The following is a 72,089-nucleotide window of genomic DNA, read 5'->3' as shown; positions in this document are numbered from 1 at the left end:
AATATTGGGGAAGATGCCAGAACTAAGGATGATGTTAAAGAGTTTAAGTATAGCCAATTGGAATTTGTGGTCTGTATATTTGATTATTATTATTATCATTTCATTGAGGATACCATCAACACCACAGGCCTTTTTGGGTTGGAGGGTTTGTATTTTGTCCTGTAATTCATTCAATGTAATTTGAGAATCCAGTGGGTTCTGGTAGTCTTTAATAGTTGATTCTAATATTTGCATTTGATCATGTATACACTGCTCAAAAAAATAAAGGGAACACTAAAATAACACATCCTAGATCTGAATGAATGAAATAATCTTATTAAATACTTTTTTCTTTACATAGTTGAATGTGCTGACAACAAAATCACACAAAAATTATCAATGGAAATCAAATTTATCAACCCATGGAGGTCTGGATTTGGAGTCACACTCAAAATTAAAGTGGAAAACCACACTACAGGCTGATCCAACTTTGATGTAATGTCCTTAAAACAAGTCAAAATGAGGCTCAGTAGTGTGTGTGGCCTCCACGTGCCTGTATGACCTCCCTACAACGCCTGGGCATGCTCCTGATGAAGTGGCGGATGGTCTCCTGAGGGATCTCCTCCCAGACCTGGACTAAAGCATCCGCCAACTCCTGGACAGTCTGTGGTGCAACGTGGCGTTGGTGGATGGAGCGAGACATGATGTCCCAGATGTGCTCAATTGGATTCAGGTCTGGGGTACGGGCGGTCCATAGCATCAATGCCTTCCTCTTGCAGGAACTGCTGACACACTCCAGCCACATGAGGTCTAGCATTGTCTTGCATTAGGAGGAACCCAGGGCCAACCGCACCAGCATATGGTCTCACAAGGGGTCTGAGGATCTCATCTCGGTACCTAATGGCAGTCAGGCTACCTCTGGCGAGCACATGGAGGGCTGTGCGGCCCCCCAAAGAAATGCCACCCCACACCATGACTGACCCACCGCCAAACCGGTCATGCTGGAGGATGTTGCAGGCAGCAGAACGTTCTCCACGGCGTCTCCAGACTCTGTCACGTCTGTCACATGTGCTCAGTGTGAACCTGCTTTCATCTGTGAAGAGGACGTCGGGCCCTCATACCACCCTCATGGAGTCTGTTTCTGACCGTTTGAGCAGACACATGCACATTTGTGGCCTGCTGGTGGTCATTTTGCAGGGCTCTGGCAGTGCTCCTCCTGCTCCTCCTTGCACAAAGGCGGAGGTAGCGGTCCTGCTGCTGGGTTGTTGCCCTCCTACGGCCTCCTCCACGTCTCCTGATGTACTGGCCTGTCTCCTGGTAGCGCCTCCATGCTCTGGACACTAGGCTGACAGACACAGCAAACCTTCTTGCCACAGCTCGCATTGATGTGCCATCCTGGATGAGCTGCACTACCTGAGCCACTTGTGTGGGTTGTAAACATCAGCCAGGAAGCATAGGAACTGAGAAGTGGTCTGTGGTCACCACCTGCAGAACCACTCCTTTATTGGGGGTGTCTTGCTAATTGCCTATAATTTCCACCTGTTGTCTATTCCATTTGCACAACAGTGTCACGGACAGAAGAGGACCCAAGAGCGCAAGTTCAAATTCAGAGTTCTTTATTGAAGGTTTCAGGCGGGAAGAGGAGTGCCAGGGGTGTCAGGGGTTCCAGGGGTGCTTGGGGCTCTGGGGTTTTCCAAATGTCCGGGGGTGTCCAGTCCAAATGCTTAGTGTGTGTGTTCCCCAGTGATGGAGCGGCGTATCGGGCTGAGGGTGGTGAAGCGTCTGGGCACGCTCATCTGGTGGTCGGAGACCGGAGGGGCTGAAGATCGGAGAGTAGTCGAGATCCAGAAGGCAGGTCGGGATAGACGGGGCAGTAGAACAAGGAGGCAGTCAAGAAAGGATCGGTATCACAAACAGGAGTCAGAGCGCAGACAGGCAGGTTACTGGTCCGGGTTTGAAGACGATCTGACAGGGCTTGGCTGAAAAACAGGGCTTGATATACTGGGAGAGGTTAGTGGGGAAATGCAGTTCAGCTGGCAGAGTAATTAGAACAGAGTGAGGCAAGGTGAGGATGGTGAGTGGGAAATGCAGTGCAGCTGGCCAGGTAACAAGAGCAGAGCAGGGCGGAGCCAGGTGGAGCTCGTTAGGCAGAGTAGGGAGAGAGTGAGCAGAGTGGCAGAGAATTGAATGCAATTAATGTTGCTACCAGGGAGAGAGAGTGCTCATGACAGGACCCCCCCTCCAAGGGACGGCCCCAGAAGTCCCAAGAACAACATCATGCCGGGAGGGTGGAGGGGAGCAGGCGGCGGGTCAGAACTCCTCCGAGCGGTCCGAGTGAATCTCCTCATCCTCAGAAGGAGCTGGAGGGTCACGGTCGGGAGACAGGACAGGCACTGAGACAGGAGCAGGGTCAGGCACAGGACAGGAAGCAGGGCGGGCAGGACGGCTAGGAACCCCTCTTGGACGGCCCCTACGGATTGCAGGCTGATCAGGATGTAGTCGGTGGAAGTCAGTGATAAGGGTCCGGTCCACTATCCTCCTGGCCGGGATCCAGGTCCTCTCCTCTGGACCATATCCCTCCCAGTCAACGAGGTACTGGAGACCCCTACCCCTTCGCCTAGAGCGGAGCAGCCGCCGGACGGTGAAGACAGGACCGCCATCTACGAGGCGCGGAGGAGGTGGCGCCGGAGCTGCAGGGACCAGGGGACTTTCATGGACCGGCTTGACCTTGGAGACGTGGAAGGTGGGGTGGACCCGCATGGAAGCGGGCAACTGAAGTCGGACCGCCGTTGGACTGATGACTTTCTGCACAGGAAAAGGACCAATGAAGCGAGGGGCCAGCTTTCGTGATTCAACCCGCAGCGGCAGATCCCGGGCAGACAGCCAGACCTTCTGACCAACCCGGTAAGTAGGTGCTGGGGTCCTCCGTCGGTTGGCACCGACGGCGTAGCTGGTTCCAGACTTCAGGAGCACAGTGCGAGCCTGGGCCCAAGTGCGGCGGCAGCGGCGGGCATATGCAAGAGCAGACGGACAGGTGGCATCCGCCTCCTGGCTGGCAAACAGTGGAGGTTGATACCCGTAGACACACTGAAAGGGGGAGAGCCCGGTGGAGGAACTGGTGAGTGAATTATGGGCATATTCCACCCAGAGCAGGTGTTGAGCCCAGGCCCGGGGATTTTGGGAAGCCACACACCTCAGTGCCTTCTCCAGCTCCTGGTTCATGCGTTCAGTCTGGCCGTTTGACTGCGGGTGGAATCCAGACGATAGGCTGGCGGTGGCCCCAAGGAGATGACAGAACTCCTTCCAAAAGGTTGCTGAGAATTGCGGGCCCCGGTCTGACACTATATCCTGGGGTAGGCCATGGATACGAAACACATGTTCCAGGACCACCTGGGAGGTCTCTTTAGCAGAGGGTAGTTTGGGAAGGGGCACGAAGTGGGTCATCTTACTAAAGCGGTCAACAATGGTAAGGATGACTGTGTGTCCGTCAGAGGGCGGAAGGCCCGTAACAAAGTCCAGTGAAACGTGGGACCAGGGCCTCTTGGGTATGAGTAGGGGTTGCAGCAACCCAGCAGGAGGCTGGTTGGGGGTCTTGTTTCGGTTACAAGTGGGACAAGCTCGGATGAATTCTCGGACATCCCGTCTCATCCGCCGCCACCAGAACCGCTGGCGGACCAGATGAAGGGTGCGAGTGATGCCGGGATGACAGGCCAGACGGGATTCGTGCCCCCACTGAATCACAGGTGACCTGAGATTTGCTGGAACAAACAGACGGTTGGGGGCGCTGGTGCTTGGACCTGGCTGGTCCCGAAGAGCCTCCATGACCTGCTTCTCGATCTCCCAGGTGAGAGCCGCTACGACCAAGTGGCTGGGAAGAATGGGGGCTGTCATGGCGGTGGTCTCGTCCTTCTGAAACATCCGGGAAAGAGCATCAGGTTTGATGTTGCGAGATCCCGGGCGGTAGGAGAGCGTGAAATTGAAGCGCGTAAAGAACAGAGACCACCGCTGTTGACGGGAGTTCAGCCTCCTGGCTGTTTGGATATACTCCAGGTTCTTGTGGTCTGTCCACACTACGAATGGTTCCTTTGACCCCTCTAACCAGTGCCGCCATTCTTCAAGGGCGAGCTTGACAGCCAACAGCTCGCGGTTCCCAATGTCGTAGTTGCATTCGGCAGGGGTAGCCGACGGGAGTAGAAGGCACAGGGGTGCATCTTGCCATCCTCAGCTGCTCTTTGAGAAAGCACTGCACCCACTCCCACGTCCGAAGCATCCACCTCCACCACAAACTGCCTTGCTGCATCTGGCATCTGGAGGATGGGAGCAGAAGTGAAACATGTCTTGAGGATATTGAAGGCCTTATCAGCAGCTGATGTCCATTGGTACGGTTGTTTAGTGCTGGTTAGCGCCGTGAGGGGTGCAGCCACTGTGCTATAGTTTCTGATGAATCTCCTATAAAAGTTGGCAAAGCCCAGGAACTGTTGCAACTTTTTCCGAGACTCAGGAACTGGCCAGGAAGTGACAGCCGACACCTTCGTGAGATCCATCTGAATGCTGCCCTCGGTCACCACATACCCCAGGAATGAAACGGTTTTGGCATGGAACTCGCACTTCTCTGCCTTCACGAAAAGAGAGTTCTCCAGCAGGCGGCGCAGGACCAACTGGACGTGGTGCGTGTGTTCTGACAGAGTCTTTGAGAATATTAAAATATCGTCAAGGTACACAAATACGAACGTATTTAGCATGTCCCTGAGGATATCATTCACTAGGGCTTGAAAAACTGCTGGGGCATTGGTGAGGCCGAAGGGCATGACGAGATATTCATAGTGGCCGGTTGGTGTGTTGAACGCTGTCTTCCATTCGTCTCCCTCCCTCATCCGCACCAGATGGTAGGCATTGCGAAGGTCCAGCTTTGTGAATACAGTGGCTCCCTGCAGCAGTTCGAAGGCAGACGAAAGTAAGGGCAGTGGGTAGCGATTCTTAACCGTGATGTCGTTCAGACCCCGGTAATCTATGCATGGACGAAGAGAACCGTCCTTCTTGCCGACAAAGAAGAATCCCGCTCCTGCGGGGGAAGATGACGGTCTAATTATCCCGGCGGCAAGAGAGTCATTAATGTAGTCCTCCATGGCCTTTCTTTCCGGGGCTGACAGTGAATACAGACGACCCTTGGGAGGTGCTGTGCCTGGCAGGAGATCAATCGCGCAGTCATAGGGTCTGTGTGGGGGTAGAGATGTCGCCTTGGATTTGTTGAACACCTCTTTCAGGCTGTGGTAACAGGCCGGAACATTGGATATGTCGGGGGTAGCGCTAGATCTTTCCCGGTGAACGGGCAGGGTGGCCCCCCTTAAACAGGTCTGGTGACAACTCCTTCCCCACTCACGGACTGTTCCTGTCTCCCAGTCGATGTGGGGGTTGTGCTGACGGAGCCACGGGTATCCAAGAATGAGTGGTTGGCCAGGTGAGTGTAGGAGGTGAAACTGGATGGACTCCTGGTGGTTTCCTGACAGCAGGATTGTCACAGGGGCGGAGATATGAGTGACAGTGCCAAGATGATGCCCATCCAGGGCTCGTGCAGGAATGGGTTGTGTCAGTTGATGATGGTTCACGCCCAGTTGCTGTGCAAGCTCAGGGTCCATGATGTTTGCTTCGGCTCCGGAATCCACAAGGGCGGCCAATGTATGCGTCTTGTCAGAAAGCTGAAGGCGGAGATGAAGCAGGGTCTTTCGGATGGAGGGAGACTGAAGGCTTGTTGAGCTCACCCGGATCTCCCCTACACCTGGTGAGCTGCGGCTTTTGCCGGACAAGTGGCGACACGGTGATTTTCGCCACCACAGTAGAGGCAAAGGTTGGAGCTTAGACGGCGCCGACGCTCCTCGGGAGTCAGAGAGGCACGGCCAATCTCCATGGGCTCAGGCTGATTGAGTTGGCTATGGGACTTGACAGGCAGGGGCTGGACAGAAGCGGTATCGACCCGAGTGCGGATGGCAGGTTGACTGAGACGGCCCTTCTCCCTCCTCCGGGTCTGTATACGGCGGTCAATGCGGACGGCAAGGTCAATGGCGGCATCAAGCGTTGAGGGCGGGTCATGGGAAACAAGCTCGTCTTTGATATAGTCCGCCAGGCTATGGAGGAAGGCTTGCACCAGTGCCTCTGGGTTAAACGAGCTTTGACTGGCCAGGGTACGAAAGTCAATGGAGAAGTCTGCCACTGTCCGATTGCCCTGACGGATGGTGAGCAGAGCTTGTGACGCTTCGGCTGTTGGCGAGCCTAGGTCAAAGACCTTTAACATCTCCTCCTCAAAGGCACTGAAGGAGGCACAGGCTGGGGTTTGCCGGTCGAATTCCGCCGTTCCCCACAACCGAGCTCGACCGGTGAGATGTGTGATGACATACCCCACCTTGGCTCCCTCTGTTGAGAAAGTCCTGGGCTGTAGTGCAAACTGGATTCGGCAGCTGCTCAAGAATGGTCTTACTTGCTTCTGGTTGCCATCAAAACGTTCCGGGTTCCCAATCTTTGGTTCAGGAGCGTGGGGATCTGGTGGCAGCACTGCCGGGCCTGCAGCATTGGGACCTCCAGCGGAGGGATGAAGGAGTGTCGGTGGTACAGGAACAGAAGGACCAGGGGGGGGTGCAGGTGGAGTAGCCGGGTTTGAGAGTAGTTGCAGGGCTTGGGCTAGCTGTTGTTGCTGCAGTTGGAACTGTTGTTGCTGCTGTTGGAACTGTTGTTGCTGCTGGTTGAATAGCTGGAGAAGGGAAGCGATGTCGCCAGCCATCCGATTTATGTCTCCCTCAGAGCGTTCCAGCCGCTGTAGGGCAGTCATCTCTGGCTCTTCTTCCATCGTGGTCAGGGAGTGCGCTGGGTCCATGATGGTCAGATCGTTCTGTCACGGACAGAAGAGGACCCAAGAGCGCAAGTTCAAATTCAGAGTTCTTTATTGAAGGTTTCAGGCGGGAAGAGGAGTGCCAGGGGTGTCAGGGGTTCCAGGGGTGCTTGGGGCTCTGGGGTTTTCCAAATGTCCGGGGGTGTCCAGTCCAAATGCTTAGTGTGTGTGTTCCCCAGTGATGGAGCGGCGTATCGGGCTGAGGGTGGTGAAGCGTCTGGGCACGCTCATCTGGTGGTCGGAGACCGGAGGGGCTGAAGATCGGAGAGTAGTCGAGATCCAGAAGGCAGGTCGGGATAGACGGGGCAGTAGAACAAGGAGGCAGTCAAGAAAGGATCGGTATCACAAACAGGAGTCAGAGCGCAGACAGGCAGGTTACTGGTCCGGGTTTGAAGACGATCTGACAGGGCTTGGCTGAAAAACAGGGCTTGATATACTGGGAGAGGTTAGTGGGGAAATGCAGTTCAGCTGGCAGAGTAATTAGAACAGAGTGAGGCAAGGTGAGGATGGTGAGTGGGAAATGCAGTGCAGCTGGCCAGGTAACAAGAGCAGAGCAGGGCGGAGCCAGGTGGAGCTCGTTAGGCAGAGTAGGGAGAGAGTGAGCAGAGTGGCAGAGAATTGAATGCAATTAATGTTGCTACCAGGGAGAGAGAGTGCTCATGACAAACAGCATGTGAAATTTATTGTCAATCAGTGTTGCTTCCTAAGTGGACAGTTTGATTTCACAGAAGTGTGATTGACTTGGAGTTACATTGTGTTGTTTAAGTGTTCCCTTTATTTTTTTGAGCAGTGTATTTCTATGCTGTTTGTCCTTTGTTATAGGGCCAAAAAGATTGGAGAAGTGGTTTACCCAAACATATCAGTTTTGGATAGATAGCTCTTCGTGTTGTTGTTTGTTTAGTGTTTTCCAATTTTCCCAGAAGTGTTTAGTCTATGGATTCTTCAATTACATTGAGCTGATTTCTGACGTGCTGTTCCTTCTTTTTCCGTAGTGTGTTTCTGTATTGTTTTAGTGATTCACCATAGTGAAGGCGTAGACTCAGGTTTACTGGGTCTCTATGTTTCTGGTTGGATAGGTTTCTCAATTTCTTTCTTAGGTTTTTGCATTCTTCATCAAACCATTTGTCATTGTTGTTACTTTTCTTCGGGTTTTCTGTTAGAGATGTTTAGATTTGATAGGGAAGCTGAGAGGTCAAATATACTGTTTAGGTTTTCTACTGCCAAGTTTACACCTTCACTATTACAGTGGAACGTTTTGTCCAGGAAGTTGTCTAAAAGGGATAGAATTTATTGTTGACTAATAGTTTTTTGTTAGGTTTCGACACTACTTTCCTTCCATCTATAGCATTTCTTTATATTATTCAGTTCCTTTGGCTTTGATGCCTCTCGCTCTCGCTCTCGCTCTCTGTCCTTATTAGAGAGGTAGGGGAAGGGGAACGCTTCACCCCTCAACTTCTGACTGCCTCTGTTCAAACAGCCTGTGTGTGTCCCACTGGTACCCTATTCCCTATGTAGAACCCTAGGGGCCCTGGGTAATAGTAGTGCACTACTAAGGGAATAGGGCCCTCCGGCTCATTATTAAAAGGGATCTTGCAATTAGCGTCAAGTATATTTTTAACACGTTCTGCTCATTCATTCAAGTTGAACCTTTGTCATTAATGCTTTATGGACACCAAGAGGAAAATGGTACAACAATTAGCGAGACACAAAGCTATAAAGAAAGAGCAGACTCACTCCACACCAGCCTTATTTTAATACCAGCACTGTCACCACCCTCAATTTAATGAAGCACTCATTTTTTTCAATTGTTTGGGATTAGTTACATGCTGTCACACTGTGCCAGTTTACAGATCAGCGTGTGTGTGTGTGTGTGTGTGTGCGCGTGTGTGTGTGTGTGTGCGTGTGCGTGTGCATGTGTGTGTGTGTGTGTGTGTGCGTGTGTGTGTGCGCGCGTGTGTGTGTGTGTGTGTGTGTGTGCGCGCGCGGGTGTGTGTGTGTGTGTGTGTGCGCGCGCGTGTGTGTGTGTGCGCGCGCGTGCGTGTGCGTGTGTGTGTGCGCGCGTGTGTGTGTGTGCGTGTGTGTGTGTGTGTGTGTGTGCACGCGTGTGTGTGTGTGTGCGTGTGCGTGCGCTCCATGGCTTATTAAGGGGGTTAGGGGTGCCCTCCTCCAGCCAGCTGGCCTCTGTCCTGGCCTGAGAGGAGGGGAGGGGGACTTGCATGCCTGAAGGAGATTACCGGAGAACCTCTGCTTCCGTCCCAAATGGCACCCTATTCCCTATTTAGTGCAATACTTTGACCAGTGCACTATGTAGGGAATAGGTTGATTTTTAGGATGGAGCCCTGTGTGAGAAAGGGAAGACCTCTGTGTATTCTAGTGCCAGCCCAGCTCTGGGGTTTAACAGAGAAAACTAAATTCATCCTCCTAACATTACCTGTTTTAAAATGTTATGAATCCTTGCGCTGTCGCAGTTCTGCGGCTGTAAAAAATGACTGTGTACTGTAAACACTGTTGTTAGTGTTGCTGTAATGCAGCTATGCTGTAGAGTCCGCTTTCTTCATAGCAGACCCAGTGGAGAAAGTACAGTTTGAACGTGATGGTGCAGATTTGTGCAAATCCCTCAACTTTCTACTATCAGTAATTTGTGTTAACTCTGTTTCTACTAAATCCTGTCCATGTGGATTAATGGACAGGTATAAGCAATAGCTCACACAACAGTCATTGGGTGTGCCCAAATGGCACTCTATTCCTTAGTGTACATAGGGGATAGGGTGCAGTTTGGGACACAACCACAAGCAGTTCAGCATTCAGAGTGATAACGTGGACTGGAGCCTTTCCCTCTCTCAGACCCTCTGTTAGTACCCTGTAGTCCTGTCTCTCTTAGACCCTCTGTTAGTACCCTGTAGTCCTGTCTCTCTCAGACCCTCTGTTAAATCAAATCAAATCACATTTTATTGGTCACATGCGCCGAATACAACAGGTGCAGACATTACAGTGAAATGCTTACTTGCAGCCCTTAACCAACAGTGCATTTATTTTAACAAAAAAAGTAAAAATAAAACAACAACAAAAAAAAGTGTTAGGAAAAAAAGAGCAGAAGTAAAATAAAATAACAGTAGGGAGGCTATATATACAGGGGGGTACCAGTGCAGAGTCAATGTGCGGGGGCACCGGCTAGTTGAGATAATTGAAGTGATATGTACATGTGGGTAGAGTACATGTAGTACCCTGTAGTCCTGTCTCTCTCAGACCCTCTGTTAGTACCCTGTAGTCCTGTCTCTCTCTCAGACCCTCTGTTAGTACCCTGTAGTCCTGTCTCTCTCAGACCCTCTGTTAGTACCCTGTAGTCCTGTCTCTCTCTCAGACCCTCTGTTAGTACCCTGTAGTCCTGTCTCTCTCAGACCCTCTGTTAGTACCCTGTAGTCCTGTCTCTCTCAGACCCTCTGTTAGTACCCTCTAGTCCTGTCTCTCTCTCAGACCCACTGTTAGTACCCTGTAGTCCTGTCTCTCTCAGACCCTCTGTTAGTACCCTGTAGTCCTGTCTCTCTCAGACCCTCTGTTAGTACCCTGTAGTCCTGTCTCCCTCAGACCCTCTGTTAGTACCCTGTAGTCCTGTCTCTCTCTCAGACCCTCTGTTAGTACCCTGTAGTCCTGTCTCTCTCTCAGACCCTCTGTTAGTACATTGTAGTCCTGTCTCTCTCTCAGACCCTCTGTTAGTACCCTGTAGTCCTGTCTCTCTCAGACCCTCTGTTAGTACCCTGTAGTCCTGTCTCTCTCTCAGACCCTCTGTTAGTACCCTGTAGTCCTGTCTCTCTCTCAGACCCTCTGTTAGTACCCTGTAGTCCTGTCTCTCTCAGACCCTCTGTTAGTACCCTGTAGTCCTGTCTCTCTCTCAGACCCTCTGTTAGTACCCTGTAGTCCTGTCTCTCCCTCAGACCCTCTGTTAGTACCCTCTAGTCCTGTCTCTCTCAGACCCTCTGTTAGTACCCTCTAGTCCTGTCTCTCTCAGACCCTCTGTTAGTACCCTGTAGTCCTGTCTCTCTCAGACCCTCTGTTAGTACCCTCTAGTCCTGTCTCTCCCTCAGACCCTCTGTTAGTACCCTGTAGTCCTGTCTCTCTCAGACCCTCTGTTAGTACCCTGTAGTCCTGTCTCCCTCAGACCCTCTGTTAGTACCCTCTAGTCCTGTCTCTCTCAGACCCTCTGTTAGTACCCTCTAGTCCTGTCTCTCCCTCAGACCCTCTGTTAGTACCCTGTAGTCCTGTCTCTCTCAGACCCTCTGTTAGTACCCTGTAGTCCTGTCTCTCTCAGACCCTCTGTTAGTACCCTGTAGTCCTGTCTCCCTCAGACCCTCTGTTAGTACCCTCTAGTCCTGTCTCTCTCAGACCCTCTGTTAGTACCCTCTAGTCCTGTCTCTCCCTCAGACCCTCTGTTAGTACCCTGTAGTCCTGTCTCCCTCAGACCCTCTGTTAGTACCCTGTAGTCCTGTCTCCCTCAGACCCTCTGTTAGTACCCTCTAGTCCTGTCTCTCTCAGACCCTCTGTTAGTACCCTCTAGTCCTGTCTCTCCCTCAGACCCTCTGTTAGTACCCTCTAGTCCTGTCTCCCTCAGACCCTCTGTTAGTACCCTGTAGTCCTGTCTCCCTCAGACCCTCTGTTAGTACCCTCTAGTCCTGTCTCTCTCAGACCCTCTGTTAGTACCCTCTAGTCCTGTCTCTCCCTCAGACCCTCTGTTAGTACCCTGTAGTCCTGTCTCTCTCAGACCCTCTGTTAGTACCCTGTAGTCCTGTCTCTCTCAGACCCTCTGTTAGTACCCTGTAGTCCTGTCTCTCTCTCAGACCCTCTGTTAGTACCCTCTAGTCCTGTCTCTCTCTCAGACCCTCTGTTAGTACCCTGTAGTCCTGTCTCTCTCAGACCCTCTGTTAGTACCCTGTAGTCCTGTCTCTCTCTCAGACCCTCTGTTAGTACCCTGTAGTCCTGTCTCTCTCAGACCCTCTGTTAGTACCCTGTAGTCCTGTCTCTCTCAGACCCTCTGTTAGTACCCTGTAGTCCTGTCTCTCTCTCTCAGACCCTCTGTTAGTACCATCTAGTCCTGTCTCTCTCTCAGACCCTCTGTTAGTACCCTCTAGTCCTGTCTCTTTCTCAGACCCTCTGTTAGTACCCTGTAGTCCTGTCTCTCTCAGACCCTCTGTTAGTACCCTCTAGTCCTGTCTCTCTCAGACCCTCTGTTAGTACCCTCTAGTCCTGTCTCCGTCAGACCCTCTGTTATTACCCTGTAGTCCTGTCTCTCTCAGACCCTCTGTTAGTACCCTGTAGTCCTGTCTCTCTCAGACCCTCTGTTAGTACCCTCTAGTCCTGTCTCTCTCAGACCCTCTGTTAGTACCCTCTAGTCCTGTCTCTCTCTCAGACCCTCTGTTAGTACCCTGTAGTCCTGTCTCTCTCAGACCCTCTGTTAGTACCCTCTAGTCCTGTCTCTCTCAGACCCTCTGTTAGTACCCTCTAGTCCTGTCTCTCTCAGACCCTCTGTTAGCACCCTCTAGTCCTGTCTCTCTCTCAGAGCCTCTGTTAGTACCCTGTAGTCCTGTCTCTCTCAGACCCTCTGTTAGTACCCTGTAGTCCTGTCTCTCTCAGACCCTCTGTTAGTACCCTCTAGTCCTGTCTCTCTCAGACCCTCTGTTAGTACCCTCTAGTCCTGTCTCTCTCAGACCCTCTGTTAGTACCCTCTAGTCCTGTCTCTCTCAGACCCTCTGTTAGTACCCTGTAGTCCTGTCTCCCTCAGACCCTCTGTTAGTACCCTCTAGTCCTGTCTCTCTCTCAGACCCTCTGTTAGTACCCTGTAGTCCTGTCTCTCTCAGACCCTCTGTTAGTACCCTCTAGTCCTGTCTCTCTCAGACCCTCTGTTAGTACCCTGTAGTCCTGTCTCTCTCAGACCCTCTGTTAGTACCCTCTAGTCCTGTCTCTCTCAGACCCTCTGTTAGTACCCTCTAGTCCTGTCTCTCTCAGACTCTCTGTTAGTACCCTCTAGTCCTGTCTGGGTTACTCTGGATGACCGCGTTATGTGGGTACTAGGGATGAGTTGAGGAGCTTTTCTGAGCTTTTCTGTGTGTTTCTTCAAATGGAACATGGTTAATCTATCTCACACCGCACACACACACACACACACACACACACACACACACAAACATGCCCCACAACCCCAAACCATCCTTGAGCCTCCTGCTGCTGCAACAGTGGTCTAGTTGTGGTTGGGCTGTGTTTCACAGCGAGCCTGGCAGGGCTGTGGAGGACATCCATCTAGTTGTGGTTGTGCTGTGTTTCACAGCGAGCCTTCCCTTAAATATTCAGAGAGAGAGAGAGAGAGACTCCTCCCCCTCCTTAGTTCCACTGAATGTCTGACTGACTGACTCTGACTACTCCCACTTCTGTACATCTTCATCCTACTGTTTCTCCATCTTCATCCTAGTGTTTCTCCATCTTCATCCTAATGTTTCTCCATCTTCATCCTAATGTTTCTCCATCTTCATCCTAATGTTTCTCCATCTTCATCCTAATGTTTCTCCATCTTCATCCTAGTGTTTCTCCATCTTCATCCTAATGTTTTTCTTCATCCTAATGTTTTTCCATCTTCATCCAACTGTTTCTCCATCTTCATCCTACTGTTTCTCCATCATCCTAGTGTTTCTCCATCTATATCCTAGTGTTTCTTCATCCTAGTGTTTCTCCATCTATATCCTAGTGTTTCTTCATCCTAGTGTTTCTCCATCTTCATCCTAGAGTTTCTCCATCTTCATCCTAGTGTTTCTCCATCTTAATCCTAGTGTTTCTCCACCTTCATCCTAGTGTTTCTCCATCTTCATCCTAGTGTTTCTCCATCCTTGTGTTTCTCCATCTTCATCCTAGTGTTTCTCCACCTTCATCCTAGTGTTTCTCCATCTTCATCCTAGTGTTTCTCCATCCTTGTGTTTCTCCATCTTCATCCTACTGTTTCTCCATTTTCATCCTAGTGTTTTCATCCTAGTGTTTCTCCATCTTCATCCTAGTGTTTCTCCATCTTTATCCTAGTGTTTCTCCATCTTCATCCTTGTTTCTCCATCTTCATCCTAGTGTTACTCCATCTTCATCCTAGTGTTTCTTCATCCTAGTGTTTCTTCATCCTAGTGTTTCTCCATCTTCATTCTAGTGTTTTTCCATTTTCATCCTAGTGTTTCTCCATCCTAGCGTTTCTCCATCTTCATCCTAGTGTTTCTCCATCTTTATCCTAGTGTTTGTTCATCCTAATGTTTCTCCATCTTCATCCTACTGTTTCTCCATCTTCATCCTACTGTTTCTTCATCCTACTGTTTCTCCATCTTCATCCTAGTGTGTCTCCATCTTCATCCTACTGTTTCTCCATCTTCATCCTAGTGTCTCTCCATCTTCATCCTAGTGTTTCTTTATCCTAGTGTTTTTCCATCTTCATCCTAGTATTTCTCCATCTTCATCCTAGTGTTTCTTTATCCTAGTGTTTCTTCATCCTAGTGTTTCTTCATCCTAGTGTTTCTCCATCTTTATCCTAGTGTTTCTCCATCTTCATCCTAGTGTTTCTCCATCTTCATTCTAGTGTTTCACCATCTTTATCCTAGTGTTTCTTCATCCTAGTGTTTCTCTATCTTCATCCTAGTGTTTCTCCATCCTAGTGTTTCTCCATCTTCATCCTAGTGTTTCTCCATTTTCATCCTAGTGTTTCTCCATTTTCATCCTAGTGTTTCTCCATCTTCATCCTAGTGTTTCTCCATCTTCATCCTAGTGTTTCTCCATTTTCATCCTTGTTTTCTCCATCTTCATTCTAGTGTTTTTCCATCTTTATCCTAGTGTTTCTCCATTTTCATCCTACTGTTTCTCCATCTTCATCCTACTGTTTCTTCATCCTACTGTTTCTCCATCTTCATCCTAGTGTTTCTCCATCTTCATCCTAGTGTTTTCATCCTAGTGTTTCTCCATCTTCATCCTAGTGTTTCTCCATCTTCATCCTAGTGTTTCTCCATCCTCATCCTAGTGTTTCTTTATCCTAGTGTTTCTCCATCTTTATCCTAGTGTTTCTCCATCTTCATCCTAGTCTTTCTCCATCCTAGTGTTTCTCCATCTTCATTCTAGAGTTTCTTTATCCTAGTGTTTCTCCATTTTCATCCTACTGTTTCTCCATCTTCATCCTACTGTTTCTTCATCCTACTGTTTCTCCATCTTCATCCTAGTGTTTCTCCATCTTCATCCTAGTGTTTTCATCCTAGTGTTTCTCCATCTTCATCCTAGTGTTTCTCCATCTTCATCCTAGTGTTTCTCCATCCTCATCCTAGTGTTTCTTTATCCTAGTGTTTCTCCATCTTTATCCTAGTGTTTCTCCATCTTCATCCTAGTCTTTCTCCATCCTAGTGTTTCTCCATCTTCATTCTAGTGTTTCTCCATCTTCATCCTAGTGTTTCTTCATCCTAGTGTTTCTCCATCTTCATCCTAGTGTTTCTCCATCCTAGTGTTTCTCCATCTTCATCCTAGTGTTTCTCCATCTTCATACTAGTGTTTCTCCATTTTCATCCTAGTGTTTCTCCATTTTCATCCTAGTGTTTCTCCATCTTCATCCTAGTGTTTCTTCATTTTCATCCTAGTGTTTCTTCACTCTAATGTTTCTCCATCTTCATCCTACTGTTTCTCCATCTTCATCCTACTGTTTCTTCATCCTACTGTTTCTCCATCTTCATCCTAGTGTTTTTATCCTAGTGTTTCTCCATCTTTATCCTAGTGTTTCTCCATCTTCATCCTAGTGTTTCTTTATCCTAGTGTTTCTCCATCTTCATCCTAGTGTTTCTCCATCTTCATCCTAGTGTTTCTTTATCCTAGTGTTTCTTCATCCTAGTGTTTCTTCATCCTAGTGTTTCTCAATTTTCGATCCTAGTGTTTCTCCATCTTCATTCTAGTGTTTCTCCATCTTTATCCTAGTGTTTCTTTCATCCTAGTGTTTCTCCATCTTCATCCTAGTGTTTCTCCATCCTAGTGTTTCTCCATCTTCATCCTAGTGTTTCTCCATTTTCATCCTAGTGTTTCTCCATCTTCATCCTAGTGTTTCTCCATCTTCATCCTAGTGTTTCTCCATCTTCATCCTAGTGTTTCTTTATCCTAGTGTTTCTCCATCTTCATCCTAGTGTTTCTCCATCTTAATCCTAGTGTTTCTCCATCCTAGTGTTTCTCCATCTTCATTCTAGAGTTTCTTCATCCTAGTGTTTCTCCATCTTCGTCGGCTGGCATTTTTCTACTCTGTTACGTAATCCACAGATGGAGTGATTTGATTTGGGTGATGTCAATATGACGTAACATTGATGTCAATATGTATATGATGGAACATTAAAATGCTTTTAAAAACAACAACACATCAACTTCTAATTGACAGATGTCTTCCTGTTTTTAATTCAATGCACATTTAGGGATTTATGGTGTGTGTGTGTGTTGTCCTCGAGGAGCATGCAGAAAAGGTCTTACTGTTGAATGGGAGGAGGTGTCAAGAAGTGGGCAGTCACAGCTGATCTGTGTGTGTGTGTGTGTGTGTGTTTGTGTGTGTGTGTGTGAATGTGGGTGTGTGTAGCTGGAGTACGTATGGCTGCCAGGACTGGGCACTGTGTTATATTCAGGCTGAAGAGAGGGTTGAGAGGAAGGTGAGGCGTGCTGAAGTAGTGTTTGCTTCAGAGCCTTGTGGGAGGGCAGGGCGCACAGGGGGATCAGGGTCCTGTTCAATAGGCACCAAACAGAGGAGAACACACTGAAACAGGAAGAGGGACGTCCTGGGTCGTTCAATAGGCACCAAACAGAGGAGAACACACTGAAACAGGAAGAGGGACGTCCTGGGTCGTTCAATAGGCACCAAACAGAGGAGAACACACTGAAACAGGAAGAGGGACGTCCTGGGTCGTTCAATAGGCACCAAACAGAGGAGAACACACTGAAACAGGAAGAGGGACGTCCTGGGTCGTTCAATAGGCACCAAACAGAGGAGAACACACTGAAACAGGAAGAGGGACGTCCTGGGTCGTTCAATAGGCACCAAACAGAGGAGAACACACTGAAACAGGAAGAGGGACGACCTGGGTCGTTCAATAGGCACCAAACAGAGGAGAACACACTGAAACAGGAAGAGGGACGACCTGGGTCATATTCATCAGTGCACACCATAGCAAACCGTAGCAAATAGTATTCTGTTGCAAATTAGCGCTGCTTAAGTTCAGGTTGTCCCTACCCGTTTCGTTGTGCTTTCTTCCGTTTAGTTGCTAATGAATACGGCCCTGAATTTAACCAATAAAATATTTCATTTTACTCTGTGCACTAATGAACATGAGCCTCGCAGGGTTCCCAGACAGACAGGATTCACCTGTTGTCCGGTTAGCTCAGCTGCCAGATGAGACCAGAGGAGAAGAGAGGGGGACGCAGGAAAATATGTGCTGCCTTTCTTTCATTATGTCATGTGCCGGCCACCGACAGGGCCCATGAGAGTTCCCTGAGGAACGTCTGCACAACATTTAACAACTTCAGAGTCAGACTGCTGCGACCCAAATGGCACCCTATTCCCTTTTCTATAGTTACTCAGTCTGAGTTCTCTGGTCACAGGTAGGGCACTATGTAGGGAATAGGGTTCAATTTGGGACACGACCTCGGAAAACTGGGATCTCTCTCTCTCTCTCTTCCCGCCCCTGTTTGGGAATGGACAGGAAGTACCACTGACTCCCTCACGGAGGCGGAGTCTTCCCCACCGTGAAATGGCCCCTGATTGGTACTCTACACAGTGTTTATTTCCACCAGTCCACATATTACCTATTTTTTTTACATTTTAGTCATTTAGCAGACACTCTTATCCAGAGCGACTTACAGTTAGTGAGTGCATACATTTTCATACTGGCCCCCCGTGGGAAACGAACCCACTACCCTGGCGTTGCAAGCGCCATGCTCTACCAACTGAGCTACAGGAGGCCTATTAACATTGTAAAAGGGCAGGTTATTAGCCCTAATGCACCATAGAATGTTTCTTAATTTGTCCTTATACAGTTAGTGAAACCTTTAAAAAATGCAATTAATTTAATGCCGCAACATTTTCTATCAGACCCCAAACACACCTCATTCTGGCAGTTCCAAATATTCATTATCATGTAGTCTAGTACATTCTGCTTTCTGCTTAGACTTCTGATGCTACAGGGAGCTAGTCCCTCCTCACCCCTCACCTCCCTCCTGTCCTCCCTTGCCCCCCTCCTCACCCCTCTCCCCCCCTCCTCACCCCCACCTCCCCCCCAACCTTGCCACTACAAACACTCTGAAGCATATATGACTCAGTTCCAGTTTAGCTCAAGGCCCAAAGAAATCAAGGCTTCACATTAAAAAACTTTTGTACTGACATTGACTAATGGACTGTGTCCCAAATGGCACCCTATTCCCTATGTAGTCCACTACTTTTGACCAGAACCCTATGGGCCCTGGTAAAAAGCAGTGCATTAAATAGGGAATAATTTGGGACACAGCCGTAGTGCTGCTCGAAGAGCCTTGTCAGCAGATACAATGGTGCCAGTAACCAAACGACCCCATTAACAAGGTTACTCAGCGTAGAGAGAGATTTCTAACCTTTATTTAACTAGGGCAAGTCAGTTAAGAACAAATTCTTATTTACAATGACGGCCTACACCGGCAAAACCCGGACGACGCTGGGCCAATTGTGCTCCGCCCTATGGGACTCCCAATCACGGCCGGTTGTGATACAGCCTGGAATCGAACCAGGGGGTCTGTAGTGACGCCTCAAGCACTGAGATGCAGTGCCTTAGACCACTGTGCCACTCGGGAGCCCAATTGCTAGGTTAGGCTTGGTTATTGACTTTCACTCGCATATTTTCAGTTAGACTTAAAGTAGGAGAGTGGAGAACGAGTGTATTTTTAAAGAAGAATTATGGCCACTTTGATACTTGATACTTATCTGCTACTTTTGCTACTTATCTGCTGCTGATACTGCTCTGATATTAGATCATTATCCTCTTAAACTCAGAACTGTAAGCAGTCGGCTCTTTAGGAGAAACACTCAATGGTCTACTACTTCCATTGAAGAGATGGAAGTCGCAGGCTTTCCGGGGGGGGGGGGGGGGGATCACAGCAAATAGAGAAAGAGACTTTTAGTAGGACTGTTACACTGATGCCATACCTGACCTTAAAAATATCATTATTTTAAAAGGTTTTCAGCTCTCATTAGTGACATATCAAATGTAATTTGTCACATGCGCCGAATACAACAGGTGTAGACTTACCTTTGAAATGCTTACTTACAAGCCCTTAACCAACAATGCAGTTTTACTAAATAAACTAAAGCAAAAAAATAAAAGAGCAACAATAAAATAACTATAACAAGGTTATATACAGGGGGTACCGGTACCGAGTCAATGTGCGGGGGTACAGGTTAGTCCAGGTAATATGTACATGTAGGTAGGGATAAAGTGACTATGCATAGATAATAAACAGCCAGTAGCAGCAGCGTAAAAAAGGAGGGGGGGGGGGGGGTCAATGCAAAAAGTCCTGGTAGCCATTTGATTAGCTCTTCAGCAGTCTTATGGCTTGCGGGTAGAAGCTGTTAAGAAGCCTTTTGGACCTAGACTTGGCGCTCCAGTACCGCTTGCCATGCGGTAGCAGAGAGAACAGTTTATGACTAGGGTGGCTGGAGTCTTTTGTAATTTTGATGGTCTTCCTCTGACACTGCCTGGTATAAAGGTCCTGGATGGCAGGAAGCTTGGCCCCAGTGATGTACTGGGCCGTACGCACTACCCTCTGTAGCGCCTTGCGGTCGGAGGCCGAGCAGTTGCCATACCAGGCGGTGATGCAACCAGTCAGGATGCTCTCGATGGTGCAGCTGTAGAACTTATTGAGGATCTGGGGACCCGTGCCAAATATTTTCAGAGTCCTGAGGGGGAAAGGTGTTGTCTGTGTGACTGTCTTGGTGTGTTTGGACCATGATAGTTTGTTGGTGATGTGGACACCAATGAACTTGAAGCTCTCAACCTGCTCCACAACAGCCCCGTCGATGTTAATGTGGACCTGTTTGGCCCTCCTTTTCCTGTAGTCCACGATCATCTCCTTTTGTCTTGATCACGTTGAGGGAGAGGTTGTTGTCCTGGCAACACACTGCCAGGTCTCTGACCTCCTCTCTATAGGCTCCAAAAATGAGCCCAATAACATATTGGTAAAATTATTTTAACATATTGGACCATGCATAGGCTGTATCCATTACAGTTCCTTCAGAAAGTATCCAAACCCCTTGGCTTATTCCACATTTTGTTGTATTACATCCTGAATTCAAAAATTGATTTAAATATATGTATTTTCTTACCCATCTACACACAATACCCGATAATGACAGTCAAAACATGTTTTTAGAATTTCCTGCAAATTTTATTGAAAATGAAATACAGATATATCTCATTTTACGTAAGTATTCACACCCCTCAGTCAATACTTTGTAGAAGCAACGTTGGCAGCGATTACAGCTGTGAGTGTTTCTGGGTAAGTCTCTTAAGAGCTTTCCACACCTGGATTGTGCAACATTCACCCATTATTATTTTCAAAATTCTTCAAGCTCAGCAAGTTGGTTGTTAATCATTGCTAGGCAACCATTTTCAAGTCTTGCTATAGATTTTCAAGTTACACTGAACAAAAATATAAACACAACATGTAAAGTGTTTGTCCCATGTTTCATGAGCTGAAAAAAAAAATCCCAGGCATTTTCCATACGCACAAAAAGCTTATTTCTCTCAAATTGTGTGCACAAATTTGTTTACATCCCTCTTAGTGAACATTTCTCCTTTGCCAAGATAATCCATCCACCTGACAGGTGTGGCATATCTAGAAGCTGATTAAACAGTATGCTGATTACACATGTGCACCTTGCGCTGGGGACAACAAAGGCCACTCTAAAATGTGCAGTGTTGTCACACAACACAATGCCACAGATGGCTCAAGTTTTGAGGGAGCGTGCATTTGGCATGCTGACTTCAGGAATGTCCACCAGAGCCGTTGCCAGAGAATTGAATGTTAATTGCTCTACCATAAGCTGCCTCCAATGTCGTTTTAGAGAATTTGGCAGTATGTCCAACCAGCCTCACAACCGCAAACCACATGTAACCACGCCAACCCAGGACCTCCACACCTGGCTTCTCCACCTACAGGATCGTCTGAGTGGGGGGGTGGGGTGCTGAAGAGTATTTCAGTCTGTAATAAAGCCCTTTTGTGGGGAAAAACTGATTCTGATTGGCTGGGCCTGGCTCCCCAATGGGTGGGCCTGGCTGCCAAGTGGGTTGGCCTATGCCCTCCAAGGCCCACCCATGGCTGCACCCCTGCCCAGTCATGTGAAATCCTTAGATTAGGGCCTAATTTATTTATTTCAATTGACTGATTTCCTCATATGAACTCTAACTCAGTAACATTTTTGAAATTGTTGCATGTTGCGTTTATATTTTTGCTAGACAACCATTTTAAGGTCTTGCTATAGATTTTCAAGTAGATTTAAGTCAAAACTGTAACTCGGCCACTCAGGAACGTTCACTGTCTTCTTGGTAAGCAACTCCAGCGTAGATTTGGCCTTGTGTTTTAGGTTATTGTCCTGCTGAAAGGTGAATTCATCTCCCAGTGTCTGGTGGAAAGCAGACTGAACCAGGTTTTCCTCTAGGATTTTTCCTGTACTTAGCGCCATTCCATTTATTTTTTATCCTGAAAAACTCCCCAGTCCTTATGGATTACAAGCATACCCATAACATGATGCAGCCACCACTATGCTTGAAAATATGGAGAGTGGTACTCAGTAATGTGTTGTATTGGATTTTCACCAAACATAACACTTTGTTTTCAGGACAAAAAGTTAATTGCTTTACCACATTTTGTGCAGTGTTACTTTAGTGCCTTGTTGCAAACGGGATGCATGTTTTTGAATATTTTTATTCTGTACAGGCTTCCTTCTTTTCACTCTGTCAATTAGGTTAGTATTGTGGAGTAACTACAACGTTGTTAGTCCGTCCTCAGTTTTTTCCTGTCACAACCATTCAACTCTGTAACTGTTTAAAAGTCGCCATTGGCCTCATGGTGAAATCCCTGAACGGTTTCCTTCCTCTCCGGCAACTGAGTTAGAAAGGACGCCTATACAGTAGTGACTGGGTATATTGATACACCATCCAAAGTGTAATGAATAACTTCACCATGCTCAAAGAGATATTCAATGTATATCTACCAATAGGTGCCCTTCTTTGTGAGGCATTGGAAAACCTCCCTGGTCTTTGTGGTTGAATCTGTGTTTGAAATTCACTGCTCGACTGAGGGACCTTACAGATAATTATATGTGTGGGTTACAGAGATGAGGTAGTCATTTAAAAATGTTAAACACTATTATTGCACACAGAGTGAGTCCATGCAATGTATTATGTGACTTGTTAAGCACATTTTTACTACTGAACTGATTTGGGCTTGCCATAACAAAGGGGTTGAATACTGTTAAAAAAACATTTAAACGTAATTCCACTTTGACATTATGGGGTGTTGTGTTTCGGCCAGTGACAAAACATCTCCATTTCATCCATTTTAAGTTCAGTCTGTAACAAAACAAAATGTGGAAAAAGTAAAGGGGTGTGAATACTTTCTGAAGGCACGGTATGCTATTAGCAATAAGCAGTGTCACCTGTAGCCCAACTGATGCAGCATAGTGGCTATAAATAAATAGGCTGAATCATGGGGTTGCCCATCTGCATCTGCCCTATTGGCCTAATCATTAGCTAGATCCCATATTTAAAATTTTAACTAGTTAGCATCCTATTGAGGAATGTTACGTCCCAAAAAACGTGCATAGACATACAGCTATCTGACCTTTAGCTGCTATAACCCATTAGAGACATATAGCTATCTGACCTTTAGCTGCTATAACCCATTAGAGGAGACATACAGCTATCTGACCTTTAGCTGCTCAAATGTATCCATAATGGCATGCGGTTACCTGGCTATTAAGGCCGGTTGAAGGGGTCGCACTGTGATTTATTCTCACCAGGCTGTGCTGTATTCATGCGTGGCCAAACAGAGACCACTTTAATATAATGATAATACACTATATACTGTAGCACTGAGAGGACACTATTATCCAAAGTGACATACATTACAATGTGCATACATTTAGTGTGTATGATCTGATCCCTGATGAATTGAACCCATGACCTTCACATTGCTAGTACCCCAGTCTTTACCCATGTATAGAAATTAGACGACACCCATAATAATGACCCCCCCAGATCAAACGTAGTTGAGATATGTCTTGGGATCAATCTCACAGCAGTCTGATTCACCACATTAATTAAAGGGATAGTTCACCTAAACATTAATTAAAGGGATAGTTCACCTAAACATTAATTAAAGGGATAGTTCACCTAAACATTAATTAAAGGGTAGTTCACCTAAACATTAATTAAAGGGATAGTTCACCTAAACATTAATTAAAGGGGTAGTTCACCTAAACATTAATTAAAGGGATAGTTCACCTAAACATTAATTAAAGGGATAGTTCACCTAAACATTAATTAAAGGGGTAGTTCACCTAAACATTAATTAAAGGGATAGTTCACCTAAACATTAATTAAAGGGGTAGTTCACCTAAACATTAATTAAAGGGGTAGTTCACCTAAACATAAATTAAAGGGATAGTTCACCTAAACATTAATTAAAGGGGTAGTTCACCTAAACATTAATTAAAGGGGGAATTCACCTAAATATTAATTAAAGGGGTAGTTCACCTAAACATTAATTAAAGGGATAGTTCACCTAAACATTAATTAAAGGGATAGTTCACCTAAACATTAATTAAAGGGATAGTTCACCTAAACATTAATTAAAGGGGTAGTTCACCTAAACATTAATTAAAGGGATAGTTCACCTAAACATTAATTAAAGGGATAGTTCACCTAAACATTAATTAAAGGGGTAGTTCACCTAAACATTAATTAAAGGGATAGTTCACCTAAACATTAATTAAAGGGATAGTTCACCTAAACATTAATTAAAGGGGTAGTTCACCTAAACATTAATTAAAGGGATAGTTCACCTAAACATTAATTAAAGGGATAGTTCACCTAAACATTAATTAAAGGGATAGTTCACCTAAATTAAAGTATTGTTTCTTCCCCACCATGTGTTAGTTACCGTTGTAGTGTGGGACGCTGCTGTTCACTTGAAATAAAATAACTTCAATGACTCCTCTTTCCATGATTCCCCTGCAGATTAAAAGTGGTAAGACGGAGAAGGAGGTGCAGCAGCTGCTTCTGAAGAGCCTCCAGTATCTGGAGCGATACATGTACCTCATCCTCTTCAACAGCTATCTGCACCTGGAGAAGAAGGACTCCTGGCAACGATCCTTTACCGCCTGGATGCAACAGGTTGGTTGGCCTCCCATTCATTCCCACAGCACAACTCACAGTACACTGACCTAGGATAGAAGAGACTGGACTGGACTGGACTAGACTAGACTAGACTAGACTAGACTAGACTAGACTAGACTAGACTAGACTAGACTGGACTGGACTGGACTGGACTGGACTGGACTATATCTTCATTGGGTGGGCCTCCCATTCACACAGCAGAACAGTAGAAACACTCACCCTATAGTAAATTCTGACCCAGAATGAGGTTATAGAATTACCTTCATGATTACTACAGAGCTGGGGTGAATTCTATTTCATTTCAGTCAATTCAGGAAGTAAACTGAAATATCAATTCTAAATACATTTCCCCCCATTGCTTTTCCATGGGGCAAAAAATATTTTCAATTAGGAAAATTGCTTTTCAAATAGAAAATTGCATTTCAATGAGGGAAAATTAAATGGAATTTCCCCAAACCTGGTCAAATTCATCACTTTTATCCTAACTTTTTAATAAAAAAATTAAGTTGGGATATCATCCAACATCAGCGGCCAGTTATTGTTTTTGTATTATATTGTATTCTTATATCCAGTTGTCAGATTTGCCAGTTTCGGTTTCTTTGACCTATACCGGTCCAATGAAATCTCAGAATAATGCTGCTGTGGCTTATGAAGGAAAAGGACCCCATCAGCCCTTTTTTTGTGCAGTGAGGAAACGTGTGGCAGGTTTCCAGACCCAGGCCATCTGATATCTGATCCACAGCACATACAACCCCCTGTGCACCCCTCGCACCTCCTCACAGACTGACACACATTCAACCCTCGATTTGCCCGTGGAAACTTCACTGAGGCAATGTGAGGGGAGAGCAGAGACCTCCTCTCTTCCTCTCCTCATTCAGAAGCACTTGATTGTGCTCCAAATGGCACCGTTTCCCCTTTTATAGAGGGCACTACTTTAGACCAGGGCCCATAGGAACACAACCACGGATGTCATCCAGGATGTTTACTGAATATTGATTGAAATGTGAAGTCAATTTGGTCGGTTGCAAGAAGCTTCTTAGAACGACGGAGAAAGAAAGAAAAAGGAATTCCAGCTGCTTCATAAAAGGCCAGCTGAGAATCAACAACAGAAGTGTGGTGGTGCACGCTGGTCTCTTCAGAAAATGGAGCTGCCGCCTTCATGCACGTTCTATTCACAAGTGTGGACAAAGCAACAGCACAGGCTGCATCCCAAATGGCACCCTATTCCCTAGATAGTGTACTACTTTTGACCAGAGCCCTATGGACCCTATGGACCCTGGTCAAAAGTAGTACACTAACTAGGGAATAGGGTGCCATTTGGGATGCAACCACACTTATCTGGGTTCATTAAACTAAAATAGGGGAAGAAATCTATTACCCACAATGATACATACACACACACACACACACACACACACGCGCACACACACACACACACACACACGCACACACACACACACACACACACACACACACACACACATACAGTGAGGGAAAAAAGTATTTGATCCCCTGCTGATTTTGTACGTTTGCCCACTGACAAAGAAATGATCTTTCTATAATTTTAATGGTAGGTTTATTTGAACAGTGAGAGACAGAATAACAACAAAAAAATCCAGAAAAACGCATGTCAAAAATGTTATAAATTGATTGAGTATTTGACCCCTCTGCAAAACATGACTTAGTACTTGGTGGCAAAACCCTTGTTGGCAATCACAGAGGTCAGACGTTTCCTGTAGTTGGCCACCAGGTTTGCACACATCTCAGGAGGGATTTTGTCCCACTCCTCTTTGCAGATCTTCTCCAAGTCATTACGGTTTTGAGCCTGACGTTTGGCAACTCGAACCTTCAGCTCCCTCCACAGATTTTCTATGGGATTAAGGTCTGGAGACTGGCTAGGCCACTGGCTAGGCCACAAAAATGTTATAAATTGATTTGCATTTTAATGAGGGAAATAAGTATTTGACCCCCTCTGAATCAGAAAGATTTCTGGCTCCCAGGTGTCTTTTATACAGGTAACGAGCTGAGATTAGGAGCACACTCTTAAAGGGAGTGCTCCTAATCTGTTTGTTACCTGTATAAAAAGACACCTGTCCACAGAAGCAATCAATCAATCAGATTCCAAACTCTCCACCATGGCCAAGACCAAAGATCTCTCCAAGGATGTCAGGGACAAGATTGTAGACCTACACAAGGCTGGAATGGGCTACAAGACCATCGCCAAGCAGCTTGGTGAGAAGGTGACAACAGTTGGTGCGATTATTCGCAAATGGAAGAAACACAAAATAACTGTCAATCTCCCTCGGCCTGGGGCTCCATGCAAGATCTCACCTCGTGGAGTTGCAATGATCATGAGAACGGTGAGGAATCAGCCCAGAACTACACGGGAGGATCTTGTCAATGATCTCAAGGCAGCTGGGACCATAGTCACCAAGAAAACAATTGGTAACCCACTACGCCGTGAAGGACTGAAATCCTGCAGCGCCCGCAAGGTCCCCCTGCTCAAGAAAGCACATATACAGGCCCGTCTGAAGTTTGCCAATGAACATCTGAATGATTCAGAGGAGAACTGGGTGAAAGTGTTGTGGTCAGATGAGACCAAATTGGAGCTCTTTGGCATCAACTCAACTCGCCGTGTTTGGAGGAGGAGGAATGCTGCCTATGACCCCAAGAACACCATCCCCACCGTGGAAACATTATGCTTTGGGGGTGTTTTTCTGCTAAGGGGACAGGACAACTTCACCGCATCAAAGGGACGATGGACGGGGCCATGTACCGTCAAATCTTGGGTGAGAACCTCCTTCCCTCAGCCAGGGCATTGAGAATGGGCCGTGGATGGGTATTCCAGCATGACAATGACCCAAAACACACGGCCAAGGCAACAAAGGAGTGGCTCAAGAAGAAGCACATTAAGGTCCTGGAGTGGCCTAGCCAGTCTCCAGACCTTAATCCCATAGAAAATCTGTGGAGGGAGCTGAAGGTTCGAGTTGCCAAACGTCAGGCTCAAAACCGTAATGACTTGGAGAAGATCTGCAAAGAGGAGTGGGACAAAATCCCTCCTGAGATGTGTGCAAACCTGGTGGCCAACTACAGGAAACGTCTGACCTCTGTGATTGCTAACAAGGGTTTTGCCACCAAGTACTAAGTCATGTTTTGCAGAGGGGTCAAATACTAAATCAATTTATAACATTTTTGACATGCGTTTTTCTGGATTTTTTTGTTGTTATTCTGTCTCTCACTGTTCAAATAAACCTACCATTAAAATTATAGACTGATCATGTCTTTGTCAGTGGGCAAACGTACAAAATCAGCAGGGGATCAAATACTTTTTTCCCTCACTGAATACACACACACACACACATATATACATATATATATATATATATATATATATATATATATATATATACAGTGGGGAGAACAAGTATTTGATACACTGCCGATTTTGCAGGTTTTCCTACTTACAAAGCATGTAGAGGTCTGTAATTTTTATCATAGGTACACTTCAACTGTGAGAGACGGAATCTAAAACAAAAATCCAGAAAATCACATTGTATGATTTTTAAGTAATTAATTTGCATTTTATTGCATGACATAAGTATTTGATACATCAGAAAAGCAGAACTTAATATTTGGTACAGAAAACTTTGTTTGCAATTACAGAGATCATACGTTTCCTGTAGGTCTTGACCAGGTTTGCACACACTGCAGCAGGGATTTTGGCCCACTCCTCCATACAGACCTTCTCCAGATCCTTCAGGTTTCGGGGCTGTCGCTCGGCAATACAGACTTTCAGCTCCCTCCAAAGATTTTCTATTGGGTTCAGGTCTGGAGACTGGCTAGGCCACTCCAGGACCTTGAGATGCTTCTAACGGAGCCACTCCTTAGTTGCCCTGGCTGTGTGTTTCGGGTCGTTGTCATGCTGGAAGACCCAGCCACGACCCATCTTCAATGCTCTTACTGAGGGAAGGATGTTGTTGGCCAAGATCTCGCGATACATGGCCCCATCCATCCTCCCCTCAATACGGTGCAGTCGTCCTGTCCCCTTTGCAGAAAAGCATCCCCAAAGAATGATGTTTCCACCTCCATGCTTCACGGTTGGGATGGTGTTCTTGGGGTTGTACTCATCCTTCTTCTTCCTCCAAACACGGTGAGTGGAGTTTAGACCAAAAAGCTCTATTTTTAGCTCATCAGACCACATGACCTTCTCCCATTCCTCCTCTGGATCATCCAGATGGTCATTGGCAAACTTCAGACGGGCCTGGACATGCGCTGGCTTGAGCAGGGGGACCTTGCGTGCGCTGCAGGATTTTAATCCATGACGGCGTAGTGTGTTACTAATGGTTTTCTTTGAGACTGTGGTCCCAGCTCTCTTCAGGTCATTGACCAGGTCCTGCCGTGTAGTTCTGGGCTGATCCCTCACCTTCCTCATGATCATTGATGCCCCACGAGGTGAGATCTTGCATGGAGCCCCAGTCCGAGGGTGATTGACCGTCATCTTGAACTTCTTCCATTTTCTAATAATTGCGCCAACAGTTGTTGCCTTCTCACCAAGCTGCTTGCCTATTGTCCTGTAGCCCATCCCACCCTTGTGCAGGTCTACAATTTTACCCCTGATGTCCTTACACAGCTCTCGGGTCTTGGCCATTGTGGAGAGGTTGGAGTCTGTTTGATTGAATGTGTGGACAGGTGTCTTTTATACAGGTAACGAGTTCAAACAGTTGCAGTTAATATAGGTAATGAGTGGAGAACAGGAGGGCTTCTTAAAGAAAAACGAACAGGTCTGTGAGAGCCGGAATTCTTACTGGTTGGTAGGTGATCAAATACTTATGTCATGCAATAAAATGCAAATTAATTACTTAAAAATCATACAATGTGATTTTCTGGATTTTTGTTTTAGATTCCGTCTCTCACAGTTGAAGTGTACCTATGATAAAAATTACAGACCTCTACATGCTTTGTAAGTAGGAAAACCTGCAAAATCGGCAGTGTATCAAATACTTGTTCTCCCCACTGTATATACACACACACACACACACACACACACACACACAAGTTTGGACACAATGACATATATATCACTATATTCTCTCCAGCTGTCGTACTGTAAGTGTTTGGGTGGAAAATGGCCTCAGAGGAGCGAAAAACAAGGGAAAACCTCCCCATCCAGTTTGTGTGCTCTGAAGCGTTACCAGAGTTTCATGTGGATATCCCCCCCTGGAATTTACAAGCTTATCCAAGTTCTATTGTGGCCTGGTTCTTCACACATTGAACTCCATAAGGTCTGGGACCCTGTGTTTTTGGTGGTTTGTCTTTTGTCCTGGTTTGGCCAGCTGTGCAGCCTACAGTAAAGCACTGAATCTATGGGCATTCCACTGCTAGCGGAGCGTTAGCCCCCCTGGCTGGTGTTGTCGCTCCATTGTCATGTTGGTTATTATATTCAAGGCAAGTTCTGAGTCCCAAATGGCACACACTTCCCTATTTAGTGCACTGTGTTTTTGAGCAGGGCTGACAGGGGATAGGATGCCATTTGGGACCCATACAAAATCATAGAATGCAATCTTCAGCTGTATACTAAAGATAATTGTTTGACCTTTGTGCGTGGTCAGGGTTAGGGTCAGTTGCAGTTTAATGTAGTGCTTTATAGTTGGAAGATAGTAATGAGTTTTTAGGAGGCACGTTCATTCACTCTTCATCACTCTTTTCAAACTGAAGTTGGAAGTTTTTCTTCCAGCCTTCTGGTTGGTAAAAACAACCAAGAATCAAGTAATAATAATAATAATAATATGCCATTTAGCAGACGCTTTTATCCAAAGCGACTTACAGTCATGCGTGCATACATTTTTGTGTATGGGTTGTCCCGGGGATCGAACCCACTACCCTGGCGTTACAAGCGCCGAAGTCTCGCCCTCCAGGGACAAATGGTGTCAAAGCCCACCGTTAAGCTCTTCTTGAACAAATATTTGTTCTCTGGAAAACATCAATAAATAATTATAATAAATAATAATAGTACACTGGATTAAAGGTGCCTTAAAAAAAAAACTGGACACTGCACAACAAAACAGAAGAGAAAAAAACACAGGATGAAAGCAATTAACAATCTAAACTAGGGCTGAAGGAAGGGGCTGAGTAATGGTAAACTATAGCTGAAGGAAGAGGCTGAGTAATGGTAAACTAGGGCTGAAGGAAGAGGCTGAGTAATGGTAAACTAGGGCTGAAGGAAGAGGCTGAGTAATGGTAAACTAGGGCAGAAGGAAGAGGCTGAGTAATGGTAAACTAGGGATGAAGGAAGAGGCTGAGTAATGGTAAACTAGGGCTGAAGGAAGAGGCTGAGTAATGGTAAACTAGGGCTGAAGGAAGAGGCTGAGTTATGGTAAACTAGGGCTGAAGGAAGAGGCTGAGTAATGGTAAACTAGGGCTGAAGGAAGAGGCTGAGTAATGGTAAACTAGGGCAGAAGGAAGAGGCTGAGTAATGGTAAACTAGGGCTGAAGGAAGAGGCTGAGTAATGGTAAACTAGGGCTGAAGGAAGAGGCTGAGTAATGGTAAACTAGGGCAGAAGGAAGAGGCTGAGTAATGGTAAACTAGGGCAGAAGGAAGAGGCTGAGTAATGGTAGGGCTGAAGGAAGAGGCTGAGTAATGGTAAACTAGGGCTGAAGGAAGAGGCTGAGTAATGGTAAACTAGGGCTGAAGGAAGAGGCTGAGTAATGGTAAACTAGGGCTGAAGGAAGAGGCTGAGTAATGGTAAACTATGGCAGAAGGAAGAGGCTGAGTAATGGTAAACTAGGGCTGAAGGAAGAGGCTGAGTAATGGTAAACTAGGGCTGAAGGAAGGGGCTGAGTAATGGTAGGGCTGAAGGAAGAGGCTGAGTAATGGTAAACTAGGGCAGAAGGAAGAGGCTGAGTAATGGTAAACTAGGGCTGAAGGAAGAGGCTGAGTAATGGTAAACTAGGGCTGAAGGAAGAGTCTGAGTAATGGTAAACTAGGGCAGAAGGAAGAGGCTGAGTAATGGTAAACTAGGGCTGAAGGAAGGGGCTGAGTAATGGTAGGGCTGAAGGAAGAGGCTGAGTAATGGTAAACTAGGGCAGAAGGAAGAGGCTGAGTAATGGTAAACTAGGGCTGAAGGAAGAGGCTGAGTAATGGTAAACTAGGGCTGAAGGAAGAGGCTGAGTAATGGTAAACTAGGGCAGAAGGAAGAGGCTGAGTAATGGTAAACTAGGGCAGAAGGAAGAGGCTGAGTAATGGTAGGGCTGAAGGAAGAGGCTGAGTAATGGTAAACTAGGGCTGAAGGAAGAGGCTGAGTAATGGTAAACTAGGGCAGAAGGAAGAGGCTGAGTAATGGTAAACTAGGGCTGAAGGAAGAGGCTGAGTAATGGTAAACTAGGGCAGAAGGAAGGGGCTGAGTAATGGTAAACTAGGGCTGAAGGAAGAGGCTGAGTAATGGTAAACTAGGGCAGAAGGAAGAGGCTGAGTAATGGTAAACTAGGGCTGAAGGAAGAGGCTGAGTAATGGTAAACTAGGGCTGAAGGAAGAGGCTGAGTAATGGTAAACTAGGGCTGAAGGAAGAGGCTGAGTAATGGTAAACTAGGGCAGAAGGAAGAGGCTGAGTAATGGTAAACTAGGGCTGAAGGAAGAGGCTGAGTAATGGTAAACTAGGGCTGAAGGAAGAGGCTGAGTAATGGTAAACTAGGGCTGAAGGAAGAGGCTGAGTAATGGTAAACTAGGGCTGAAGGAAGAGGCTGAGTAATGGTAAACTAGGGCTGAAGGAAGAGGCTGAGTAATGGTAAACTAGCTGACTGTTACTGTACTATAGAACCACTGAGGGAAGCTGACTGTTACTGTACTATAGAACCACACTGAGGGAAGCTGACTGTTACTGTACTATAGAACCACTGAGGGAAGCTGACTGTTACTGTACTATAGAACCACACTGAGGGAAGCTGACTGTTACTGTAATATAGAACCACTGAGGGAAGCTGACTGTTACTGTACTATAGAACCACACTGAGGGAAGCTGACTGTTACTGTACTATAGAACCACTGAGGGAAGCTGACTGTTACTGTACTATAGAACCACACTGAGGGAAGCTGACTGTTACTGTACTATAGAACCACTGAGGGAAGCTGACTGTTACTGTACTATAGAACCACTGAGGGAAGCTGACTGTTACTGTACTATAGAACCACACTGAGGGAAGCTGACTGTTACTGTACTATAGAACCACTGAGGGAAGCTGACTGTTACTGTACTATAGAACCACACTGAGGGAAGCTGACTGTTACTGTATTATAGAACCACACTGAGGGAAGCTGACTGTTACTGTATTATAGAACCACACTGAGGGAAGCTGACTGTTACTGCACTATAGAACCACTGAGGGAAGCTGACTGTTACTGTACTATAGAACCACACTGAGGGAAGCTGACTGTTACTGTACTATAGAACCACTGAGGGAAGCTGACTGTTACTGTACTATAGAACCACACTGAGGTAAGCTGACTGTTACTGTACTATAGAACCACTGAGGGAAGCTGACTGTTACTGTACTATAGAACCACTGAGGGAAGCTGACTGTTACTGTACTATAGAACCACACTGAGGGAAGCTGACTGTTACTGTACTATAGAACCACTGAGGGAAGCTGACTGTTACTGTACTATAGAACCACACTGAGGGAAGCTGACTGTTACTGTATTATAGAACCACACTGAGGGAAGCTGACTGTTACTGTATTATAGAACCACACTGAGGGAAGCTGACTGTTACTGCACTATAGAACCACTGAGGGAAGCTGACTGTTACTGTACTATAGAACCACACTGAGGGAAGCTGACTGTTACTGTACTATAGAACCACTGAGGGAAGCTGACTGTTACTGTACTATAGAACCACACTGAGGTAAGCTGACTGTTACTGTACTATAGAACCACTGAGGGAAGCTGACTGTTACTGTACTATAGAACCACTGAGGGAAGCTGACTGTTACTGTACTATAGAACCACACTGAGGGAAGCTGACTGTTACTGTACTATAGAACCACACTGAGGGAAGCTGACTGTTACTGTACTATAGAACCACTGAGGGAAGCTGACTGTTACTGTACTATAGAACCACACTGAGGGAAGCTGACTGTTACTGTACTATAGAACCACACTGAGGGAAGCTGACTGTTACTGTATTATAGAACCACACTGAGGGAAGCTGACTGTTACTGTACTATAGAACCACTGAGGGAAGCTGACTGTTACTGTACTATAGAACCACACTGAGGGAAGCTGACTGTTACTGTACTATAGAACCACACTGAGGGAAGCTGACTGTTACTGTATTATAGAACCACACTGAGGGAAGCTGACTGTTACTGTACTATAGAACCACTGAGGGAAGCTGACTGTTACTGTACTATAGAACCACTGAGGGAAGCTGACTGTTACTGTACTATAGAACCACTGAGGGAAGCTGACTGTTACTGTACTATAGAACCACACTGAGGGAAGCTGACTGTTACTGTACTATAGAACCACACTGAGGGAAGCTGACTGTTACTGTACTATAGAACCACTGAGGGAAGCTGACTGTTACTGTACTATAGAACCACACTGAGGGAAGCTGATTGTTACTGTACTATAGGACCACACTGAGGGAAGCTGACTGTTACTGTACTATAGAACCACTGAGGGAAGCTGACTGTTACTGTACTATAGAACCACACTGAGGGAAGCTGACTGTTACTGTACTATAGAACCACACTGAGGGAAGCTGACTGTTACTGTACTATAGAACCACACTGAGGGAAGCTGACTGTTACTGTACTATAGAACCACACTGAGGGAAGCTGACTGTTACTGTACTATAGAACCACTGAGGGAAGCTGACTGTTACTCTACTATAGAACCACTGAGGGAAGCTGACTGTTACTGTACTATAGAACCACACTGAGGGAAGCTGACTGTTACTGTACTATAGAACCACTGAGGGAAGCTGACTGTTACTGTACTATAGAACCACACTGAGGGAAGCTGACTGTTGCTGTATTATAGAACCACACTGAGGGAAGCTGACTGTTACTGTACTATAGAACCACTGAGGGAAGCTGACTGTTACTGTACTATAGAACCACACTGATGGAAGCTGACTGTTACTGTACTATAGAACCACACTGAGGGAAGCTGACTGTTACTGTACTATAGAACCACACTGAGGGAAGCTGACTGTTACTGTATTATAGAACCACACTGAGGGAAGCTGACTGTTACTGTATTATAGAACCACACTGAGGGAAGCTGACTGTTACTGTACTATAGAACCACTGAGGGAAGCTGACTGTTACTGTACTATAGAACCACTGAGGGAAGCATACTGTTACTGTACTATAGAACCACACTGAGGGAAGCTGACTGTTACTGTACTATAGAACCACTGAGGGAAGCTGACTGTTACTGTACTATAGAACCACACTGAGGGAAGCTGACTGTTACTGTATTATAGAACCACACTGAGGGAAGCTGACTGTTACTGTATTATAGAACCACACTGAGGGAAGCTGACTGTTACTGTACTATAGAACCACACTGAGGGAAGCTGACTGTTACTGTACTATAGAACCACTCTGAGGGAAGCTGACTGTTACTGTACTATAGAACCACACTGAGGGAAGCTGACTGTTACTGTATTATAGAACCACTGAGGGAAGCTGACTGTTACTGTATTATAGAACCACACTGAGGGAAGCTGACTGTTACTGTATTATAGAACCACACTTAGGGAAGCTGACTGTTACTGTACTATAGAACCACACTGAGGGAAGCTGACTGTTACTGTACTATAGAACCACTGAGGGAAGCTGACTGTTACTGTATTATAGAACCACACTGAGGGAAGCTGACTGTTACTGTATTATAGAACCACTGAGGGAAGCTGACTGTTACTGTACTATAGAACCACTCTGAGGGAAGCTGACTGTTACTGTACTATAGAACCACACTGAGGGAAGCTGACTGTTACTGTATTATAGAACCACTGAGGGAAGCTGACTGTTACTGTATTATAGAACCACACTGTGTGAAGCTGACTGTTACTGTACTATAGAACCACTGAGGGAAGCTGACTGTTACTGTATTATAGAACCACACTGAGGGAAGCTGACTGTTACTGTACTATAGAACCACACTGAGGGAAGCTGACTGTTACTGTACTATAGAACCACTGAGGGAAGCTGACTGTTACTGTACTATAGAACCACACTGAGGGAAGCTGACTGTTACTGTATTATAGAACCACACTGAGGGAAGCTGACTGTTACTGTATTATAGAACCACACTGAGGGAAGCTGACTGTTACTGCACTATAGAACCACTGAGGGAAGCTGACTGTTACTGTACTATAGAACCACACTGAGGGAAGCTGACTGTTACTGTACTATAGAACCACTGAGGGAAGCTGACTGTTACTGTACTATAGAACCACACTGAGGTAAGCTGACTGTTACTGTACTATAGAACCACTGAGGGAAGCTGACTGTTACTGTACTATAGAACCACTGAGGGAAGCTGACTGTTACTGTACTATAGAACCACACTGAGGGAAGCTGACTGTTACTGTATTATAGAACCACACTGAGGGAAGCTGACTGTTACTGTATTATAGAACCACACTGAGGGAAGCTGACTGTTACTGTATTATAGAACCACACTGAGGGAAGCTGACTGTTACTGTATTATAGAACCACACTGAGGGAAGCTGACTGTTACTGTACTATAGAACCACACTGAGGGAAGCTGACTGTTACTGTACTATAGAACCACACTGAGGGAAGCATACTGTTACTGTATTATAGAACCACACTGAGGGAAGCTGACTGTTACTGTATTATAGAACCACACTGAGGGAAGCTGACTGTTACTGTACTATAGAACCACTGAGGGAAGCTGACTGTTACTGTACTATAGAACCACTGAGGGAAGCATACTGTTACTGTACTATAGAACCACACTGAGGGAAGCTGACTGTTACTGTACTATAGAACCACTGAGGGAAGCTGACTGTTACTGTACTATAGAACCACACTGAGGGAAGCTGACTGTTACTGTATTATAGAACCACACTGAGGGAAGCTGACTGTTACTGTATTATAGAACCACACTGAGGGAAGCTGACTGTTACTGTACTATAGAACCACACTGAGGGAAGCTGACTGTTACTGTACTATAGAACCACTCTGAGGGAAGCTGACTGTTACTGTACTATAGAACCACACTGAGGGAAGCTGACTGTTACTGTATTATAGAACCACTGAGGGAAGCTGACTGTTACTGTATTATAGAACCACACTGAGGGAAGCTGACTGTTACTGTACTATAGAACCACACTGAGGGAAGCTGACTGTTACTGTACTATAGAACCACACTGAGGGAAGCTGACTGTTACTGTACTATAGAACCACTGAGGGAAGCTGACTGTTACTGTATTATAGAACCACACTGAGGGAAGCTGACTGTTACTGTATTATAGAACCACTGAGGGAAGCTGACTGTTACTGTACTATAGAACCACTCTGAGGGAAGCTGACTGTTACTGTACTATAGAACCACACTGAGGGAAGCTGACTGTTACTGTATTATAGAACCACTGAGGGAAGCTGACTGTTACTGTATTATAGAACCACACTGTGTGAAGCTGACTGTTACTGTACTATAGAACCACTGAGGGAAGCTGACTGTTACTGTATTATAGAACCACACTGAGGGAAGCTGACTGTTACTGTACTATAGAACCACACTGAGGGAAGCTGACTGTTACTGTACTATAGAACCACTGAGGGAAGCTGACTGTTACTGTACTATAGAACCACACTGAGGGAAGCTGACTGTTACTGTATTATAGAACCACACTGAGGGAAGCTGACTGTTACTGTACTATAGAACAACACTGAGGGAAGCTGACTGTTACTGTACTATAGAACCACTGAGGGAAGCTGACTGTTACTGTACTATAGAACCACTGAGGGAAGCTGACTGTTACTGTACCATAGAACCACACTGAGGGAAGCTGACTGTTACTGTACTATAGAACCACTGAGGGAAGCTGACTGTTACTGTACCATAGAACCACTGAGGGAAGCTGACTGTTACTGTACTATAGAACCACACTGAGGGAAGCTGACTGTTACTGTACTATATAACCACACTGAGGGAAGCTGACTGTTACTGTACTATAGAACCACTCTGAGGGAAGCTGACTGTTACTGTACTATAGAACCACACTGAGGGAAGCTGACTGTTACTGTACTATAGAACCACTGAGGGAAGCTGACTGTTACTGTACTATAGAACCACTGAGGGAAGCTGACTGTTACTGTACCATAGAACCACTGAGGGAAGCTGACTGTTACTGTACTATAGAACCACACTGAGGGAAGCTGACTGTTACTGTACTATAGAACCACTGAGGGAAGCTGACTGTTACTGTACTATAGGACCACTCAGATGGAAGTGCTGAACCTAATATGAGGAAGCTTTGCTTTAAGGCACGCATTTTATTTTCACTCCAGCCCAATCAATGTCAGGCTTATCAACGGCTGAGTCCCAAATGCACCCTATCCCCTTTATAGTGCCTTACAAAGTAGTCAATAGTAGTGCACTATAAAGGGGATAGGGGGCCGTTTGGGACGCGGTCAGGCTGGTCAGGTTTTTAAAGCGTCTGTTTGAAGTGTTCTAAAGGCATTTTGGAGGAGGTGGAGTAAAACATGACATATTGATCCATCTACAGTCCCAATAGGTGAACACTAAGATAGCTGATTTAGTTGTACGGTTTGGTATGACTGCACTGCCAAGGATGTGTCCCAAATGGTACCCTATTCCCCATAGGGCTCCGGTCAAAAGTAGTGCACTACATAGGGTTCCATTTGGGATGAAGACACACATGAATCTACCTTTACCTGTATGTCAGACTAAGATATCCGATTTAGTTATTACTGTCCTTTCCTTTCCTTTAGCATCCTCCCGTAATAAACAGTAGAGCAGCAATAACAACCTTTTAAAACATCCTAATGTTAACATGACCGTACGTATCGCTCTGTTCTCCGCCCCTGTTCCTCCTGTCCCTGAGCTGGAATAAACCGGTTTCAACAGATCCTTCGTCCCGCTATAAAAACATTGAATTCCAAAATAGACCGGAAACAATTGCTATGAAAACAGTTGTTGAATGCAGAAATATGTGGGTGGGTGGGTCGTATCGGTCGGTTGGGGCTATATCCTTACTGTTATGATTAGGTGGAATATAAACTGAGTGAACAAAACATTAGGAACACCTTCCTGATATTGAGTTGAACCCCCTTTTGCCCTCAGAACAGCCTCAATTATTCAGGGCATGGCCCATGTTGACTCCAATGCTTCCCACAGTTGTGTGCAGTTGGCTGGATTTCCTTTGGGTGATGGACCATTCTTGATACACACAAACTGTTGAGCGTGAAAAACCCAGCAGCGTTGCAGTTCTTGGCACACTCAAACCGGTGCGCCTGGCACCTACTTCAAAGGCAGTTCAATCTTTTGTCTTGCCCATTCACCCTCTGAATGGCACACATACACACGCCGTGTCTCAATTGTCTCAAGGCTTCATCTACAGTGATTGAAATGGATTGAACAGGTGACATCAATAAAGGATCATAGCTTTCACCTGGATTCACCTGGTCAGTCTGTCATGGAAAGAGCAGGTGTTCCTAATGTTTTGTACAATCAGTGTGTGTGTGTATATATGTATATATGTATATATATATATATATATATATATATATATATATATATACTGCTCAAAACAATTAAGGGAACACTAAAATAACACATCCTAGATCTGAATGAATGAAATAATCTTATTAAATTCTTTTTTCTTTACATAGTTGAATGTGCTGACAACAAAATCACACAAAAATTATCAATGGAAATCAAATGTATCAAACCATGGAGGTCTGGATTTGGAGTCACCCTCAAAATTAAAGTGGAAAACCACACTACAGGCTGATCCAACTTTGATGTAATGTCCTTAAAACAAGTCAAAATGAGGCTCAGTAGTGTGTGTGGCCTCCACGTGCCTGTATGACCTCCCTACAACGCCTGGGCATGCTCCTGATGAGGTGGCAGATGGTCTCCTGAGGGATCTCCTCCCAGACCTGGACTAAAGCATCCGCCAACTCCTGGACAGTCTGTGGTGCAACGTGGCGTTGGTGGATGGAGCGAGACATGATGTCCCAGATGTGCTCAATTGGATTCAGGTCTGGGGAACGGGCGGGCCAGTCCATAGCATCAATGCCTTCCTCTTGCAGGAACTGCTGACACACTCCAGCCACATGAGGTCTAGCATTGTCTTGCATTAGGAGGAACCCAGGGCCAACCGCACCAGCATATGGTCTCATAAGGGGTCTGAGGATCTCATCTCGGTACCTAATGGCAGTCAGGCTACCTCTGGCGAGCACATGGAGGGCTGTGCGGCCCCCCAAAGAAATGCCACCCTACACCATGACTGACCCACCGCCAAACCGGTCATGCTGGAGGATGTTGCAGGCAGCAGAACGTTCTCCATGGCGTCTCCAGACTCTGTCACGTCTGTCACATGTGCTCAGTGTGAACCTGCTTTCATCTGTGAAGAGCACAGGGCGCCAGTGGAGAATTTGCCAATCTTGGTGTTCTCTGGCAAATGCCAAACATCCTGCACGGTGTTGGGCTGTAAGCACAACCCCCACCTGTGGACGTCGGGCCCTCATACCACCCTCATGGAGTCTGTTTCTGACCGTTTGAGCAGACACATGCACATTTGTGGCCTGCTGGAGGTCATTTTGCAGGGCTCTGTCAGTGCTCCTCCTGCTCCTCCTTGCACAAAGGCGGAGGTAGCAGTCCTGCTGCTGGGTTGTTGCCCTCCTACGGCCTCCTCCACGTCTCCTGATGTACTGGCCTGTCTCCTGGTAGCGCCTCCATGCTCTGGACACTACGCTGACAGACACAGCAAACCTTCTTGCCACAGCTCGCATTGATGTGCCATCCTGTATGAGCTGCACTACCTGAGCCACTTGTGTGGGTTGTAGACTCCGTCTCATGCTACCACTAGAGTGAAAGCACCGCCAGCATTCAAAAGTGACCAAAACATCAGCCAGGAAGCATAGGAACTGAGAAGTGGTCTGTGGTCACCACCTGCAAAATCAGTCCTTTATTGGGGGTGTCTTGCTAATTGCCTATAATTTCCACCTGTTGTCTATTCCATTTGCAAAACAGCATGTGAAATGTATTGTCAATCAGTGTTGCTTCCTAAGTGGACAGTTTGATTTCACAGAAGTGTTATTGACTTGGAGTTACATTGTGTTGTTTAAGTGTTCCCTTTATTTTTTTGAGCAGTGTGTATGTGTATATATATATATATATATATATATATATATATATATATATATATATATATACACAGTACCAGTCAAAAGTTTGGACACAACTACTCATTCCAGGGTTTTTCTTTATTTTTTTACTATTTTCTACATTGTAGAATAATAGTGAAGACGTCAAAACTATGAAATAACACATATGGAATGTAGTAACCAAAAAAGTGTTAAACAAATCAAAATATATTTAATATTTGAGATTCTTCAAAAAGCCACCCAAAACAGAAATACCTTATTTACATAACTATTCAGACCCTTTGCTATGAGACTTGAAATTGAGCTCAGGTGCATCCTGTTTCCATTGATCATCCTTGAGATGTTTCTACAACTTGATTGGAGTCCACCTGTGGTAAACCAATTTATTCCATTTTAGAATAAGGCTGTAACGTAACAAAATATATATATTTTACACATATTTAACCCCTTTTATGGGTAGGCACAAAACTACCTCCATACTTCCATTCCTTTTTTCAAACTGGTACCGGTTACCTTCAGACGAGTCCCGTGACACTTGTGGGGGTCGTAGAGCAAAACGGAGATGACCATCATGTTCATGAGTCTCATCTTTCCACCGTTCGGACGCAGAGAAGACCGATTTTCGGGGTGTCTCATGGTCTGACAAACACTGCTGTAGCTCGTGAGAGTACGTGGTGCAGACACAGATCCTCTCCACGTCACCTGGTAGGAGCGGCCTGCCAGGTAGGATGCAATCCAAGAGTGTACAGAACATGAGATGCCCAGCCCTGAGAGGGTGGAGAGAAGGATCTGATGGTTCACAGTGTCGAAGGCAGCGGATAGATCTAGGAGGATGAGAACCAAGGAGAGAGAGTCAGCCTTGGCGGTGCGGAGAGCCTCTGTGACACAGAGCAGTCTCGGTTGAGTGACCCGTCTTGAAGCCTGACTGGCCAGGGTCAAGAAGATCGTTCTGAGAGAGATAGCAAGATAATTGGGGTCCCGTGTGGCTCAGTTGGTAGAGCATGGCGCTTGCAATGCCAGGGTTGTGGGTTCGATTCCCACAGGGGACCAGTATGAAAAAAGTACAACAACAATTTGTCCACTCACTACTGTAAGTCGCTCTGGATAAGAGCGTCTGCTAAATGATGTACAAAAAACAATACACAAAAATTGGTCAGAATGTTTTGAAAAAAAAGAAGGGATACCTGTAGTGTTTTGCATCAGAGGAGTCGAGTGTTGATTTCTTGAGGAGGGGAGCGACTCAGGCCATTTTAAAGTGAGGGGACACAGCCAGTGGTCAGGGATGAGGAAAGTGAGGAATGGGAGAAGGTCTCCAGAGATGGTCTGGAGAAGGGAGGAGGGGATGGGGTTGAGCGAGCAGGTTGTCGGGCGGCCGGACCTCACTAGTCGCAGGATTTCATTTGAAGAGAGAGGGGAGAAAGAGGTCTAGGCATAGGGTAGTTCTGTGTGAGTGGGACCAGCGGACTCAATAGGCTGAGTGAATAAGGAGCAGATGTCGTCAACCTTCTTTTCAAAGTGGTTAGAGTGAACTAGGATAGATAGTAAGCAGTAGCAGCAGCGTTTGTGATGAGTCAAAAGAGTTAGTGCAAACTAGGTCACTGACCTCCTCCCTATAGGATGTCTCATCGTCGTCGGTGATTACACCTACCACTATCGTGTCGTCAGCAAACTTAATGATGGTGTTGGAGTCGTACGCGGCCACGCAGTCGTGGGTGAACAGGTAGTACAGGAGGGGACTAAGCACGCACCCCTGAGTTGCCCCCATGTTGAGGGTCAGTGTGGCGGATGTGTTGTTACCTACCTTCACCACCTGGGGGCGGCCCGTCAGGAAGTCCAGGATCCAGTTGCAGAGGGAGGTGTTTAGTCCCAGGGTCCTGAGCTTAGTGATGAGCTTGGAGTGCACTATGGTGTTGAACGCTGAGCTGTAGTCAATAAACAGCATTCGCACATAGGTGTTCCTCTTATCCAGTTGGGAGAGGGCAGTTTGAAGTGCAATAGAGATGGCATCATCTGTGGATCTGTTGGGGCTTTATGCAAATTGGAGTGGGTCCAGGGTGTCTGGGATGATGGTGCTGATGTAAGCCATGACCAGCCTTTCGAAGCATTTCATGGCTACAGATGTGAGTGCTAAGGGGTGATAGTCATTTAGACATGTTACCTTGGCGTTCTTGGACACAGGGACTCTGGTGGTCTGCTTGAAACATGTAGGTATTACAGACTGGGTCAGGGAGAGGTTGAAAATGTCAGTGAAGACACTTGCCAGCTGGTTAGGACATGCTCTGAGTATGCGTCCTCGCCGTCTGGAAAAGCTGGTGCTCTTATGTATGCTTCAGTGTTGCTTGCCTCGAAGCGAGCATAAGCAAGCAACAAGGCATTTAAGCTCGTCTGGTAGGCTCGCATCACTGGCCAACTCGCGGATGGGCTTCCCTTTGTAATCCGTGATAGTTTGCAAGCCCTGCCACATCCCGACGAGCGTCAGACGGCGTAGTAGGATTCGATCTTAGTCCTGTATTGATGCTTTGCCTGTTGTGTGTGTGTTGGGAGTCAGTACATTCCTTTGCCATGCATTGATGTAGGTTGAAGTGGTACGTCAACCGAGATTTTTAAAAAGCTACCAGTGTGCAACATCCACATACGTATCATTTAACTAGGCCATATTGCCTCTGTATGCACCGCTATGTACGTTGCATCAGAGTAAAAACATCAGAGGACATTTTGAAATGCCTGTTTCGCAGACGAGCCGTGATGTGGTTCATTGTACAATGAGCAGGCTTGTGTATGGCGGATGCCACAGATGCCTCCCGGAGGGGAAGCCAATCAGTCAGCCCAGCTATTTTTTGATGTGTGCTACAGAGGCCTCCCTGTCCCCTGTACCCGCCTGGTATGTGAGGCCTTTCACATAGCCGACTGTGGGAAAAGACCCTAACACACACACACACACACACACACCTACGCGCACGTAGACGTTCACGCACACACACACACACACACCAACTCACCTCACCACCCCTGTACTAGCATTGGCACCAGGGTCGTAATGAGTATTGACCTGTGGGATCTTCTCAGTAGGAGATGAAAGACCAAGTCTGCCAGCTCTGCTCACTATCATAACTACAGCGAACAGACAACACACCGTCAGGGCCCAGGGGGGGGAAACCATTTCATAAGAAGAGAGGGGACAAAACACCTTCCTGCCTGTGATGGCTTCATCTTCTGACTCCAGAGAGAGTGAGAGAGAGAGAGAGCGAGAGAAAGAGAGGGAAAATACTTATTTATTCACCGGCGATACTCATCTTTGGCTTGAGTCGGCTGTGGCTCACACGTTCCCCAATACCCAGACACACAGAGTTCTTCAGGCAGGGCTGTCCCCAAGCAGCCTTTTAACAGAATGGACCTGGAGTCATACTGATGGATCTGGAGCCATACTGATGGACCTGGAGCCATACTGCTGGAGTCATACTGATGGACCTGGAGTCATACTGATGGACCTGGAGTCATACTGATGGACCTGGAGTCATACTGCTGGACCTGGAGTCATACTGATGGACCTGGAGTTATACTGCTGGACCTGGAGTCATACTGATGGGGTCATACTGATGGACCTGGAGTCATACTGATGGACCTGGAGTCATACTGATGGAGTCATACTGATGGACCTGGAGTCATACTGCTGGACCTGGAGTCATACTGCTGGACCTGGAGTCATACTGATGGACCTGGAGTTATACTGCTGGACCTGGAGTCATACTGATGGACCTGGAGTCATACTGCTGGACCTGGAGTTATACTGCTGGACCTGGAGTCATACTGATGGGGTCATACTGATGGACCTGGAGTTATACTGCTGGAACTGGAGTCATACTGATGGACCTGGAGTTATACTGCTGGACCTGGAGTCATACTGTTGGACCTGGAGTCATACTGCTGGACCTGGAGTCATACTGATGGACCTGGAGTCATACTGCTGGACCTGGAGTCATACTGTTGGACCTGGAGTCATACTGCTGGGGTCATACTGATGGACCTGGAGTCATACTGCTGGAGTCATACTGATGGACCTGGAGTCATACTGCTGGACCTGGAGTCATACTGATGGACCTGGAGTCATACTGCTGGACCTGGAGTCATACTGCTGGGGTCATACTGCTGGACCTGGAGTCATACTGCTGGACCTGGAGTCATACTGATGGACCTGGAGTTATACTGCTGGACCTGGAGTCATACTGCTGGACCTGGAGTCATACTGATGGACCTGGAGTCATACTGCTGGGGTCATACTGATGGACCTGGAGTCATACTGATGGACCTGGAGTCATACTGATGGACCTGGAGTCATACTGATGGACCTGGAGTCATACTGCTGGACCTGGAGTTATACTGCTGGACCTGGAGTCATACTGCTGGACCTGGAGTCATACTGCTGGACCTGGAGTCATACTGATGGACCTGGAGTCATACTGATGGACCTGGAGTCATACTGCTGGACCTGGAGCCATACTGATGGACCTGGAGTCATACTGATGGACCTGGAGTCATACTGCTGGACCTGGAGTCATACTGCTGGGGTCATACTGATGGACCTGGAGTCATACTGATGGACCTGGAGCCATACTGCTGGGGTCATACTGATGGACCTGGAGTCATACTGCTGGACCTGGAGTCATACTGCTGGAGTCATACCCCGGCCATCCTACAATCTAAACTAGATGCCCTCAATCTCACACAAATTATCAACGAACCTACCAGGTACAACCCTAAATCCGTAAACATGGGTACCCTCATAGATATCATCCTGACTAACTTACCCTCTAAATACACCTCCGCTGTCTTCAACCAGGATCTCAGCGATCACTGCCTTATTGCCTGCGTCCGTAACGGGTCCGCGGTCAAACGACCACCCCTCATCACTGTCAAACGCTCCCAAAAACACTTCAGCGAGCAGGCCTTCCTAATTGACCTGGCCCAGGTATCCTGGATGGATATAGATTTCATTCCGTCAGTAGAGGATGCCTGGTTGTTCTTTAAAAGTAATTTCCTCTCAATCTTAAATAGACATGCCCCATTAAAAAAATACAGAACTAAGAACAGATATAGCCCCTGGTTCTCCTCAGACTTGACTGCCCTTGACCAGCACAAAAACATCCTGTGGCGTACTGCATTAGCATCAAATAGCCCCCGCGATATGCAACTTTTCAGGGAAGTTAGGAACCAATATACACAAGCAGTTAGGAAAGCAAAGGCTAACTTTTTCAAACAGAAATTTGCATCCTGTAGCACTAACTCCAAAAAGTTTTGGGACACTGTAAAGTCCATGGAAAATAAGAGCACTTCCTCCCAGCTGCCCACTGCACTGAGGCTAGGAAACACTATCACCACCGATAAATCTACAATAATCGAGAATTTCAACAAGCATTTTGCTACGGCTGGCCATGCTTTCCACCTGGCTACCACTACCCCGGCCACCAGCTCTGCACCCTCCGCTGCAACTTGCCCATGCCCCCACCGCTTCTCCTTCACACAAATCCAGACAGCTGATGTTCTAAAAGAGCTGCAAAATCTGGACCCCTACAAATCATCTGGGCTAGACAATCTGGACCCTTTCTTTCTAAAACTAGCCGCCGAAATTGTCGCAACCCCTATTACTAGCCTGTTCAACCTCTCTTTCGTAACGTCTGAGATCCCCAGAGATTGGAAAGCTGCCGCGGTCATCCCCCTCTTCAAAGGGGGTGACACTCTAGATCCAAACTGTTACAGACCCATATCCATCCTGCCCTGCCTTTCAAAAGTTTTTGAAAGCCAAGTCAACAAACAGATCACCGACCATTTCGAATCCCACCGTACCTTCTCCGCTATGCAATCCGGTTTCCGAGCTGGTCATGGGTGCACTTCAGCCACGCTCAAGGTCCTAAACGATATTATAACCGCGATCGATAATAGACAGTACTGTGCAGCCGTTTTCATTGACCTGGCCAAGGCTTTCGACTCTGTCAACCACCGCATTCTTATTGGCAGACTAAATAGCCTTGGTTTCTCAAATGACTGCCTCGCCTGGTTCACCAACTACTTCTCAGATAGAGTTCAATGTGTCAAATCGGAGGGCCTGTTGTCTGGACCTATGGCAGTCTCTATGGGGGTGCCACAGGGTTCAATTCTTGGGCCGACTCTTTTCTCTGTGTATATCAATGACGTCGCTCTTGCTGCTGGTGACTCTCAGATCCACCTCTACGCAGACGACACCATTTTGTATACATCTGGCCCTTCATTGGACACTGTGTTAACAAACCTCCAAATGAGCTTCAATTCCATACAACAGTCCTTCAGTAGCCTCCAACTGCTCTTAAACACTAGTAAAACTAAATGCATGCTCTTCAACCGAACGCTGCTTGCACCCGCCCACCCGACTAGAATCACTACTCTCGACGGGTCTGACCTAGAGTATGTGGACAACTACAAATATCTAGGTGTCTGGTTAGACTGTAAACTCTCCTTCCAGACTCACATTAAGAATCTCCAATCCAAAGTTAAATCTAGAATCGGTTTCCTATTTCGCAACAAAGCCTCCTTCACTCATGCTGCCAAACATGCCCTCGTAAAACTGACTATCCTACCGATCCTTGACTTCGGCGATGTCATTTACAAAATAGCCTCCAACACTCTACTCAGCAAATTGGATGTAGTCTATCACAGTGCCATCCGTTTTGTCTCCAAAGCCCCATATAATACCCACCACTGTGACCTGTACGCTCTTGTTGGCTGGTCCTCACTACATATTCGTCGCCAAACCCACTGGCTCCAGGCCATCTATAAATCACTGCTAGGCAAATCCCCGCCTTATCTTAGCTCATTGGTCACCATAGCAACACCCACCCGTAGTCTGCGCTCCAGCGGGTATATCTCACTGGTCATCCCCAAAGCCAACACCTCCTTTGGCCGCAATTCCTTCCAGTTCTCTGCTGCCAATGACTGGAACAAATTGCAAAAATCTCTGAAGCTGGAGACACTTATCTCCCTCACTAACTTTAAGATCACTGCACCTGTACACAGCCCATCTGAAATTAGCCCGCCCAACTACCTCATCCCTATATTGTTATCTATTTTGCTCATTTGTACCCCAGTATCTCTATTTGCACATCATCTCTTGCACATCTATCATTCCAGTGTTAATACTAATTGTAATTATTTTGCACTATAGCCTATTTTATTGCCTACCTCCATAACTTGCTAAATTTGCACACTGTATATTATATGTATTTCTGTTGTATTTTTGACTTTGTTTTACCCCATATGTAACTCTGTGTTTGTTTTTATCGCACTGCTATGCTTTATCTTGGCCAGGTCGCAGTTGTAAATGAGAACTTGTTCTCAACTGGTTTACCTGGTTAAATAAAGGTAAAATAAAATAAATAAATAAAATACTGATGGACCTGGAGTCATACTGATGGACCTGGAGCCATACTGCTGGGGTCATACTGATGGACCTGGAGTCATACTGATGGACCTGGAGCCATACTGCTGGGGTCATACTGATGGACCTGGAGTCATACTGATGGACCTGGAGCCATACTGCTGGGGTCATACTGATGGACCTGGAGTCATACTGATGGACCTGGAGTCATACTACTGGACCTGGAGTCATACTGCTGGACCTGGAGTCATACTGATGGACCTGGAGTCATACTGATGGACCTGGAGTCATACTGATGGACCTGGAGTCATACTGCTGGACCTGGAGTCATACTGCTGGACCTGGAGTCATACTGATGGACCTGGAGCCATACTGGTGGAGTCATACTGATGGACCTGGAGTCAAACTGCTGGACCTGGAGTCATACTGCTGGACCTGGAGTCATACTGATGGACCTGGAGCCATACTGGTGGAGTCATACTGATGGACCTGGAGTCATACTGATGGACCTGGAGTCATACTGCTGGAGTCATACTGATGGACCTGGAGTCATACTGATGGACCTGGAGTCATACTGCTGGGGTCATACTGATGGACCTGGAGTTATACTGCTGGAGTCATACTGATGGACCTGGAGTCATACTGATGGACCTGGAGTTATACTGCTGGTGGACCTGGAGTCAAACTGCTGGACCTGGAGTCATACTGCTGGACCTGGAGTCATACTGATGGACCTGGAGCCATACTGGTGGAGTCATACTGATGGACCTGGAGTCAAACTGCTGGACCTGGAGTCATACTGCTGGACCTGGAGTCATACTGATGGACCTGGAGCCATACTGGTGGAGTCATACTGATGGACCTGGAGTCATACTGATGGACCTGGAGCCATACTGCTGGGGTCATACTGATGGACCTGGAGTCATACTGATGGACCTGGAGTCATACTACTGGACCTGGAGTCATACTGCTGGACCTGGAGTCATACTGATGGACCTGGAGTCATACTGATGGACCTGGAGTCATACTGATGGACCTGGAGTCATACTGCTGGACCTGGAGTCATACTGCTGGACCTGGAGTCATACTGATGGACCTGGAGCCATACTGGTGGAGTCATACTGATGGACCTGGAGTCAAACTGCTGGACCTGGAGTCATACTGCTGGACCTGGAGTCATACTGATGGACCTGGAGCCATACTGGTGGAGTCATACTGATGGACCTGGAGTCATACTGATGGACCTGGAGTCATACTGCTGGAGTCATACTGATGGACCTGGAGTCATACTGATGGACCTGGAGTCATACTGCTGGGGTCATACTGATGGACCTGGAGTTATACTGCTGGAGTCATACTGATGGACCTGGAGTCATACTGATGGACCTGGAGTTATACTGCTGGACCTGGAGTCATACTGATGGACCTGGAGTCATACTGCTGGACCTGGAGTCATACTGCTGGACCTGGAGTCATACTGATGGACCTGGAGCCATACTGCTGGAGTCATACTGATGGACCTGGAGTCATACTGCTGGACCTGGAGTCATACTAATGGACCTGGAGTCATACTGATGGACCTGGAGTCATACTGATGGACCTGGAGTCATACTGCTGGACCTGGAGTCATACTGCTGGACCTGGAGTCATACTGATGGACCTGGAGTCATACTGATGGACCTGGAGCCATACTGGTGGAGTCATACTGATGGACCTGGAGTCATACTGATGGACCTGGAGTCATACTGCTGGACCTGGAGCCATACTGATGGACCTGGAGTCATACTGATGGACCTGGAGTCATACTGATGGACCTGGAGTCATACTGCTGGAGTCATACTGATGGACCTGGAGTCATACTGATGGACCTGGAGTCATACTGATGGACCTGGAGTCATACTGCTGGGGTCATACTGATGGACCTGGAGTTATACTGCTGGAGTCATACTGATGGACCTGGAGTCATACTGATGGACCTGGAGTTATACTGCTGGACCTGGAGTCATACTGATGGACCTGGAGTCATACTGCTGGACCTGGAGTCATACTGCTGGACCTGGAGTCATACTGATGGACCTGGAGCCATACTGCTGGAGTCATACTGATGGACCTGGAGTCATACTGCTGGACCTGGAGTCATACTAATGGACCTGGAGTCATACTGATGGACCTGGAGTCATACTGATGGACCTGGAGTCATACTGATGGAGTCATACTGATGGACCTGGAGTCATACCTCTGCTGGACCCATGCTTTAGTTGATTTTCATGTTAAATCTATGGATTCCTGGTCAGTTGGGAATCAAACTTATAATAATAATAATAATAATAATAATATGCCATTTAGCAGACGCTTTTATCCAAAGCGACTTACAGTCATGCGTGCATACATTTCTTTTTGTGTATGGGTGGTCCCGGGGATCGAACCCACTACCTTGGCGTTACAAGCGCCGTGCTCTACCAGCTGAGCTACAGAGGACCACATAGACTCTTATAGACTCTTGGTCAGTTGGGAATCAAACCTATAGACTCTTGATCAGTTGGGAATTAAACCTATAGACTCTTGGTCAGTTGGGAATCAAACTTATAGACTCTTGGTCAGTTGGGAATCAAACCTATAGACTCTTGATCAGTTGGGAATCAAACCTATAGACTCTTGGTCAGTTGGGAATTAAACCTATAGACTCTTGGTCAGTTGGGAATCAAACCTATAGACTGTTGGTCAGTTGGGAATCAAACCTATAGACTGTTGGGAATCAAACTTATAGACTCTTGGTCAGTTGGGAATCAAACCTATAGACTCTTGGTCAGTTGGGAATCAAACCTACTGTATGGTCAGTTTGTCTGGACCCATTCGGTAGTGTTTCCAGTTAGCTATGGGTCATTAGGGGTGATTTGTTTACTGCAGTTTTATGTACTGACTTTGATAGGTGGTTGTCTCACCAAGTTACCTTAAGATAAATGCACTAACTGTAAGTCACTCTGGGTAAGAGTGTCTGCTAAATGACTAAAATGTAAATGTATCTGTGTTTCCTGGATAGTGAGTGTAATGCTGAACCGTCGATGGAACTGTACATCTCGTTTTGTTCGGAATGAATCAGCTTAGAATGGATAAGGTCTCATGGATTGCTGAAAATATTTCTCCACAGTGACACAGTAGAGATGGTTGACAATGCTTTCAGTGCAACATGATCTGTATTATATTGGAACATTCAATGTAGCACGGTCAGAGACAAGGCCACAGCATTAAACCACAAGGTCTGGTTTATTTGCTGTCTGACAATGCTGGCTTTCTAAGCTATAATCAATGGTTGAAGAGTAAGGGATATTGCCAAACAACGATTATCTCAACCATTGTTCCCCAATAGGTCCTCAGGCATGTTTCACATACCAACAACTCTCCAGCAGAGACTGGAAATGGCTGGGTCTCTTTTGGCTTAGAGGAACCTTGCCATCGCTACTTTATCCACTTAAATAAAATACATAATAGTAGCTAGCAAGATGGAGGTCACTGGGTGCATTTCGCAATGGGCTACTGGCGAGTTCGCATCAATTACCTTCACTAAAACCACTGCAAAGGCTTTGCCTGAAAACTTTGGTTTCGAATCGCGACATTATGGCTTGTGATTTGTTAGGAGAGTTGCCTGTCTGAAGAGGACCCGCCCCAGAAGTTGCCAAAACAGTGTCATTGAAACCAGACCCTAGTCACTGTTGCCGGGTCGGGTTTTCCAGACTAAAGGGCTCTGGTCAATAGTAGTGCACTATAAAGGGAAACGGGTACCACCATTTGGGACGAAGCCAAATTTTTGTTTTTTTCACCTTTATTTAACCAGGTAAGCCAGTTGAGAACAAGTTTTTCATTTACAACTGCGACCTGGCCAAGATAAAGCAAAGCAGTGCGATTAAAAACAACAACACAGAGTTACATATGGGGATAAACAAAACATAATGTCAAAAATACAACAGAAAATATATATACACATGTGTGCAAATGTAGTAAGTTATGGAGGTAAGGCAATAAATAGGCTATAGTGCAAAATAATGACAATGTCATAAGCAGTTTCTCTTTATAATAATAATAATAATAATAATAATAATAATAATAATATGCCATTTAGCAGAAGCTTTTATCCAAAGCGACTTACAGTCATGTGCGCATACATTTTTACGTATGGGTGGTCCCGGGGATCGAACCCACTACCCTGGCGTTACAAGCGCCATGCTCTACCAATTGAGCTACAAAGGACCACATTAGACTTTAGACTCATAGGGCCTCCAGAACCTTATTGCATACCGCTTGTCATTCTCGGTGCATCTTTAAAGCAAATATTGGAATCTAAATACACCATTAGCACTCCATGTCTTCTAGTAACATAACTTTTGATTCCCCGCAGGCTAAATGTATGCAAATGCGAAAAACAATTTCTCCTTAATCTGATTCAGCGGTTACGCTTTGGCCATCTGAGAAGATAAAATGTCATTTACCCAAAGTATATTTGTGGTGGAAAAAGAATGTAGATCAACAACATAGTGAGTAAGTGACCAACTTCAAGGAGCCACCTAATCTAAACAGAACTGAGTCTGAAATGGCACCCTAGTCCCTATATAGTGCACTACTTTTGACCAGAGTCCGCAGAGGGAATATTGGAAATATGGGGCCCTTTTCAGACACAGCCCACCTGATTGTTCAGCCAAGTCAAGACTTAACTACTTTGATCAAGTCAGAGCAGCGGCTCTTTCAATGTCACAGAATAATTGCCAGACACCCCTGTGGACTGAGTAATTTTCTGGATTAGTCCATAGGCATTGTATATGTTTAGAAATCATCGGATCAGCCTACAGCAGGGGTGTCAAACGTCCGGCCCGCAAACGGGTTTAATCCGGCCCGCGAGATGATTTTGTAAAGTATAAAAATGCGCTGCAATTTTTCAATAAAATAAACTGCTGTTCCAATTGCGTCCACTGGATGGCGCAATAGCAATTGTGTTAAGCAAGCAAACTGTTTATACCGGGGCAGAGCAAGTAGGTCAAGTCTGTGTTTACTCACAGCCGAGACATCAGTGACGCTGCAGTGAAAGCTAGCTACCTCATTGCTAGTGAAATCGCAGTGGCTTCAAAACCATTTAGTGAGGGTGAATTTGTAAAAACATGCATGATGAAGGCAGCAGAGATTGTGTGCCCTGAAAAGCGTCAGGCTTTTGTAAATATCAGCCTGACAAGAAACACAGTTGCAGACAGGATTTCCGATCTTTCAGTGGATTTGGACAGCCAGTTGAAGCAAAAAGTAAAGTCATTTATTGCGTTTTCGGTTGCAATTGATGAAAGCACGGACATTACAGATGTTGCACAACTGGCCATTTTCATCCGCGGAGTTGATGACACATTGACCGTCACCGAGGAGTTCGTGGAGTTGGTGTCGATGACAGATACAACGACAGCAGCTGATATTTTTACCGCACTCGTCGGCGCGCTGGACAGGGTCGGAGTGGACTGGTCCCGCGCTGTCAGCCTGGCTACAGATGGTGCGCCCTCAATGATCGGGAAAAAAACATGCGTTGTGACAAAGTTCAGAGAGAAAGTGCAATCTGCAAATGGAGGACGTGATTTTTTGACTTTTCACTGTATTTTGCACCAGGAGGCTTTGTGTTGCAAGTCATTAAAGATGGATAACGTCATGAAGGTGGTCATCCAAACTTTTAATTTCATCCGATCCAGAAGCCTGAATCACCGTCAGTTTGACAGCCTTCTCAGAGAGAAAGACCACATCTATGGCCTGCCATACCACACTGAGGTAAGATGGTTAAGCCGAGGTGCTGAGGCGTTTCTTTGATTTTCGAGAAGAAATTGAACAGTTCATGGAAGAAAAGGGCAAACCAGTGTTAGAATTCCATTCCGCAGAATGGATGCAGGACCTTGCATTTATGGTGGATGTTACAGAGCACCTGAATAACTTGAACAAACAGCTGCAAGGGCTCAACAAAGTTGTCACGCAGTATTATGACAGCATACGTTCTTTCAAGTTGAAGCTGTCATTGTGGGAGACGCAACTTGCCGGTGGTGATGCAGCTCACTTCCCCTGTCTGAAAATGTGTGCGCGACCCAACATGTGGCAGACATGAAGCGGTTCAAAGATAAAATAACGGGACTGTTACGGGAGTTTGAGCAACGCTTTCAGATTTTTGGTGAACTGGAGAAAGACTTCAACGTTTTTTGCTCGCCAATCACCGTGAATCCCTCTGATCTGCCCGTCAGCATCCAACTTGAAATAATAGACTTGCAGTGTGACTCGGATTTGAAGGGCAAATTTGCTGCAGCTGGCTTGGACACATTTAATCAGAATCTCTTGCCAGGTTACCCCAACTTGACAGCCCTCGCTGCAAAACTGTTGTGCATGTTTGGAACCACATATCTTTGTGAGCAAGTTTTCTCTGTAATGAGCATAAATAAAACAAAGCTGCGCTCAAGGCTCACGCACAAGCACTTGAATCACATCCTGAAGTTGGCTGCCACTCAGGATGTGACGCCTGATATTGATGCGCTGGTGAAAGCTAAAAGATGCCAGGTATCAGGAGTCAAATAAACTATGCAACCCCACTTAACGTGCTACATGAGACACCCTGATATAGTTCTGTGATCTGTGATATACTTCTGTGAATCACTGAGGCATTGTGTGTTTGTGTGTTCTTTGTCCTCAGAACTTTCAAATAACTTGAGGTGTTTTATGATTAATAGTGATGTTGTGCTTTTGGACACACTGTCCTCAGGCTCCAGCTTTATGTTTATATGTTTTTATATTGATGTGCTATTGTTTTTAATTGATTTTATTTTATTTGTATATTTAACCTATTCTTGACTCTGTGGTTCTTGCACTTGTTTGGGGAACAGGATTTAATTCTTTTTATCTACATTTCTGCCTGAGAAATGACCCCCTGATATAGTTCTGTGATCTGTGAAACAGTTCTGTTAATCACTGAGGCATTGTGTGTTTGTGTTCTTCTTCTTTAGAATTTTCAAATAAACTTGACGTGTTTTATGATTAATAGTGATGTTGTGCTTGTACTATTTTGGACACACTGTCCTCAGGCTCCAGCTTTATGTTGTATGTTGATCGTATTAAAACAAAGAAAACAACCTGAAGTTGTTGTTTTTAAGTTATATATACCATGATTTTTCCGGTCCGGCCCACTTGGGAATAGATTTTCCTCCATGTGGCCCCTGAGCTAAAATGAGTTTGACACCCCTGGCCTACAGGCTAGTTAGGCCTACAGGCTAGTTAAGTCTACAGGCTAGTTAAGTCTACAGGCTAGTTAAGCCTACAGGCTAGTTAAGTCTACAGGCTAGTTAAGTCTACAGGCTAGTTACGTCTACAGGAGGTTAAGCCTACAGGCTAGTTAAGTCTACAGGCTAGTTAAGTCTACAGGCTAGTTAAGTCTACAGGCTAGTTAAGTCTACAGGCTAGTTAAGCCTACAGGCTAGTTACATCTACAGGCTAGTTAAGCCTACAGGCTAGTTAAGCCTACAGGCTAGTGAAGTCTACAGGCTAGTTACGTCTACAGGCTAGTTGAGTCTACAGGCTAGTTAAGTCTACAGGAGGTTAAGCCTACAGGCTAGTTAAGTCTACAGGCTAGTTAAGTCTACAGGCTAGTTAAGCCTACAGGCTAGTTAAGTCTACAGGCTAGTTAAGCCTACAGGCTAGTTACGTCTACAGGAGGTTAAGCCTACAGGCTAGTTAAGTCTACAGGCTAGTTAAGTCTACAGGCTAGTTAAGCCTACAGGCTAGTTAAGCCTACAGGCTAGTTAACTCTACAGGCTAGTTACGTCTAAAGGCTAGTTAAGTCTACAGGCTAGTTACGCCTACAGGCTAGTTAAGCCTACAGGCTAGTTAAGCCTACAGGCTAGTTAAGTCTACAGGCTAGTTAAGTCTACAGGCTAGTTAAGCCTACAGGCTAGTTACATCTACAGGCTAGTTAAGCCTACAGGCTAGTTACATCTACAGGCTAGTTAAGTCTACAGGCTAGTTACATCTACAGGCTAGTTAAGTCTACAGGCTAGTTAAGTCTACAGGCTAGTTAAGCCTACATGCTAGTTACGTCAACAGGCTAGTTAAGCCTACATGCTAGTTACATCTACAGGCTAGTTAAGTCTACAGGCTAGTTACGTCTACAGGCTAGTTACGTCTACAGGCTAGTTAAGTCTACAGGCTAGTTAAGCCTACAGGCTAGTTAGGTCTACAGGAGGTTAAGCCTACAGGCTAGTTAGGTCTACAGGCTAGTTAAGTCTACAGGCTAGTTAAGTCTACAGGCTAGTTAAGCCTACAGGCTAGTTAAGTCTACAGGCTAGTTAAGTCTACAGGCTAGTTAAGCCTACAGGTTAGTTACGTCTACAGGCTAGTTAAGTCTACAGGCTAGTTACGTCTACAGGCTAGTTAAGCCTACAGGTTAGTTACGTCTACAGGCTAGTTAAGCCTACAGGCTAGTTACGTCTACAGGAGGTTAAGCCTACAGGCTAGTTAAGCCTACATGCTAGTTACGTCTACAGGCTAGTTACATCTACAGGCTAGTTAAGTCTACAGGCTAGTTAAGTCTACAGGCTAGTTAAATCTACAGGCTAGTTACGTCTACAGGAGGTTAAGCCTACAGGCTAGTTACGTCTACAGGCTAGTTAAGTCTACAGGCTAGTTAAGTCTACAGGCTAGTTAAGTCTACAGGAGGTTAAGCCTACAGGCTAGTTAAGTCTACAGGCTAGTTAAGTCTACAGGCTAGTTACGTCTACAGGCTAGTTAAGTCTACAGGCTAGTTAAGTCTACAGGCTAGTTAAGCCTACAGGCTAGTTAAGCCTACAGGCTAGTTAAGTCTACAGGCTAGTTAAGCCTACAGGCTAGTTAAGTCTACAGGCTAGTTAAGTCTACAGGCTAGTTACGTCTACAGGCTAGTTAAGTCTACAGGCTAGTTACATCTACAGGCTAGTTAAGCCTACAGGCTAGTTAAGTCTACAGGAGGTTAAGCCTACAGGCTAGTTAAGTATACAGGCTAGTTAAGTCTACAGGCTAGTTAAGTCTACAGGCTAGTTAAGCCTACAGGCTAGTTACATCTACAGGCTAGTTAAGCCTACAGGCTAGTTACGTCTACAGGCTAGTTAAGTCTACAGGCTAGTTAAGTCTACAGGCTAGTTACATCTACAGGCTAGTTACGTCTACAGGCTAGTTAAGTCTACAGGTTAGTTAAGTCTACAGGAGGTTAAGCCTACAGGCTAGTTAAGTCTACAGGAGGTTAAGCCTACAGGCTAGTTAAGTATACAGGCTAGTTAAGTCTACAGGCTAGTTAAGTATACAGGCTAGTTAAGCCTACGGGCTAGTTAAGTCTACAGGCTAGTTAAGTCTACAGGCTAGTTAAGCCTACGGGCTAGTTAAGTCTACAGGCTAGTTAAGCCTACGGGCTAGTTAAGTCTACAGGCTAGTTAAGTCTACAGGCTAGTTAAGCCTACGGGCTAGTTAAGTCTACAGGCTAGTTAAGCCTACGGGCTAGTTAAGTCTACAGGCTAGTTACGTCTACAGGCTAGTTAAGCCTACAGGCTAGTTACATCTACAGGCTAGTTAAGTCTACAGGAGGTTAAGCCTACAGGCTAGTTAAGTCTACAGGCTAGTTACGTCTACAGGAGGTTAAGCCTACAGGCTAGTTAAGCCTACAGGCTAGTTACATCTACAGGCTAGTTAAGCCTACAGGCTAGTTACATCTACAGGCTAGTTAAGCCTACAGGCTAGTTAAGTCTACAGGAGGTTAAGCCTACAGGCTAGTTAAGTCTACAGGCTAGTTACGTCTACAGGAGGTTAAGCCTACAGGCTAGTTAAGCCTACAGGCTAGTTACATCTACAGGCTTGTTAAGCCTACAGGCTAGTTACGTCTACAGTCTAGTTACGTGTACAGGCTAGTTACGTCTACAGGCTAGTTAAGTCTACAGGCTAGTTAAGTCTACAGGCTAGTTAAGCCTACAGGCTAGTTAAGCCTACAGGCTAGTTACGTATACAGGCTAGTTACGTCTACAGGCTAGTTAAGTTTAAAGGCTAGTTACGTCTACAGGCTATTTAAGCCTACAGGCTAGTTAAGTCTACAGGCTAGTTAAGTCTACAGGCTAGTTAAGCCTACAGGCTAGTTACGTCTACAGGCTAGTTAAGTCTACAGGCTAGTTAAGCCTACAGGCTAGTTAAGCCTACAGGCTAGTTACATCTACAGGCTAGTTAAGCCTACAGGCTAGTTAAGTGTACAGGCTAGTTAAGCCTACAGGCTAGTTAAGTTTAAAGGCTAGTTAAGTCTACAGGCTAGTTACGTCTACAGGAGGTTAAGCCTACAGGCTAGTTAAGTCTACATGCTAGTTACGTCTACAGGCTAGTTAAGCCTACAGGCTAGTTAAGTCTACAGGCTAGTTAAGTCTACAGGCTAGTTAAGTCTACAGGCTAGTTAAGTCTACAGGCTAGTTAAGTCTACAGGCTAGTTAAGCCTACAGGCTAGTTAAGCCTACAGGCTAGTTACATCTACAGGCTAGTTAAGCCTACAGGCTAGTTACGTGTACAGGCTAGTTAAGCCTACAGGCTAGTTACATCTACAGGCTAGTTACATCTACAGGCTAGTTAAGCCTACAGGCTAGGTTAAGTCTACAGGCTAGTTACGTCTACAGGAGGTTAAGTCTACAGGCTAGTAACGTCTACAGGCTAGTTAAGCCTACAGGCTAGTTAAGTCTACAGGCTAGTTAAGCCTACAGGCTAGTTAAGTCAACAGGCTAGTTAAGTCTACATGCTAGTTACATCTACAGGCTAGTTAAGCCTACAGGCTAGTTACGTCTACAGGCTAGTTACGCCTACAGGCTAGTTAAGTGGGCATACTAAAAGGAGATAGGGGTGTTTGGCGTCTGCATTCATTGTTAGGCAACAGCAGGCAGCTGTCTGTATCTGTGAGAAGTTTATATTTTCCTTGACTGTTACCAGAGGATGTTGAAGTGAACTTCACAGACCTAGTTCCTGTCTAATGACACAATTGTAAATAGCAGGCAGAGTAAACTCAACAAGCTGTGACCCTTTTAATGGTGTTACTGCTTCCCGTCAGTGGCCAGTTATACACACACACACACACACACACACACACACACACACACACACACACACACACAGACACACACACGCACACACACACACACAAACACACACACACAGACAAACACACACAGACACACACACACACAGACACACACACACACACAAACACACACACACACACAAACACACACACACAGACACACACACACACACACACACAGACACACACACACACACACACACACACACACACACACACACACACAGACAGACACTGTTACGGATACAGGTATCCTGTGTCTTTTTGTGTTTCCTCTCCTTCTGCCCTAATAACAGGTGTCCTGTATGTTCCTGATTGGTGGTCGTTGAGGTGTCTGCTGATTGCTAAGGTGGACCAATCAGTGAACATTCCTCTGCATTGCACCACCTGTTGCTGGTTTTTCAATCACACATCCCATTGTATAAAAGCCGGTCAGTTGTGTTTGTTGTTAGAGAGAGAGACAATTTCTGTATGTGAGTATGGATACTGTGGTGTCCTGTTTTTTTGTTTACTCACTAAGTTGCTGGTTACTCTGTTTGGTAATTTTGTTAGAGACTAATTTCTGTATGTGAGTATGGATACTGTGATGTCCTGTGTTTAGAGAACTCACTAATTTGCTGGTTACTCTGTTTGGTAACTTTGTGTGTTTCTGGGAAAAGGGGAAGTTAAGCAAGCTGCCCTTGGGCATACATTACCCGTAGAAAGAACTGTCTATAAACACTAGTTGGACCTGAGCGGACCACCCCCTGTACTTTTGTATGATTAGCAGTAGCTTAGCGGTTCTTGAGGCAGGCAAGATCAGTTTAGTTTTTTTTTTTTACACTATTGTTTCATTTCTTGGGTCCTGCTCAGCCCTTTTTCCCAAACCTTTACCGTGTGTTCACAAATAAACATTTTATGTTTGACGGTAGTTTATGGTTGTCGTGTAGTTTTTCGTTTTCACTGTTCCATGTCATCATCCTAATTTGCATGAATTATGTTACGGGTCTCATGTCCATCCACCCTAGACGTTTAAAGCCACGGGGTTCGTAACATAATGTGGGGGCTCGTCCGGGATTTATCTCATTGATACTCATGCAAATTAGTTAGTGTCTGGTTCAGTGTTGAGCTTGGCAGCTGTAACTACCTGTTTTTTTTTGTGTGTTCAGTATTCGACGGCTCGTGTTGCTAGTTTAGGATGGCTACTTTTGAGTTGGATGCATTTTTGGAAAACCCTACGTGGGAGGTTTTTGAGAATTGCCGTAGAGTGGATCTACAGGCTTTGGCTGACCACTTTTCTGTACCCATACCGAGGGGTTTAGTGAAAGCAGAAGTTAGGGAAGTAGTGCTAGCGATATTGTTGAACGAGCGAGTGCTTGAATTACCGCCGCCTGACCCTGCTGCTCCTGTAAGCCCGTCTGTGTCTCAGGACGAGGCTAAGGCTCCAGCCACATGGCCCCGTTATGACCCACTCTCCCCACTGACTGACAGTGATGCCAGGATGGATGTCCGCTCGACACGGCTCCAAATGGAGGCGGAAGAGCGGGCACAAATCAGGCTAGACAAGCTGGAAACGCGTAGGCTTGATCAGGAACAGGAGACGCGTAAGCTAGAGGCAGAGCTGGAAACGCGTAGGCTTGATCAGGAACTGGAGACGCGTAAGATGGAACTAGAGGCAGAAACAGCGAGGTTAGTCTCTGCTCATACTATGCCTGCTAGTGAGCCATCCTCACCAGCTGTGTCGGCTGCTACTTTTGATATTAGTAGACAGATCACCTTAGTACCTGTGTTTAGGGAGTCAGAGGTTGATTCCTATTTCAGTGTTTTTGAACGTATAGCGGTAGCATTGAAATGGCCCGAAGAGGTATGGTGCCTATTACTTCAGTGTAAATTAACAGGTAAAGCCCAAGAGGTTCTGTCAGCACTACCTCTTGAAGACAGCTTGAATTATGACGTGGTCAAAGCTACTGTTCTTCGTGCCTATGAGCTTGTTCCTGAGGCATATCGACAGAGATTTAGGTCTCATAAAAAGGCTTCTACTCAGACTTATGTGGAGTTTGCTAGAGACAAAGGAAATCTGTTTGACAAATGGCACAGTGCTAGTAAGGTAACTGATTGTAACTCTCTACGGGAGTTAATCTTGTTAGAAGAGTTTAAAAATTGCTTACCCGAACGCATTGTAGTTTATCTGAACGAACAGAAGGTATCCTCACTGTCGGAAGCGTCTGTATTGGCAGACGAGTTTGTGTTGACGCATAAGAGCGTGTTTTCGGCTCGTACGGAGGGCAGGGCTGCGGAGTTGCTAACTTTTAGTCCTAGTCGACCAGCAGTACATCCAGCACGCCCAAAAGATGTGCGTCACTGTTTCTATTGTCATAAGGTGGGACATATGGTTAATGATTGCTTTCTGCTAAAACGCAAACCGGGGGATGCCTCAGCATGCCAGGCCGCCAACGGGTGTTGGGCTGATTCGTACGGTTGTAAGGCCGGAATCAAGACAGAGGCCTCATAGTGAATGTGGTTTGAAAGTCCCTGTCCCAGATCACAGTTATGAACCGTTCATTTTTGAGGGGTTTGTTTCTATATCAGATGACGAAGCGTCTCAGCGTCCAGTTAGAATCCTCAGAGATACTGGTGCGGCGCAGTCGTTCATACTATCTGATGTGTTGCCCTTGTCCAATAATACATATTGTGGTTCCAGTGTGTAGTACAAGGAATTGAAATGGGATTTGTCCCAGTGCCATTGCACTTTGTGAACGTACACTCTGAGTTAGTCAGTGGATTGTTCAGAGTTGGAGTACGTCCTATGTTGCCAGTAAAAGGTGTGACATTTATAAAGGGCAACGATATTGCCGGAGGAAAGGTGATACCCGTATTGGAGGTATTGGATAAAAGTGACCAGTCTCTCTCCGAGGAGCTGGCACAGGGTTATCCAGATGTGTTCCCTGCTTGTGCTGTCACACGTGCTCAAGCACGACAAGTGGGTGAAGTGATAGATTTGTCGAACACGATTATATTCAGAGAGGGTGACCCAGAGGATAGTTCGGGTGCTACCTCTGGTAAGCTGGTGCAGTCTGACCAACAGTCCAGAGAAAGGAAGAAGGATGTGGAACTTGTTGCTGAGGCAATACAGTTACCAGTTACTCGTGTGCAGCTGATCGCTAACAAAAAGGTTGACATTAGCCTGGCTAAATGTTTTTCTAGTGTTGTCTCAGAGGAGGAGCTAAATAAGAAAAACATGGCATACTTTATTGATGGTAATCTCCTCATGCGTAAATGGACATCCCATGTTGACGCTGGCGGAGATTGGAATGCTGTTTACCAAATAGTGATTCCTACAGCCTTTCGACAAAATGTTTTATCCCTCGCTCATGATCACCAGTGGTCCGGACATCTGGGAGTCACCAAGACTTATGATCGAGTTTTGCGACATTTCTTTAAGCCTGGTTTAAAACAAGATGTGGCTCAGTTCTGTCGGACTTGCCACACCTGTCAAGTAGTTGGGAAACCGAACCAGGTTATTTCCCCCGCGCCTCTTTGTCCCATACCGGCCATAGGTGAACCATTCGAACATGTGATGGTTGATTGTGTTGGACCATTACCAAAGACAAAATCTGGTAACCAGTTTATGTTGACGATTATGTGTGTGGCCACCAGGTACCCAGAGGCCATTCCTCTACGAAGGATTACTGCTCCGGTGGTGAGTAAAGCGTTGATCAAATTCTTCTCAACTTTTGGGTTACCTAAGGTGATACAAACTGATCAGGGTACGAATTTCCTTTCTAACCTTTTCAAACAAGTGTTAAAATCCTTGTCAGTTACACACCGTGTGTCAAGCGCATATCACCCAGAGTCTCAGGGTGCGCTTGAACGTTGGCATCAGACACTGAAGTCTATGCTCCGTAAATATTGCTTATCGTGTCAACGTCTCTAAAAGAAAGATAATGAGGGATGAGGTCGGTTATTTGCTGGAGAATAACCTGGCTATGCCAAGTTCAAGTCCTTGGAGTTCTCCGTGCATTCTGGTTCCTAAACCTGATGGAACGTCCAGATTATGTACTGACTATCGGAAGGTCAATGCTGTCACAGTGCCCGACTCGTTCCCGTTACCCAGACTAGATGACTGTATTGATACTGTTGGTGCTGCTACTTATGTAACCAAACTAGATCTTCTAAAAGGTTACTGGCAGGTGCCATTAACCTCACGTGCCTCCGACATCTCTGCCTTTGTGACCCCAGACCACTTCCTACAATATGCTGTCATGGCATTTGGGATGCGGAACGCACCAGCCCCTTTCCAACGCCTGGTTAACACAGTATTGGCTGGAGTTCCTAATTGTAGTGCTTACCTTGATGATCTGGTAATTTATTCAACTGAGTGGTCTGATCATGTTAACACTCTAAGGGTAGTGTGTGAACGTCTAGCAACCGCTTCTCTAACCCTGAACTTAGCAAAGTGCGAGTTTGGGAAGGCCACTGTTACTTATCTCTGTAAACAGGTCGGCCATGGTCAGGGTGCGCCCTGTAGATGCCAAGGTCTCAGCTATAAACGCATTTCCCGCACCTACCACCAGAAGAGAGCTACGCCGCTTTTTAGGGATGGTTGGCTACTACCGTAGTTTTTGTAAAAATGTCTCTGCGGTAGTTGCTCCATTAACGGATTTGCTCAGTCCGGCGAGAATATTTGTTTGGGTCTGAAGATTGTCACACTGCTTTCAACACTGCTAAAGCACTCTTATGTAGTACTCCTGTTCTTGCTGCGCCAGATTTTGAACGGCCGTTTAAACTGGAGGTAGATGCAAGTGCCAGAGGTGCTGGTGCTGTTCTACTGCAGCCGGACCAGAGTGGAGTGGACCATCCTGTCTGTTATCTTTCACGGAAATTTAACAAATGTCAGACGAACTATTCCACCATTGAACAAGAAGCTCTAGCTTTGTTGTTAGCTCTGCAGTACTTTGAAGTTTATGTTGGTTCCAGTGCATTACCAGTGATAGTGTATACTGACCATAACCCCTTAGTTTTTCTCCACCGGATGTACAACCAGAACCAACGCTTATGCGTTGGGCACTTGTCGTGCAAAATTATAATTTGGAGATCCGCCACAAAAAGGGGTTGGATAATGTGTTGGCAGATGCTTTGTCTCGTGTTTAATGATCTAGGTTTTTTTTGGTTAGCCCGGCAGGATGATTTTTGAATTTTGGGTGTTGTGATGGTATGTGTGTCGCAAACCATTGTGGTTTGCTCTTTTAAGGGTGGGAGTGTTACGGATACAGGTATCCTGTGTCTTTTTGTGTTTCCTCTCCTTCTGCCCTAATAACAGGTGTCCTGTATGTTCCTGATTGGTGGTCGTTGAGGTGTCTGCTGATTGCTAAGGTGGACCAATCAGTGAACATTCCTCTGCATTGCACCACCTGTTGCTGGTTTTTCAATCACACATCCCATTGTATAAAAGCCGGTCAGTTGTGTTTGTTGTTAGAGAGAGAGACAATTTCTGTATGTGAGTATGGATACTGTGGTGTCCTGTTTTTTTGTTTACTCACTAAGTTGCTGGTTACTCTGGTTGGTAATTTTGTTAGAGACTAATTTCTGTATGTGAGTATGGATACTGTGATGTCCTGTGTTTAGAGTACTCACTAATTTGCTGGTTACTCTGTTTGGTAACTTTGTGTGTTTCTGGGAAAAGGGGAAGTTAAGCAAGCTGCCCTTGGGCATACATTACCCGTAGAAAGAACTGTCTATAAACACTAGTTGGACCTGAGCGGACCACCCCCTGTACTTTTGTATGATTAGCAGTAGCTTAGCGGTTCTTGAGGCAGGCAAGATCAGTTTAGGTTGTTTTTTTTACACTATTGTTTCATTTCTTGGGTCCTGCTCAGCCCTTTTTCCCAAACCTTTACCGTGTGTTCACAAATAAACATTTTATGTTTGACGGTAGTTTATGGTTGTCGTGTAGTTTTTCGTTCTCACTGTTCCATGTCATCATCCTAATTTGCATGAATTATGTTACGGGTCTCATGTCCATCCACCCTAGACGTTTAAAGCCACGGGGTTCGTAACAGACACACACACACACACACAGACACACACTCACACACACACAGACACACACACACACACAGACACACACACACACACACACAAACACACACACACACAGACACACAGACACACACACAGACACAGACACAGACACACACACAGACCAGTGACTAGTCACAGACCAGTGTTTCAGTGAGAAACCAGTGTTTCAGTGAGAGACCAGTGTTTCAGTGAGAGACCAGTGTTACAGTGAGAGACCAGTGTTGCAGTGAGAAACCAGTGTTACAGTGAGAGACCAGTGTTGCAGTGAGAGACCAGTGTTGCAGTGAGAAACCAGTATTTCAGTGAGAAACCAGTGTTTCAGTGAGAAACCAGTGTTTCAGTGAGAAACCAGTGTTTCAGTGAGAGACCAGTGTTTCAGTGAGAGACCAGTGTTTCAGTGAGAAACCAGTGTTTCAGTGAGAGACCAGTGTTTCAGTGAGAGACCAGTGTTTCAGTGAGAGACCAGTGTTTCAGTGAGAGACCAGTGTTTCAGTGAGAGACCAGTGTTTCAGTGAGAGACCAGTGTTTCAGTGAGAAACCAGTGTTTCAGTGAGAGACCAGTGTTTCAGTGAGAAACCAGTGTTTCAGTGAGAAACCAGTGTTTCAGTGAGAGACCAGTGTTTCAGTGAGAGACCAGTGTTTCAGTGAGAGACCAGTGTTTCAGTGAGAGACCAGTGTTTCAGTGAGAGACCAGTGTTTCAGTGAGAGACCAGTGTTTCAGTGAGAAACCAGTGTTTCAGTGAGAAACCAGTGTTTCAGTGAGAGACCAGTGTTTCAGTGAGAGACCAGTGTTTCAGTGAGAGACCAGTGTTTCAGTGAGAAACCAGTGTTTCAGTGAGAGACCAGTGTTTCAGTGAGAAACCAGTGTTTCAGTGAGAGACCAGTGTTTCAGTGAGAGACCAGTGTTTCAGTGAGAGACCAGTGTTTCAGTGAGAGACCAGTGTTTCAGTGAGAAACCAGTGTTTCAGTGAGAAACCAGTGTTACAGTGAGAGACCAGTGTTACAGTGAGAGACCAGTGTTTCAGTGAGAAACCAGTGTTACAGTGAGAGACCAGTGTTTCAGTGAGAAACCAGTGTTACAGTGAGAGACCAGTGTTACAGTGAGAGACCAGTGTTACAGTGAGAGACCAGTGTTTCAGTGAGAGACCAGTGTTACAGTGAGAGACCAGTGTTTCAGTGAGAGACCAGTGTTTCAGTGAGAGACCAGTGTTTCAGCGAGAGACCAGTGTTACAGTGAGAGACCAGTGTTTCAGTGAGAGACCAGTGTTTCAGTGAGAGACCAGTGTTACAGTGAGAGACCAGTGTTTAGACCAGTGTTACAGTGAGAGACCAGTGTTACAGTGAGAGACCAGTGTTTCAGTGAGAGACCAGTGTTTCAGTGAGAGACCAGTGTTTCAGTGAGAGACCAGTGTTACAGTGAGAGACCAGTGTTTCAGTGAGAGACCAGTGTTGCAGTGAGAGACCAGTGTTTAGACCAGTGTTACAGTGAGAGACCAGTGTTAGTGAGAGACCAGTGTTACTCAGGAGAGTTGAGTCAAATATCTGTCTTTTTTTCTTCAATTATTACAAAATATGTTAATTGTTAATTGAATTAATTGTAGAATTCCAAACAACTGTGTTTGTTCAGGAGGAGCCAGAAGAAGGAAGAATAATTATTTATTATCCACTATCACCGGGAAACAGGGTCGTTTTTGGGTTCTGCTTCATCCTAAATAAAGTGTTTATCAAAAGTGCACCGTTCCTTTTCTGTTGCTCATGTGTTAATTGTTACTGTAGGAGCATTTGGCTTCACTAGACAATTCTGTTTACGTCCGACTGCTTGGAAGGGGGTGACTCTCTCCGAGTCTCGCCCGGGACCTCCGGAGGGGGCTTAGGATTCGTGAGAAGTTTGCTAGTTTACGCTTCAGTAGTAGGTCTATCCGTGGGTATGGAAACCTCCAGAGAATCTACTGTAGTGTAAAAACGCTCTAAAGTGTATCATTCCTGTTCTGTTGGTCATGTGGTGTTTCCGCTATCTCTCCTCCTGCATAGTTAAAAAACCACCGTGTCGGTCAGATTGAAGGACTAGTAAAACCACTGTGTAAAGTTCTATGGCTAAATGTTTTAACTATAAAAATGGTCCTTATTTGTTGTAACCCTGTGTATCTCCTCATGTGGTTATGTAGGGGGCTAACAGGATATCGACCCTGTGTATCTCCTCCTGTGGTTATGTAGGGGGCTAACAGGATATCGACCCTGTGTATCTCCTCCTGTGGTTATGTAGGGGGCTAACAGGATATCGACCCTGTGTATCTCCTGTGGTTATGTAGGGGGCTAACAGGATATCGACCCTGTGTATCTCCTCCTGTGGTTATGTAGGGTGCTAACAGGATATTGACCCTGTTCTGTTCATGTGTTTCTCCTGTTTGAGCTGCTGTGGTGTTTACACATTGTGTTTCTCTCTTCCTGTGTTTATCCTGTAGGTGGCAGCCAGGGCTGGGGTGTACGACCTTCTCAACCAGCTGGGTTTCTCCGAGTTTGAGAACCTTCGGGACACGCCACTCGCTAGGCTCCGCTGCCGCTGGCAACGACAGAACGTCCAATCACGCCCCTACAGAGGGGTGTTCATCTGAGCTGAGGAGAGATCACTGTGAACTGCCAAACTATGTCTGCTTCTGAAATGACACTCTATTCCCTATACAGGGCAGGGATTAGAGGGCCATTTTATGCAACCTATGTCCTCCTGTGCTCTTCTTTTTTATAGTTTTAAAATGTAATAATGCTTTTTTTTTTTTTTTAATGTAATAATGCTTTGTGTTTTAAAATGTAATAATGCTTTGTGTTTTAAAATGTAATAATGCTTTGTGTTTTAAAATGTAATAATGCTTTGTGTTTTAAAATGTAATAATGCTTTGTATTTTACCCTCGTATCACTCCGATACTGTATTATTATAATACTGCTTTTTTTCAAACCCACTACCAATGTTATTTAGTATTTGAATGAACAGCTGTTTTAATACTGTCAGTTGGTATTGTCTGGTTCTTCTTCGTCTGCTCTGCTCTGACTGGCGCCAAGATTCAAGCTGACATTTCTGCCACGTGCTCTATTGTTTCATTGTTAATATAGGAGCAGAATGAATTCATATTTAGTCCCTTTTTTTTTTTTTAAGACAGAAAAGGTATGAACTGACTTACTTAGAATGGACCGTAATAGGTTTTATCAAAGGAAGTGTATATTCAACTGGCAGAACAAACAGCTTATGCATAGGGGTTCAAATGAAGGGTTAAAGTAGGGTTAAGGTTCGGTTTAGAAACGAGGATTATGTTAAGGTTAGTTTCAGAGGTTACGGTAAGGGTTAGAGTTAGGAAAAGGCTTAAACTTTGGGTTAGCGTAACTCCTCAATCGCCATTAATTTTCTGCCGGTTAAATAGACACAACCTTAATCAGAAGACAGAATTGTATTTGTCTGTACTAGAATGTATTTGAACGTTTCTCAGTTTAAAATATAGTTGAAACTGCAGACTTTTTTTTTAAATGACAGCTTCTTTGTTTAAATGGAATACATTTCTGTTACATTTAATCAACATACAGTATCAGTCTCCAAGTCCACTCCCAAGCATTCATCTGCCAAACTGCTGTAGATGCTGCCAAAGCTGAGCTTCTGCTCTGTGTTTTACTGCTGCTCGCATGTGCCTCTTGTCCTCAATTCTTCACAGCAGTTGCTCCACTCATTAAAGGGGCAATCTGCGATTGGTACATCGATTTTCAGATTTTTAAAATAATGATATATATATACCAATTTGATTCTTGAAGAATGTAACTTATAAATGCCTCATGAGCTAAATCCAACTGTCGTACCCCATCAGAACCCAAAATACAAGCTTGTTTTACTCCGAGGTTTGTAAACAATGTAAATGCAAACAAACACTGTCTCCTTTTATAATGTTGATATTATGGATGGTCTGTCCTTGTATCCATGGCTCTGTCTATGAGTGGTTACGTCTTTCCAGCACCATCCCTCAGGCTTTTTACCAAAACAGTGGTGGGGTGGACGCTTTAGGTGTTTGAACTGCGAATTTCCCATTTTAAAGGGGTAATATGGGATTCAAACAACAACAAAGCAGGCTCTCCGCCACCTGTTTTGGTAAACAGCTGAGGTATGGGACTGGAGAAACGTAACCATTCTCAAATTCATAGACGGAGCTCGTAAGCACTGACCGTAACTGTACTAATCCCAGATTCATAGACCGAGCTCGTAAGCACTGACCGTAACTGTACTAATCCCAGATTCATAGACCGAGCTCGTAAGCACTGACCGTAACTGTACTAATCCCGGATTCTCCCTGCATACTTGGAACAGCTGCTGAAACCATTTACGCAATCGACTCATTTGAGGTTTCCAACTATCAGTAAAAGGTGTCCCCCCTCTTGGGATATTGGGTGCATCCCAAATGGCACCCTATTCCATACAGTAGGGTACTACTTTTGACCAGGGCCCATTGTGCTCTGGTCAAAAGTAGTGCACTACATAGGGAATAGGGTGCTATTTGGGATGCTGACATAATCCACCCGTTGTTAAACCCCAAAACAACAAACAGATCTGGGACCAGCAATGCTATACCCCAAAATGGTTATCAAATGTATAAAGACAGGAATCGACCTCAGCTAATATCATGTATTGTGTAAAGCTACACATCAATTCTTCCCTATTTTATTCGTTACAGTATTTCCAATGCCATAACTTACATGCTTGAGGAGCCATACAGTTGGGTCCTGACAATACAGCTACCCAGAGTACAGTCGGATTGTCTGTGGAACAACAGTAGTTGGAAACAGTGCGGTGTAAAATGGGTGACTGTGGAAACGACACTTACTGTAGGTTTGCTATTTGTTTACGAGATTATTCCAACACAGCCTCGTGTGTGTCCCAAATGGTACCCTATTCCCTTTATAGTGCACTACTATTGACCAGGGCCCATAGGGATTATGGTCAAAAGTAGTGTGCTGTATAGGAAATAGGGTACCATTTGGGAGACACCCCTGTCTCTGTGGGTGCAGGATCTGTTTTGCATTAGAGGGCTGGGGGATTACTGTTCTATTGAGGAGTCCTGGGTCGTATTCACTAGACACCGAATGGAGAGAAAAAAAACTGACCGAAACTGAGAGGGACTACCTGAACTTGTCCAATCAGAAACGCACGTTTTCCGTTGCAAAACGTTTTCCGTTGCAAAATGTTTTGCTACTAATGAACACGACCCTTAGAAGCTGACGTTAATGGACAGTGGAGAGGCCGGACTTAAAGTCTCCATGAGTCATAACCATAAAGGGGTTTCTGTGATGTCATTGGGCTTGCTCCAGTAGGAACCGAATTATACGTCCGGCCGGACGGCCTTCGACAAACATCTGCATGTGGAAGCTGCCATGGCTGCAAAACTCTTAACTTCAACGACATTTGGTATCAATTGGTAATGGTTACTGATACTCTTTCTACATTGGCAGGACGTTTTGGGTGAAATTTGGGCTGACACCCTATTCACTGTATTGTGCACTAATTTTAAACAATTGGGCTCCCGAGTGGCGCAGCGGTCTAAGGCACTGCATCTCAGTACTTGAGGCGTCACTACAGACCCCCCTGGTTCGATTCCAGGCTGTATCACAACCGGGCCGTGATTGGGAGTCCCATAGGGCGGCGCACAATTGGCCCAGCGTCGTCCGGGTTTGGCCGGTGCAGGCCGTCATTGTAAATAAGAATTTGTTCTTAACTGACTTGCCTAGCTAAATAAAGGTAAAATAAAAATAAAATTTGGGATGCAGACTTACTATATCTTACACCCACAGGAAGGGCTGTATAATAATGTGTTCATGATAGCAGCAATGCATTCCTACTTGTAATGCAACCATCATTCAGCTTTGAGAAACATCAGTGTCCAATCAATTTACCATGTTCTTTACCTATCAAATGCATTGTGCGTTACTATTTAAACAGCCACGTTACTGCTCTCCTTATCAAATGCATCATGCGTTACTATTTAAACAGCCACGTTACTGCAGTCCTTCATATCGGTTGTTATGAAGGAGTTATTAGAAGTATACAGTATTTTATTTGAACATGCGTTGTCCAGTACAGAGATGCTAGGGTGTATGTTAATTTCATTCAATTGCATTTTGACTCCATTGTTATTTTTTAAAATATTTTAAAAGCTAAATGAATAAATATGAAAATGAATTCAAAAACAGTATTTGTCCCTTTTTGGTGAATATCGTTCCACTACTGTACCTCATCATACTGCACTGCCTTTCATCTCTCTTCTGTTATTAAGCCCAAAACAATGTCTCTTCCAGATAGCTTGGATTTTCCTGCCACTCAAGTTCTCTACGATAGTATGCTCCAGGGGAGAGATGTTCCTGCCACACACGCTCTCTAAGATATTATGTTCCAGGGGAGATATTTTCCTGCCACACACGCTCTCTAAGATATTATGTTCCAGGGGAGACATTTTCCTCTAAGCCGACCGTGACTGCTGTGCTCTGTCCAATCACTCTGGAGGTCTTCTGTCAGATAAGAGGGAGACTAATAAAGGCCTTCTCCTTCCTTTACTTTCTTATCCTCCTTTTTACCCTGACCATCATCTTCTCCTCTCCACTCCACTGGCCGTCCAATCACACACATCCGCTTGACTTGTTCACCTCAAGTCTATAGAGACCAGGGCAGACAGGGGTCTGATGCTGACTTGTATGTATACGTTGACCTTGTACACGCTGACTACTTCCTGCTGACCTCTTGCCAGTTCCTGTTACCTGAATGAGTACGTTTCTAACCATGAATT

General features: G+C 45.7%; 1 protein-coding gene across 1 annotated transcript; it reads left to right on the top strand.

Moving 5' to 3' along the window:
* Positions 1 to 24,141: 24,141 nt before the first annotated feature.
* LOC311116100 (paladin-like) lies at positions 24,142 to 68,784 on the top strand (the record flags this gene model as incomplete). The annotated part of the gene is made up of 2 exons (XM_084191228.1): positions 24,142 to 24,297; positions 67,745 to 68,784. Coding segments are annotated over 2 exons (306 nt in total), but the record flags the coding sequence as incomplete, so codon positions are not given.
* Between the last annotated feature and the right edge of the window lie 3,305 nt (positions 68,785 to 72,089).

This window comes from Coregonus lavaretus (genome assembly GCF_964263955.1).
Source record: "Coregonus lavaretus genome assembly, contig: HAP1_SCAFFOLD_1910, whole genome shotgun sequence".
Taxonomy (NCBI): domain Eukaryota; kingdom Metazoa; phylum Chordata; class Actinopteri; order Salmoniformes; family Salmonidae; genus Coregonus; species Coregonus lavaretus.
The sequence above is the reverse complement of the archived record's forward strand: the minus strand, read 5'-3'. Positions and strand labels throughout refer to the sequence as shown.